This window comes from Geotrypetes seraphini, chromosome 18 (genome assembly GCF_902459505.1).
Source record: "Geotrypetes seraphini chromosome 18, aGeoSer1.1, whole genome shotgun sequence".
NCBI classification, from domain to species: Eukaryota; Metazoa; Chordata; class Amphibia; order Gymnophiona; family Dermophiidae; genus Geotrypetes; species Geotrypetes seraphini.
Genome location: NC_047101.1, coordinates 12,004,616 through 12,076,704, shown reverse-complemented (window position 1 = coordinate 12,076,704; position 72,089 = coordinate 12,004,616). Strand labels below are relative to the sequence as shown.

The 72,089-nt window shown below is 42.8% G+C and overlaps 2 protein-coding genes across 3 annotated transcripts; one reads left to right on the top strand and one right to left on the bottom strand.

The window, feature by feature from the left end:
• Positions 1–3,749: 3,749 nt before the first annotated feature.
• On the top strand, positions 3,750–5,313 carry SMIM32 (small integral membrane protein 32). 2 transcript variants are annotated; one of them, XM_033927745.1, is made up of 3 exons: positions 3,750–3,923; positions 4,022–4,754; positions 5,056–5,313. In XM_033927745.1, exon 2 carries the CDS (start codon positions 4,317–4,319, stop codon positions 4,638–4,640), a length of 324 nt encoding a protein of 107 aa, XP_033783636.1. In that variant the 5' UTR covers positions 3,750–3,923; positions 4,022–4,316; the 3' UTR covers positions 4,641–4,754; positions 5,056–5,313. The 2 variants fall into 2 exon arrangements, with proteins under 2 accessions (XP_033783636.1, XP_033783635.1); XM_033927744.1 differs by having other exon boundaries at positions 3,750–4,754.
• A 28,981-nt stretch (positions 5,314–34,294) lies between these two features.
• SMAD5 (SMAD family member 5) lies at positions 34,295–71,336 on the bottom strand. The gene is given in 8 exon segments (XM_033927767.1): positions 34,295–34,817; positions 42,402–42,590; positions 42,592–42,659; positions 45,082–45,303; positions 46,781–46,900; positions 51,213–51,464; positions 62,863–63,460; positions 71,206–71,336. Coding segments are annotated over 7 exon segments (1,398 nt in total). The 5' UTR covers positions 63,266–63,460; positions 71,206–71,336; the 3' UTR covers positions 34,295–34,673.
• Between the last annotated feature and the right edge of the window lie 753 nt (positions 71,337–72,089).

Here is a 72,089-nt window from a genome sequence, read left to right as displayed (position 1 = left end):
CACCCTCTCCAAGGTAGGGAGAATGAGAGGGCACTCTCTAAAATTGAAAGGGGATAGATTCTGTATGAACGTAAGGAAGTTCTTCTTCACTCGGAGAGTGGTAGAAAACTGGAACGCTCTTCCGGAGTCTGTCATAGGGGAAAACACCCTCCAGGGATTCAAGACAAAGTTAGACAAGTTCATAATGAACAAGGACATACGCTGATAGGGCTAGTCTCAGTTAGGGCGCTGGTCTTTGCGCAGAGGGCCGCCACGTGAGTGGACTGCTGGGCATGATGGACCACTGGTCTGACCCAGCAGCGGCAGTTCTTATGTTCATAGCACAGAAGGATAACTTACAGGGCTCTAAAAAGAGTGACCACTCAATTCTATTATTTTTTAGGAGCACCATACCACACCAGACCTGGGGAAAGCCACTGCTTATCCCTGGGATCATAACAACATAGGAATTGCCATACTGGGACAGACCAAAGGTCCATCAAGCCCAGTATCCTGTTGTCAAAATGATTGTGCTGCCCGGCTGTGCATGTTCCTGGAGCTTTGCGCTTTTTCTTACTTTTTGGTGACCTGCTGGAGGAGCAGCAATCATGCGATCATGATGAGCTCCTGCAGTGGGATTCCCTACGTTAGGTAGAGTGGGTTCCATAACTGTGGCGCGATGACCGAGAAGATCTCAGCACGTCTCATACCGATAATCTTTAAGGAGGGCACTGATTTTGTTTGGTCAAACAAAGGGATCTGGAAAGTGAATGTGGTATCAACAGTCTATCTAGGAAAGTAGGAAGGTTTGCCTGACAAATCTTGAATGATAAAGGACAATTTTATAGGAGATATGATGGGATATTGGCAGCCAGGGATATTGGGACCGTTGCTGTTCAATATATTCATTAATGACCTGGAAACAGGGACCAAGTGCGAAATTATAAAATTTGCGGATGACACAAAACTCTCCAGTAGGGTCAGAACTATTGAGGAATGCAAAGATCTACAGAGTGACCTGAACAAGTTGGGTGAGTGGGCAAATAGATGGCAGATGAGCTTCAATGTAGAGAAATGTAAAGTCTTGCACATAGGGAAAGGGAACCCGATGTACAGCTATACGATGGGAGGGAGGGTATTGGGGGAAAGCAACCTTGAAAAAGACTTGGGGGTATGGGTGGATACAACGATGAAGCCAGCGGCACAATGTGCAGCGGCCTCAAAAAAAGGCGACCAAAATGTTGGGTATTATCTATAAGGCAATCACCGCCAGAACGAGGAAGTTTATCCTGCCGCTGTATTGATCGATGGTGTGGCCGCATCTAGGAGTACTGCGTCCAATACTGGCGCCGTACCTTAAGAAGGATATGGTGATGCTCGAGAGGGTCCAGAGAAGAACAACAAAAATGATTAAGGGCATGGAAAACCTTGCTTATACCGAAAGGCTGTAGAGGCTGGGGCTCTTCACCCTGGAAAAACGGAGACTTAAAGGGGACATGATAGAGACCTATAAAATCATGAAAGATATAGATAAGGTAGAGAGGGACAGATTCTTCAGGCTAGCAGGGACATCAAAAACAAGAGGGCACTTAGAAAAACTGAAAGGAGACAGATTCAAGACGAATGCTAGGAAGTTCTTCTTCACTCAGAGGGTGGTGGACACCTGGAATGCGCTTCCAGAAGAGTTGATAGGACAGAGTACAATAATGGGTTTCAAAAAGGCCTGGATGACTTCTTGAAGGAGAAAGGGATTACAGGGTATAGATAGAGGGGTACTATACAGGGTACTTCAGGATTAGGGCATAAACAATTCAGGTGGTGGGAACTTACAGGTCAAGGACCTGGAGGGCCGCCGCGGGAGCGGGCTGCTGGGCACGATGGACCCCTGATCTGACCCGGCAGAGGCAATACTTATGTTCTTATTTCTTAGAAGAGGAGTTACATGATCGTGTTTTTTTGAGGGCTAATGAAGATCACTCCCTTGGTCGTGATGGACCTCCTTAGCAACAGAACAGAAGGGTCCCATGAATCAATGAATCTTTCTAGCAGCTTGCATAGCTTGGTGGGTTATGATTGAGATGAGACTGGCACTGGTTTACACTGTATTGTGATAAGTAGGAAGTCAGCCCTGTATGATGTGTGTGTCTTGTATTGGGAAAGTGGAGGGGGAGGCAAATTATGGGCGACAGTGCTTAAGAGGCATTTAAACAGCCCATCCATAACCAACCCCTGGGAACATAAAGGAAGAAAGTGCATTCTTCAGGAAAGTAAATCATCTACCTAGATAACCACAGTTCTACATGCTTTTGTTTTTTTAAGCCTGATCTAAAGCATTAGGTTATCCCTCCACTTAAGCTGCAGCTTAAAGGCTGGATTCCAGGTTTAACAGACTGCAGCTGCTACTTCGCAGCCCTGTTTAAATATCTATCAATCTATCTATCTATCTATCTCACTCTGGATATCCCAATCTAGGCAAGTACAGTAAAACCTTGGATTGCGAGTAACTTGATGTGCGAGTGTTTTGCAAGACAAGCCAGGGTGAAGGGATGATTTTTTTTTAAACACAGTAGCTCGATTCTCAGCCCACTGCGTTTTGCAGCCTATGCATCTGCTGCCATAGAAATAATGAAATGAATCTCACCCACATCTGACAAAATGCTGCAGGAACCTGGGTCTCCCCCCCCCCTCCAAACTGTGGCAAACCGCATTCAGCAAAAGTCTACCCAAACTTCCCTCTGCTGCAGCTCCCCAGCTCCAGAGAAGACAGGTGCCTTGGGCTAACCGAGTCAGAACTGCTGTGCTGCTCCTGGGTTCAGGGCAAAGGAAAATCTTGGAGAGATATGAATTCACCACCCCTATTGGCAAGTGAGGACACCCCCCCTCCCCCGAAAAAAAACACTCAAAATGAAATGTTAGAAGAAACATTACAAATGCACATTTGCCTAATGCACTGGGCCAGGGGTAGGCAATTCCGGTCCTCGAGAGTCGGAGCCGGTCAGGTTTTCAGGATCTCCACCATGAATATGTATGAGATGGATTTGCATGCACTGCCTCCTTGAGATGCAAATCTATCTCATGCATATTTATTGTGGAGATCCTGAAAACCTGACCTGGCTCCGGCTCTCGAGGACCGGAATTGCCTACCCCTGCACTAGGAGTACAGGATTGCAAAAGAAAACTGGCTGGAAGCCAGGAGCTAATAGCAATAAACCAGCAAATTGGTTAAAAAAAATTAATTAAATTGCAATTGTCAACTCTGTAGAGGTTGTCTGGGAACACCAGGAAAATGCACCACCTCTTCTGTTTATTCTACAGAGACCCATCCTAATACAAAAAAAGGAAAAAAAAAAAAAAAATCAGCTTCCTAAGTGCTTTGGAGGGGGGGGAGGGGTATTGGTATCATCATCCGTATTTAAGAACATCAAATCTGAGGCGTCCAGCCAAGATTTACCAAGTGATATCGTTTCTGTTCCAGAGCTGCTTTGCTGACAACGAAATCGCACGCTCCTGAAATATTCAGCACTACCCTGCAACCCTCTCCTTCACCCAGGAGCAAGTGACGCGCCTACAGAGCAGCTGTTTCTTTCTTCTCGGCTTTTTTTTGTCATGCGTTCATGCCCAGACTCCACTTCCAGTTAGCTGCTTGGCTGGACCCGAGGAACCGCAGCAGCAGCAGGTGGTGAAGCAGAAACTGAACTTGCGAGAAAGCGGAGGCTTTGGCTCGGCTCTCTCGGGGGGGAGGGAGGGAGGGACCGAAGAGGTGTGTGGAAGTGGGAAGATAAAGCCCCCCCCGAGTGACAGGGGTTTTGGGCTCTGCCAGCACAGATCAAAGGTGCCGCTCTGTCCAGCCCCGATCTGGGATTCAATAGTGCTGGCTGGCCGGGCTTTTGCATTCAGAAAGTGAGCTGAAAGCCTGCTGTGTACCTTCTTCAACACCCAAAGCGGTAAGCGGCACCGATAGAAAGGATTTCACTTTTCACCGTTGTTTGCACATCTATTTGAGCTTTTATAGCCGTGTACTGACGTGTCTAACCACTTTCAGGGAACATTAACCAGCTTATTTGAATAAACCATCAGACCTTCTGTGTTTTGGATGACAAGAAGTGGTTCCAGCCAGGTGCACAGAGGGACCTAAAGCCTAAAAGGATTTAATATTCCGGATCCAGGAAGATTTCAAGGGGGGGGGGAGGAAGAAACGGTCTTGGAAGCATTTTTAAAGGACTGGCTGCCCATGGGGGACCTCTTTTGGCATCATGGGACCAAAGCTTTCTAAAACGAAGGGATAAGCTCGGCTTTGTTGTTCCCGCCGCTCTGCAGGGTCATTTTTCTTCCCAATCATGTATGGTGAATTACTTCTGAATTCAACCGGCCCCACAGAAGCCCACCTCATTATACAGACCAACACTCCTTATTTGAACAGCACTCAGAGGTCAGTGAGCTCTTCTGCTTTCTACATGTCCACAGCCAGGGTATTCAAAGAAGGCGAAATACAGAAGCCGGATTTGCTCACCTATATCCTTCTGTTTGTCTTCCTCCTTTTGACCGTAACTGTAATTGTGCTTTTTATTAACTGTCAGCTGAAAAACTCCTTCTTTGCTACTTTGCCTTATGATAGATCACTGAGGGAAGCCAGAAGTCCCTGGAAAACCCAATCTGTCTAAGCCAGTGGTCTCCAACTCCAAACCTTTGAAGCCACATTTTGGATTTGTCGGTACTTGGAGGGCCTCAGAAAAAAACAATTAATGTCTTATTAAAGAATGACAATTTTGCATGAGGTAAAACTCTTCATAGTTTATAAATCTTTCCTTTTGGCTAGGTCTTAATAATAATATTGTAATTTGTAGCTAAAGAGACTTATGATCAAGAAACTGTTTCATTTTACTTTTGTGATTATGATAAACATACCGAGGGCCTCAAAATAGTACCTGGCGGGGCCGCATGTGGCCCCCGGGCAGCAAGTTTGAGACCACTGGTCTAAGCCAAATGGATCGGGGGTGCCTGTCCTAGTGGCTGGTTGATCACTCCGTTGACTTAAAATACAAACCCCATCGGAATGTCATTTTCTTTACCAACTAGGGTGCGAATTGCAGCTGCTTTTCAAGAATGCATCTGGGTCGTCAACTGGAACTGATGAAGGAAGAAAAAAACCAAACAAACAGTCCATGTTGCTGACTTTCAGAGTGTCTGTAGTTTAAACTTCCACGGTGAGCCTCTTCCTGCCATGCATATGTACAGAGACCGTATTGATAAAGTCAATACCTCTGCTAAACACAAGCAAGCTTGCCAATTATGCTGGAAAGCAATTCAGTCACATTAAAATTGGTTTTGTTCATTGTTAAGCCTTTGATTTGATTCTCTCGGGGGTATCAGGAACAAAAGAGAAAAAAAAAGCATTACCAAGAACTAAAAATATTCATGTTTCATTTATAATGAGCAAATTGGTTTGCATTGTAAACACAGATCTGTTTTCTTCCGTAAATACACACACCTGCCAGGAGGAGGGAAAACACTTGATTATCTCTAGGGCTCATCTACAGTACACGATGGGCCCTCATCCATAAAGGATCCCCTCCTCGTCCTTTTGGGCTGACTGGAGCAATCTTTATAGAAAAAGGCTTTACCTACGACTATCCTGCAGCCGCTGACCTGGCTGAGGGGGTGGCTCAAAGGTAAACCAGCTGTAGGACTTGGGTATCTCTTTTCTGGATGCGTAAGCAAGACCGAGGAAAGCTATTTCACACCTATTTACACCTTTGCTGAAGCCTTGATCCAGTGCAGAGGGTAAAATAAAAACCTTTGACAAATAACAAACCTGTCCATCCAGGCTTAGCGTTAGCGTAGATTCACCACAAACAGTAATCTCAGCTTTCATGAAAGAAGCATGCTTTCCGTGAAATGCGTTTTCCCAATAGTATGCTAGAAGTGCATCTGATCATTCATTATAAAAATGTGACTGGCGGAGAAACCTGCTTAATCATAAATAGCGTGTAGTTCCTTATCCTCCCCCCCCCCCCCCCCCCCGTTTTACAAACCCACAAAATGGTTTTTAGCATAGGCCAGCGCATTGAATGCTCTGCGCTGCTCCCGACGCTCATAGAGTTCCTGTGAGCGTCGGGAGCAGCGCAGAGCACTCAGCGTGCCAGCCTGCGCTAAAAACCGCTTCCACATGTTTGTAAAAGGGGGGAGGGGAGGATGCATGTAGAAAAAAAATGCATCTAAGTCGGAATAAAGGCGTTCTAAAATAGGACATGGAAACTCCATTTCCTTTGGATAGAAGAAAAGTTTAGATTGCAGCCATCCTACAAGAACTTAAGACTAGTTGATGTAACTTTTCACCAGTCATTGAATATCTGCTCTATGCAGCTGTCTCTGGTGCTATGTTTATGTGCAACTCCATCTATAAACGAGAGAGAAACCTGTTGAGACAGACATGGCGGAAGCCACTGCTTGCCCTGGAACGGTAAGCATGAAATACTGCTAGTTGGGGTTTTGTCAGGTACATGTGATTTAGATTGGCCTCCTTGAAGACGGGATACTGGACTAGATGGACCACCGGTCTGACCCAGTCAGGCTGTTCTTATGCTCTTATATGAGTTAATTATAGGCCAGTCAAGCCATTGTGACATCACTGATGAGGTTGACTCAGGCTATTGGTGGAATGAGGCATTATGATATCACTAGTATCAGCTCTGGAATGTTGCTTGCTATTTGGATTTTTGTCAAGTACTTGTGACTTGGGATTGGCCTCCGTGAAGACGGATACGGGGCTGGATGGACCACCGGTCTGACTCAGTCAGGCTGTCTTATGCTCTTATATGAGTTATTATAGGCCAGTCAAGCCATTGTGACATCACGATGATGTTGACTCAGGCTATTGTGGAATGAGGCATATGACATCACAGTATCAGCTCTGGAATGTTGCTGCTATTTGGATTTTGGTCAGGTACTTGTGACTTGGATTGGCCTCCGTGAAGACGGGATACGGGGCTGGATGGACCATTGGTCTCACCCAGTAAGGCTATCTTATTCTCCGCAATTGGGACATCAGGGACTATCAAGTCTGGCTACCCATTTCCTGTTACCGCACTGGAGACGCCAGTTGATCTTTTACTTTCCCAAATCTTTTGTACATGTTCTGTGATGAATTCACTTCTTGCAATGATCCTGTCTCCAGGGAGGTCATTTCAGGTATCCAGCACCATTTTTGTGAATATTTTATGATGTTACATAGAACATAGAAAAATGACGGCAGATAAGGGCCATAGCCCATCAAGTCTGTCCACTCTACTGACCTACCCCCCATAATCTGTTCTCCTAGAGGATGTAGTGACAGAGACTACTGTTCTGGGATTCAAGCGCAAGTTGGATGCACACCTTCTTGCAAATTGTATTGAGGGCTATGGTATATCTGGGTCTCCAATCAGGAGTACCTAAATGGGCCGCTGCGTGTGCGGATCACCGGACTGGATGGACCTCGGTCTGATCCGGTGAGGGCTTTTCTTATGTTCTTTCTTATGTTCTTATGTAATGACCCATCTTTAACTCCACCGTCTAAGGGACCCCACATAGGCATCCCATTTACTCTTAAAATCTGGCACGCTGTTGGCCTCGATTACCTGTACCGGAAGCTCCTTTCAATGATTAACCACTTTTTCGGTGAAGAAATACTTCCTGGTGTCGCCATGAAATTTCCCGCCTCTGAGTTTGAGCGGATGCCCTCTTGTCGCTGATGGGTCCCTTGAGAAGGAAAATATCTTCTTCCACCTTGATACGCCCGGTGATATATTTAAATGTCTCGATCATGTCTCCCCTCTCCCTGCGTTCTTCGAGAGAGTAGAGCCGCAAATTGTTCAGCCTCTCTTCGTATGAGAGATCCTTGACCCCGAGACCATCCTGGTGGCCATACGTTGTTCAAGTTTTCCCTAAATTTAACAACAATACACAGAAGGCTAAGGCAATACGGGCTACAGTGATATTCATCTAATACAGATTTTCATCTTGAATTAGCGTATATACATACAATATAATCTTATTAACAATACATAATGGTTAACCACAAAATTAAACCACACAAAGCTCACTGTATGCATCTCATCATTCATTCCTACCAGAACACCTGGCCTCGGTCACACATGCAGAATTATTTGTAAGTACTTGGACGCCTTTTCATGTAGTCTCATTTAACCTCATATCCCTTTATGTGGAATTATTAATGCTGGCGTTAAGGTCTAGCACGCGCTATACCTTAGTAAAAGGAGCCCATAAGTATCTTCAATATAACCTGAGCAAAGCCTTTTACTTTCCAGGAAATATTTCATGAGCTATGAGGAATTTGCCAGAATCAAGATTAGAAGAGCAGACTCAAAAAAATATATATATATATCTTAATTTATAACAAGCCACTTAAAACATTACTCTGCTTTATATAAATTATTTTATTTATGGAATGATAATTTTACAAAAAGAAAGAGATTTCATTTTTAATTACCTTCAATTACCATCTGTCGAATATTTTTCCCACCCCCTCTCAAAAAAAAAAAAAAACCACCCTCTGTTTTTTCATCAGTGAAAACATTTGAAGTGACACGGTTTCTTCCCCCAAGATCTTCTGTTAGTCATACAAAGGAAAGTCAAATCACTCCTAAAGGATAATCAAGTTCCACATTGCGGTAAATCTTTTTCTATCCTCCTACTTTCACTTTAGGCATGTGCATTTATTACCATATATATAGTCTGCTAATTTTATGTACATAAAGATTGCATGCTAAAAACTTTTAGGGCAATCCCATATAGGTTATAGAATAGTAAAGATTACTGGACATACGTGATTGGCGCCAATAATTGGCATTATGCATGTAAATGTCAGACATTATTCTATAAAGTATGTGTCAAATTTGCTTAGGGCCAGATACTCTATATGGTACCAAAAGTTAAATTCCAGGAAGATTTGTGTGAAGCCCTGTATTCTAGAAAGGGCACCCTACCTTAACTTATAGGTTCAGGCGTAATTTAAGGAAATATTTATTTTACTGAAAGGGTGGTAGATGTGTAGAATAGTCTCCCAGTAGAGGTAGTGGAGACAGACTGTGTCTGAATTCAAGAAAGCATGGGACAGGCACGTGGGATCTCTTAGGAGAGGAGGAGATAGTGGATGCTGCGGATGGGCTGACAGGATGGACCATTTGGCCTTTATCTGCTGTCATGTTTCTATGTATTAGAACTGATATTGTGATGTCATAATGCCTAAGAGCCATTCTCATCAGTGATGTCACAATGCCTTGATTGACTTGGCTCATTTTTATTACATATAGCAGCAATTTTGACTTTCTAGAGACATGAGATATGATAGAGACTTTTAAATACCTACATGGCACAAATCTGCATGAGGCAAGTTTCTTCTATTTGAGAGGAAGCTCCAAAACGAAAGGGTATAGGATGAAATTAAGAGGTAACAGGCTCAGGAGTAATCTAAGGAAATACTTTTTTACAGAAAGGGTGGGAGATACGTGGAATAGTCTCCTGGTAGAGATGGTGGAGACAGAGACTGTATCTGAATTATAGAAAACGTGGAGCAGGAGGGGATAGTGGATGTTGCAGATGCACCATTTGGCCTTTATCTGCCGTCATGCTTCTATATATTAGAGCTGATATTGTGATGTCATAATGCCTTATTCCACCCATGCCTAAGAGCTATTCTCATCAATGATGTCACAATGATTTGATTGACTTATACTTGGCTCATTTTTATTACATATAGCAGTGATTTTGACTTTCTAGAGACATGAGATATGATCGAGACTTTTAAATACCTACATGGGAATACTTTTTGATTCTTCTCTTACTTTTAAGAATAAAATAAACTCTTTGGTTAAGAAATGTTTTTTTCAGCTTACGAATGTTGAGGAAGTCAGATCTCTTTTCCATCAACGTCATTTTTCTGTTTTGGTCCAATCTATTATATTATCCCGGTTAGATTATTGCAACGCCATTTATCTTGGCATCACCAAGAACTGCCTTCAAAGAGTACAATTGATTCAGAATACCACCGCAAAGTTGATCTATGGAAAGAGCAAATTCGACCATGTGACTCTTTTGCTTTTCTCTCTCCTTTGGCTCCCGGTTTATTTTAGAATTCAGTTTAAGTGTTCATGTATTGTTTTTAAGATTGTACATGGTATCTTTGCTCCTCTTGTTCCTCTGCTATGGAATGTTTACAGATTTTCCTATGCGAGAGGCATTCATCGATTTAAACTTTCTCTTCCTTATAGGAAAGGAATTCAAGGTGTTAAGAATTTTAGCAGCTCTCTGGCGTTTAAATTTCCCCAATTATGGAATGAACTTCCCCTCATTTTGAGGTGTCCCTGTTCCTTCCAACTCTTCCGTAAACTTCTAAAAACTTTTTTATTCGAAAAACATTTTGAAAACTAACTCTTTTGTATTTCAGTTTACTTTATTTTTTTTATTTATTGTTAACCACGTCGAGCTTCCTTTGGTTGAAGACCCGGTATATAAGGTTAAGTTTTAGTTTAGTTTAGTTTACATGGCATAAATGTGCATGAGGCAAGTTTCTTTCATTTGAGAGGAAGCTCCAGAACAAAAGGGTATAGGATGATATTAAGAGATGATAGGCTAGGAGTAATCTAAGGAAATACTTTTTTACAGAAAGAGGTGGTGGATACAAAGGCTGTGTCTGAATTCAAGAAAGCGTGGGACAGGCACGTGGGATTTCTTAGGGAGAGTGGATGCTGTGGATGGGCCATTTGGCCTTTATCTGCCATCATGTTTCTATAGCCATAAAGCTCTATGACCTCATAATGCAGGTATAAAGAGCTTTAGCCTATAGGGAGAAGAGGAGATCGTGGTTGCTTCTGATGGACAGACTGGATGGGTCATTTATATGCCATCATGTTTCTCTTTTTCTAACTTAGGCACTCACAATGCATTTACCTCTTTCATTACCATATGGCACATTTAAAACATTGAACTCAAAAAATAGAAGGTGGCAAATACCCATAAATGCACAGCTTAAAACATCAGACTAATAACTTTTTAGTTTCCTATTCAGCTAGGTATTGAACTAGCTGTGAAAAGTTACCAAAAATAATCTCCCTTGAGGCAGTAATGCTCTAAGATCCAAAATTCAGTTTCATAACATAACCAGAGCTTCCAAATCCCCTCCATTCCCACTAAACTGTGACATAGTAACATAGTAGATGACGGCAGATAACGACCCGAATGGTCCATCCAGTCTGCCCAACCTGATTCAATTTAAATTTTTTAATTCTTTCTTCTTAGCTATTTCTGGGCAAGAATCCAAAGCTCTACCCGGTACTGTGCTTGGGTTCCTATCCTTAACACCCTTTGCATCATATCCCTACCTACCAGGAGGTGGGGGAGGTCAACAGCCTTTACACCCTACCCAGCGTAGTGATGGTAAGAGGGGCCCAGGGCAGTGGCACCCCCTCCTTCCTCACCCCCTCCTGCCACGCGCACCACTTCCTCATGTACCTCTGTAACGTTCCTGGTGTGAGCAGCAGACCCCAAACTGCTGCCACGCCACTATTGGGTCTTCCTTTGATGTCACTTTCTAGGCGCGGGTCCAGGAAGTGACAAGCTGATGGTGTGACAGCAGCTTGGGGGTTGCTGCTCGGCACCAAGAACATGGCAGAGGTATGGAGTATGGGAAGCGGTGTTCACGAGGCATGGGGGGAGGGGGGAGAGGAGGACAGGTACCTATGCCCTCACCAAGATGGCCCCCAGGGCTGACTGTCCCCTCCCTCACCTATGCCACTGACCCTCCCAAAACAAAGCCCGTCCAAACCCAAGTTCCACATAAATAAATAAAATCCCTCTCTCATCTGATAAATCCAATCCCAGCTCCTCTCGTGCCAAACCCAGCCAGCGATGGTGCCCTCCATTCACTTCAAATGTCTCCTCCCAGCAACAGGCTAACAGCAAAAAAACTTAACCCTAAAGGTGCCTTTGGGTGCTGAACTTACACATGGTTCCAGTGCGCAAAGCTATGCATAGTAGGCCTTTTTCTATAAAATGACACCTAACTTTTGGGCATACCCATGGCCCACTCAGACCCCTCCCATGTTCACACCCCTTTTGGATTGCATATTTATTTAATTTTCTATACCGTTCTCCCAAGGGAGCTCAGAATGGTTTACATGAGTTTATTCAGGAACTCGAGCATTTTTCCCTGTCTGTCCCGGTGGGCTCACAATCTATCTAATGTACCTGGGGCAATGGGGGGATTAAGTGACTTGCCCAGGGTCACAAGGAGCAGCGTGGGTTTTGAACCCCCAACCTCCAGGTTGCTGAGGCTGTAGCTTTCACCGCTGCACCACTCTAGAAATCAAAATGTAGTAAAAGTGAGCCAAGTAAAGGACAATCAAGCCATTGTGACATCACTGATGAGGTTGGCTTTTGGGCATTGGTGGAATGAGGCATTGTGATGTCACAATACCAGCTCTGCTTATCAGAGGTTGAAACTTTTCACACTATTTATTACTGTTCTCCCCGGGGAGCTCAGAACGGTTTACATGAATTTATTCAGGTACTCAAGCATTTTTCCCTTTCTGTCCCGGTGGGCTCACAATCTAGCTAATGTACCTGGGGCAATGGGGGGGATTAAGTGACTTGCCAGGGTCACAGGGAGCTGTGTGGATTTGAACCCACAACCTCAGGGGGCTGAGGCTGTAGCTTTAACCACTGCACCACTCTAGAAATTAAAATGTAGCAAAAGTGAGCCAAGTATAGGACAATCAAACCATTGTGACATCGCTGATGAGGTTGGCTCTTATTGGTGGAATGTGACATCACAGTATCAGCTTGGGTTACCAGAGACAGACACTTTGCACACTATTTATTTATTCAATTTTCTATAGCTCCCAGGGGAGCTCAAAATGGTTTACATTAATTTATTCAGGTACTGAAGCATTTTTCCCTGTCTGTCCCACAATCTATCTAATGTACCTGGGGCAATGGGGGGATTAAGTGAATTGTCCAGGGCCAAAGGAGCAGCGTGGGTTTGAACCCACCACCCCAGGGTGATGAGGCTGTAGCTTTAACCACTGCGCCACACACTATGATGCAGAGTAGCTAGCAGAGGAGATCCAGGTGCAGCTCCTATTTTCTAATTAATCCCATTAATCAGTTGAGGTGCACACAGATCTCAGATCCCCATGCAAATTCTGGCACCCAACTTTGAGCGTACTATATACAAGGGTGGTTTGAAAAGTTTGGTTAAAAAAAGCAAGTTAAACAACATAGTCCAAATCGAATCCAGTAAATATAGGTTTTGTCAAACTGCAAAATACTTAATGGACTGTGGCATCATCTCATGGAAATTTCTCAGTCTTTTCAAACCACCCTCGTAGAATCTTGGAGTACTGTGTCCAGTACTGGTCACCGTACCTCAAAAAGGACATGGCGGTACTTGAGAGAGTCCAGTGAAGAGCAACTAGGCTAATAAAGGGTATGGAGGACCTCTCATATACTGACAGACTGAAAAGGCTGGGGCTTTTCTCCCTGGAAAAGCGGAGACTTAGAGGAGACATGATAGAAACCTTCAAGATCATGAAGGGCATAGAAAAAGTAGACAGGGTCAGATTTTTCAAATTATGGGGAACCACAAGTACAAGGGGGCACTCAGAGAAATTGAAAGGGGAAAGGTTTAGAACAAACGCCAGAAAGTTCTTTTTCACCCAGAGGGTAGTGGATACATGAAACACGCTACCGGAGGATGTGATAAGCAGGAGCACGCTACAGGGCTTCAAAGAAGGTTTGGATAGGTACCTGGAGGACAAAGGGATTGAGGGGTACAGATAGGAGTAGAGGTAGGTTATAGGGATAGGATTAGAGGTAAGTTATAAAATTAGTCGGGGACCAATGTTCAGGAAATAAGCCTAATGGGCCGCCACGGGAGCAGACCGCAGGGCATGATGGACCTCTGATCTGTCTCAGCGGAGGCAACTTCTTATGTTCTTATGTTAGTATGAACCTGCAAGAGAGAGTACATAGGGGTGGAGCATGGATATGTCACTACACAATACACGCAACTCACAGAATGTTATCAGTTGCACACAATCTATGGTGCACTAGGCATGCCAACTTTTACCAGTCGTTGACCTTCCGTAACTGGATGTACCAAAGTTCTGGTATGTCAACAAATCTCAACTCTAGTATTATTTAATGACTTAGGCATGCCTTAGTGCCACTATAGATATTAGTAATATATTTGTGTGCACAAAATCTTCAAAAATTCATGCATATAAAAGTGACAATATGTTTATTAATTTCGTTTAGGTGCATCAGTCATATCAAAACAAATGTTTGAAATGAGTCAGAACGTTTTGTGATAAATGACCAAAATCAGTTTGAACATGAACTGAGAATTTTTGACATAAACACCCCCGTTTCCAGCTTTTATTGAAAGTCTTAAAGAGTAACAATAACAGCAAAGTACAGTGGATGGAAAAAGTTGGCCTTCGCTGTCAATGGCACAAGTTTGTTCAGGTCATAAAATTACATAAGAAATGTAAACTGACTGAAATATTTATTCAATGGCAAATGCTGACCTAGAATGTACTGTAACTCCTTTATCTTTGTTCCAAAATATTTTAGCTAAGGCCTTTCCCTATGAAAGGACTTTGCAAAACTAATAATTGCTCTGTTGGTTTTAGATGTGAACTCTAGCTTCAGAAAAGGAGGATCTTTTTCTTGTCATATTACTCCCAACTGAGCCTTTCAGGTGATCTATTTCCTGGAATCTGCAAAACAAGGCACATTTTGTAAATATATAACATATGTTTATAATTACACAGAAAAACATAGGAATAACAAACAGCCCTTGCTAAAATCTCCGGTGACCTCTTCATGACCACGGCCAAGGATCTTCATTCTCCTTGTGCCGCTGTCAACTTTTTAAACTATCTGTGGGTTCAGTTAGAACAATTTTTTTAAATATTGCAATTAAAATTATTTGTTTCTAATTTAGGTAGCGAAAAGCCTGATAGAAACATAGAAAGATGACGGCAGAAAAGGGCTATAGCCCATCAAGTCTGCCCACCCCACTGACCCACCCCATTAAGTCTGAGTGCAAATGACCCAGTTCCTTTAACCCGACCGTCGTAGGGATCCCATGTAGATGTCCCATTTATTCTTAAAGTCGAGCACGCTGGTGGCCTCGACCACCTGCACTGGAAGCCCGTTCCAGTGATCCACCACTCTTTCCGAGAAGAAATACTTCCTGGTAGGTAGATCAACAGTTTTTGATAAATGTAACTGGGTACCGCCTGGCCCCTTAGATCCGGCAATGTCTACTTATAAAAAATTGGTTACGAAGGAAGTTACAAAAATCAAAAAGACTACATTTTTTCATAGTTGAAATTTGTCCAAATCTGAATATGAGGCTTTACAGAAGGTTGAAGAACTTGGACCATCTTATAATTCAATGAGCCGATAAGGGCGGAGAAGTGGTGATGCAAGATAAAGTACAGTATGAAGCATCTGACAATGGGGTCTATTTACCTTTATCTCAAGACCTGACTGAGGAATTCTGTCAAAAAATCAATAATATTTCTTTGGAAAGGTTGAGGTTTGGTTTTCTCACTCAAAGGAAACATACAATTTGTAAATCCTTCCAATTTTTTTGATAAGGTGTCCCTATGGTGTCAATACATTGATGATATTTTTTGGTGTGAATTTATATAGTATTTGAATGGTTGCATGCCTACTATTAAGTTTTCTATGCTTTGTGATGCTACAACAATTTCGTTTTTAGACGTACAAATTAAGAAAGAAGTTTATTCTTTTTCTACAACCATTTCTGTGAAACCTACGGACCGCAATATGCTTTTACATTACCAGAGTTTGCTGTTTTCTCAATTTTTGCGGTATCGCCGTATTTGATCTATTGTAGATGAGTATAAGGTGCAAGTGGATATGCTGGGGCTGGAGCTACCCTAAGCAAACTGTGAAGAAGTTGCTTACAGGAGCACGGTTCAATGATAGAGAAGGATTGTTAGATTATTCTACGAAGACTGACGCTGACATTCACAACAGGTTAGATTTTTCGCTCAAGCGGTTAAAAAATATTGGCATTGCCTAGATATGCACCCATTTTCAATCTGCTAGTGTTGACAGCTTATTTAAGGGGTAAGAACTTTCAAGAGATTTTATGTCCAACTCATAAAGGTTGAAACCACTGAGTCTGTTGACCTAAGGGGGAATTCCTTGATAAACCCTTGTGGGCGAAACATAGTTCTATGTCGGAGTGCCTACCCCCACCCGCATAGACAAAGATGAATATCTTTCTATTTGAAAATATTTAAAAGTTTAAAAATATAAAGTATTTTAAAATATTTAAAGTATTTATTGAGACCAATGACGATTTTTGATGCCTGAGTCCTGTATGTTTAAAAGTTTGGATTCATACAGGTGGTACTGCTGAGGTCTATACGATTTAACTTACAATACTCTTGGTTAATTATTTTCTGATGTTCAACTCATAAAGGGTCAGTACCTGATCAGCAGTGTATGGGAAGTGGACGGGTGGGTCATGTGAAATGCGCAGTGTAGCATTTGGGATATCATCTTACATTAATCCTTACGCCGGCAAAAACATTAAGTTTTAAGTTCAACCACTTGTGACTCTAAAGGAGTTATTTACGTTATTTCTTCTCCCTGTAATAAAATTTATGTCAGTCAGACATCTAGAGCGTTTAGGATGCGGATTATCGAGCATAAATCCTGTCTAGAGAGGGGAGATAAAAGAGGTACTATTAATACAACATAGTAAAAGAATGACCGAACATTGCACAGACTTAAAATGTTGGGATTTTGGAACAACTGCGCCCCTCTAGGGGCAGTGATTTTAAGCGCTCCTTTAGACATCGTGAACAACATTGGATTTTTCAACTGAACTCTATGAGCCGTTCGGTTTAAACATCAGTGTAGAATGGTGGGCATTTAAAAAAAAATTAATTACGTTGTCTGGATTGGAGGTGGTGACTGTGATTCATTCTTCAATCTGCTGATGTGTATGACGTCAGTACGTTGTAACTGCCCATGTAAACCGGAGAGAAAGCCAAGCAGCCATGTTTTGAACGCATGTTGGCCACTGGTTCTAGTATTGAAAGTAAGTAACATTATCTTATATACTAATCATAAGAACATAAGCAATACCTCCTCTGAGTCAGACCTGAGGTCCATCGTGCCCAGCAGCCCGCTCATGCGGCGGCCCAATAGGTCCAGGACCTGTGCAGTAATCCTCTATTTATACCCCTCTATCCCCTTTTCCAGTAGGAAATTGTCCAATCCTTTCTTAAACCCCACTACCGTACTCTGCCCTATTACATCCTCTGGAAGCGCATTCCAGGTGTCCACCACACGTTGGGTAAAGAAGAACTTCCTGGCATTTGTTGTGAATCTGTCCCCTTTCAACTTTTCCGAATGCCCTCATGTTCTTTTATTTTTCAAAAGTTTGAAGAATTTGTCCCTCTCCACTCTCTCTATGCCCTTCATGATCTTGTAAGTCTCTACCATATCCCCTCTAAGTCTCCTCTTCTCCAGGGAAAAGAGACCCAGTTTCTCCAAGCTCTCAGCGTATGAAAGGTTTTCCATCCCTTTTATCAGACGAGTCGCTCTCCTCTGAACCTCCTCGAGTAACGCCATATCGATACAAGTCTGCCTTCTCCTTCCCATATGCTGACCAAATGCAACGTTGCTCCTCCCCGCTCAGACACAATCAGTACAAAATGCTGCAATTCGGTTGTTAGGCCATGCACATATTTATGATCATGTGACTCCTTTGTATTGGAAATTCCACCAGTTACCAATGGAATTTAGGATCAAATTTAAGATTTTGATGTTAGCACATAGAGCAGGGGTCTCAAAGTCCCTCCTTGAGGGCCGCAATCGTCGGGTTTTCAGGATTTCCCCCATGAATACGCATAAGATCTATGCGCATGCCCTGCTTTCAATGCATATTCATTGGGGAAATCCTGAAAACCCGACTGGATTGTGGCCCTCAAGGAGGGACTTTGAGATCCCTGACATAGAGCATTTAAGAGCAAACTAAAAAGCTTTCTTTTTTAAGATGCATTTAATAATTAGAAAGCCTGACTAGGAGTTTCATTCCAATCCTATAACTTCTCTGAGGTTCATTGTTCTTTCCCTTCCTATTGGTTTTTACCATAATTGTCTTCTCTTCTATCAATCAATTTGTATTTCTTTTCCCATCCTTTCCTCGTGTTTTGTTATATTTGTAAAGTTAGCCTTCAATATGTTTTGTAAGGTTTAGTTCTCTGTTTGTTTTGTTGCCCCCTTAATTTTGTTGATATGTTCATCGCTTAGAATTTTGATTAAACGATCATTCAAATTTATAATAAACAAACATTGAGCTACAACCGCTATATCTTTCTAACCTGGTGTTACGAGTGCGCCTAGGCGTTGATTAAGATCTTTGAATGATAATAGAGTAGTTGTTCCCCATACTTCAAAGGCTCATCTTGCCTCGACTAGAAATTGTAGTTTGCCTGTAGAATTGAGAAAGGAATAATCTTTGCAAAATTTCAAAAGACATTTAGGGCTCCCTTTTACTAAGCTGCGATAGCGGTTTTAGTGCGTGCTTAGCACGCGCTGACTTGCCCCTCACGCTGGACCCTAACGCCAGCATTGAGCTGGCGTTAGTTCTAGCCACGTAGTGCAGGTTTAGCCTGCGTTCAAATTCTGCGTGCGCTAAAAACGCTATCGCAGCTTAGCAAAAGGAGCCCTTAAAAGCATATTTTTTTTCAACTGGCCTTTTCAAATGGACGAGATGAATTCGGGATCGCAGTCTGCATGTATACATTGTTATAATTTTTACATTTCTATTAATTAATTTTATGTATTAATTTGGATGTTATAGGATATTATGTATTACAAATATTGTTCTTTTTTTTCTCTTTTCTATTTAAATGGGGTTATTTTCATAATTTTGATTAAGTTATATTGTAAACTGCTTTGATTCTTTTGGCTGTATATGCGGTATATAAAGATTTTAATAAACATAAATATATATTCTTCTGATTAGCATGACCAATGCTCTTCTTTTGCATATACCCAGAGAGAGAGAAATGGTGCTGTACCAGCACTAGGAGATGCAGAGGAGGAAAGGAAGAAGGTAATCAGGAAAGAGAAGCTGCATACTTGTGTGGCAGGAGAGGGGGACTTTGGATTGACTGACTTCTTTACCTCTTCAGTCTCCTTTGCAAACTGGCTCAAAGTTTGTCATTACTTAGTGTTGAGGAATTTCAGAGATTTACAGGTGTGATGGATAAGGTGTCACAGGAAATTGAGGTTGAGAATGAATTAAAATAAGGTGTCTATTAAAGATTTGGGACTCAGATGGATCTATAGCAGTGGTTCCCAAACCTGTCCTGGGGGACCCCCAGCCAGTCAGGTTTTCAAGATATCCCTAATGAATATGCATGAGAGAGATTTGCATACCTGCCACTTCCATTATACGCAAATCTCTCTCATGCATATTCATTAGGAATATCTTGAAAACCTGACTGGCTGAGGGGTCCCCCAGGACAGGTTTGGGAACCACTGCTATAGATCCATCTGAGTCCCAAATCTTTAATAGACACCTTATTTTAATTCATTTTCAACCTCAATTTCCTTTGACACCTTTGGGAACCACTGATCTATAATAACACAGTCTTTAGAATGGGGGGAGGACGCTTGCCTAACTGGAGCCTCCACTCTCTCATAGCTATTACCCTGAAGTACACTGATCTATATAGAGCAGTGTTTCTCAACTCAGTCCTGGAGTACCCCCTTGCCAGTCAGGTTTTCAAGCTATCCACAATGAATATGCCTGAAAGAAATTTGCATATAATGGAGGCAGTGTATGCAAATACAGTTTATGCAAATTCACTGTGGATATCCTGAAAACCTCACTGGCAAAGGGGTACTCCAGGACCGAGTTGAGAGACACTGCCATAGAGCAGAATGGAGAAACCTACCACATCTATTTACTCCCTCAATGTTTCACGTGGTTTCCAGAATGCATCAAATAATGACGACAGCATTTCCTGTTTGCTGAAGTCAGTACATCGCTAAGCATCCATCACACCTTAAATTTAGAATTACTGCTTCTTTTTATTTTTTAAAATTATCAGCACCGTCAGTCTGTGAACAGCTGACGTCTCTCTTTTGTACTGATGGCACAATTTTATACCAAAGCAGACGCTGCATCAATAAGTGTCATTCGCTATAGTCACTTTTCAGTACTCCAGAGCTAGCTCTAGCCGAGGCAGCAAATTTGTGTAATGAACACATTGAAATCTACCTCCATAAATATGTGATATTTGAACAAATCTATTTAAAAAAGGACCTGCAATCTTTGCTGTGAAATATTAAATATAGAATGCTTCCTCCTTCAATAATTTAGAAGCAAATAACCATGGTTATATATCTACTATATTTAGCCAAAGGCATAGTTTAAAATTTAAATGACATTATTTCTGCCTAACCAAAAATAGTTGGTTTTCAACGTGTTCAGCCATCTGATTGCAGGTCACCCTCTTCGTCTGGTTCCTTCGATCTTCCCAAACATGATGTCCTTCTCCAGTGATCTCTCTCTTTTGAAGGTGTGACCAGACAGAGAGGGCGACCTGCAATCGGATGGCTAGAAATGTTGAAAACGACCACGGGGATGACGCTGGAGGACCTTTCCGGACCGGCACAAAACCGATTTCTTTTCAGAGCCGCAATTCATGAAATCGCTAGGGCTCGAGCACGAGTCGATGGCACTTGACAACATCCCCAAAACAACACAAATATGTTCAATAGCTGAGAACATTGCTTTTCCAGATACGGCATCCACGACTCGAGACTGACAGAAGTGCAGTGAGCTGATTGCAGTGGCATCGTAAGGGGGGTGCGGTCTGCCCCAGGCACGGTCTTCCTAGGGGGCATGGTGGCACCCCTCCTCCTCCTACCAGTCTACTCCTCTCCTTGCCAGGCATTCCCCTTGCCTCCTTCCCCCCCCCCGTACCTTTTTGACACTCTCTCTGATGTCACTTCCGGGACCCGCACCTAGGAAGTGACGTCAAAGGGGGTACAAGGAAAGGGAAGGAGGTGCTTGAGGGGCACCACCACCCCGGGAGCCCCTCACCCTTACTTTGCCACTGGCTGATTGGTAAACATTTGTAGGACCTGTTTAGTATTTTTAATAACGAAAATGTAGGACCTGTTTATTATTTTTAATTTTCGTTATTGGTTGATATTTATAACCTGTTTCCATTGTTATAAGCTTTAGTGGTAAACATTTGTACCAGGCTTTTAAATATTTTTTTTAAATGTCCTCTGAAGAAAGTTGAAAAAGCACAAAATAGAGATATTTAGAAACACAATCGAACAAACGATTGAGTAGTTAACCCCCCCCCAAAAAAAAAAAACCAACAACAACATATTGTTCTCTCATGTTGTGGAAATATACTCTTGAAAATCAAGTTAGAGAGTATATGTTGGGAACGATGTGTTGTCACCAAAAATACAGTGTGACTATTTCCAAAGAGTGCAGAATGACAAACAGCGCCTAAATTAGCAACTGCCTATCAAAAAAAGGTGCCGGCCATGTGTCAATCACACTTAGGCACTGTTTAAAAAATCGCGGTTAATGGCACCTATCGCAAAACTTAAGCTCCGGCGATATAGGCTAAGCTCCCCTAACCACTTACCTCTAAGTGGTTAGGGGTGCTTGTATATATATATATATATATATATATATATATATATATATATACATATATACAGTAGTACCTTGGATTACGAGTATAATCCGTTCCAGGAGCATGCTCGTAATCCAAAATGCTCGTTTATCAAAGCGAGTTTCCCCATAGGAAATAATGGAAACTCGCTTTGATGCGTTCCCCCCCCCCCCGAGAACCGGCATTGCTCCCCTCGAAGGCCCCCCACTGCGATCAGGCACCCCTCCCTGCGATCCGGCACCCCCTCTGCCTCGAACCGGCACACCACCCCGCCACGATCCGACCCCCCCCCCAACACGATTGGGCACCCCCCCGACACGATCCAAAATCCCCCCCCGACACAATTGGGCACCTCCCCCTGCCGCTTCTTACCTTCATCTGGGAACTCTAGAAGATTGGACTCCTCGTCTGCTGGGCCTTGAGCATCTGAGCATGCTCAAGGCCTGCGAGTTCACGTTCACGTTCAGAACGTGAACTCGCAGGACTTGAGCATGCTCAGATGCTCAAGGCCCAGCAGACGAGGGCCGATCTTCAAGAGTGCCCAGATGAGGGTAAGAAGCGGCGGGGGGGGGTGCCCAATTGTGTCGGGGGGGGGTCGGATCATGTCTGGGGGGGTGCCCAATCGTGTCGGGGGGGGTCGGATCGTGGCGGGGGGGGTCGGATCGTGGCGGGGGGGGGTGCCGGTTCGAGGCAGGGGGGGTGCCGGATCGCAGGGGGAGGGTGTCGGATTGCGGGGGGGGTGCTCGTAAATCGAGCCATGCTCGGTTTCCGAGGCACCGATTTTGCAAATGTTTTGCTCGTCTTGCAAAACACTCGCAAACCGGTGCACTCGTAAACCGAGGTACCACTGTATAATACAATGTTTGCTATGCTATGCTTTAACATGCAATACTTGCATATATAATACATTGTCTGCCATGCTATGTTAAGTTTGCATACAAAAGACTATTAGGCCCTTTTACTAAGGTGCGGTAGCTGCTTTAGCATGCACTAAATGCTAACGCGCGCTAACACGTCCATAGGATATAATGGACGTGTTCGCGTTTAGCTAAAACGGCTAGCGCCTTAGTAAAAATACCCCTATGTTTGCCATGCTAAGCTGCCATCCTATATTTTGTCATGCAATGCTCGTCACGCTACGTCACACCATACCATGTTTGTCATGTCATGTTTTTACCATGCCTTGTTATGTATGTAACCTTGTAACCCATTCTGAGCTCTCCTGGGAGGACGGGATATAAAACCAAATACATAAAATCCACAACCGAACGGATTACAACACATATTTGGACAAAATGGATGAAACATCAAAAAACAAAACAAAAAGACTTGCATAGAATTACTATATTCCAATTACGGTGTCAGGTCAAAAGCGCGCCGGGACAAAGGCGCGCCCAGACAATTGAGCGCAGCGCGTGCCGCCGCGCCGCTCTAAATTACTGTTTTTAGTGCTCCAACCGGGGGGGGGGGGGGGGCGTACTTTACTTAATAGACATCGCGCCGCGTTGTGGGGGCTTGTAACCCCCCACATTTTACTGAAAACTTCACTTTTTCCCTGTTTTTAGGGAAAAAGTTCAGTTTACAGTAAAATGTGGAGGGTTACAACCCCCCGAACCCTCCATAACGCCGGCGCGATGTCTATTAAGTAAACTGGGGGGGTTCCCCAACAAAACCCCCCGTCGGAGCCCCTAAAAACTGTAATTTAGAACGGTGCGGCGGCGCGCGCTGCGCTCAATTGTCGGCACGCGCTTTTGTCTTTCGTGCCGTTGTCTATGAACCCCAATTACAAACAAGGAAACCTAACTGCATGCACAATAATCCATCTAATAAAAAAAAGACTCTGCGCTAAAGAGCCAAGAAAAAGCAAGGTTTTTCAAGCCCTTCCTAAACATCATATAATTTTGTTCCATCCCATGAACTTGAACAATTGAACGCACAGCATGACAATTCTTAGTAGTACTTTGAAAAAGCACTAAAAAGATCCCAGAAAATGTAACCAGCAGTGAAAATGGGATTAAGGTACTTCTTAATGCAAAAGAAAATTAGGAAGAAAACCTCTCTGGTATAAGCGTTATCAAGTAGCCTATTGCATTCTGAGCTTATTCATAGCTATAAATAACATTTGTGGTGGGTAGAGTGGGGACAAGCAAAGTTTTTCACTGAAGGAACATTTACGTGTGGAAGCCAACACAGTTTTTTCCAGTGACTTAATTAAAAATAAAAGCTGTACAACACACACAGATTGGAACTCTTAGGAGCCATTTGCTGCTAAGCAGCTCTTAGATTTTTTTTTTTTTTTTTTAATGTAAGGAGTTTAACTCCCTCTTTACAAAATCATAGTGCGGTTTTTAGCGCTGGCCGTGGCAGTAACAGCTCCAATGCTCATAGGAATTCTACGAGCATCACAGTGTAGAAGTCTGCCTGGCACTTTCCAACTCCTAAAATTGTTGTCAAAGCACCATTCCTATTCTTCACAGCACCCCAACTACCATGAGGTCATTTAGGCCCAGATTCTATAAACAGCACCTACATTATAGGTGCCACTTGGCGTAGTTGTCAATTACAAGGCACCATTTGCGTCCTCTAGAAGTTCCTGATGTTGTTCCTAAGCCTATCACCCCGCAAGCTCAATTTGCGTCCTCTAGAAGTTCCTGATGTTGTTCCTAAGCCTATCACCCCGCAAGCTCAATTTGCGTCCTCTAGAAGTTCCTGATGTTGTTCCTAAGCCTATCACCCTGCAAGCTCAATTTGCGTCCTCTAGAAGTTCCTGATGTTGTTCCTAAGCCTATCACCCTGCAAGCTCAATTTGCGTCCTCTAGAAGTTCCTGATGTTGTTCCTAAGCCTATCACCCTGCAAGCTCAATTTGCGTCCTCTAGAAGTTCCTGATGTTGTTCCTAAGCCTATCACCCTGCAAGCTCAATTTGCGTCCTCTAGAAGTTCCTGATGTTGTTCCTAAGCCTATCACCCTGCAACCTCAATTTGCTTCCTCTAGAAGTTCCTGATGTTGTTCCTAAGCCTATCACCCCGCAAGCTCAATTTGCGTCCTCTAGAAGTTCCTGATGTTGTTCCTAAGTCTATCACCCTGCAACCTCAATTTGCGTCCTCTAGAAGTTCCTGATGTTGTTCCTAAGCCTATCACCCTGCAACCTCAATTTGCATCCTCTAGAAGTTCCTGATGTTGTTCCTAAGCCTATCACCCTGCAACCTCAATTTGCATCCTCTAGAAGTTCCTGATGTTGTTCCTAAGCCTATCACCCTGCAACTTCAATTTGCGTCCTCTAGAAGTTCCTGATGTTGTTCCTAAGCCTATCACCCTGCAACCTCAATTTGCATCCTCTAGAAGTTCCTGATGTTGTTCCTAAGCCTATCACCCCGCAAGCTCAATTTGCGTCCTCTAAAAGTTCCTGATGTTGTTCCTAAGCCTATCACCCTGCAACCTCAATTTGCGTCCTCTAGAAGTTCCTGATGTTGTTCCTAAGCCTATCACCCTGCAACCTCAATTTGCGTCCTCTAGAAGTTCCTGATGTTGTTCCTAAGCCTATCACCCTGCAACCTCAATTTGCATCCTCTAGAAGTTCCTGATGTTGTTCCTAAGCCTATCACCCTGCAACCTCAATTTGCATCCTCTAGAAGTTCCTGATGTTGTTCCTAAGCCTATCACCCTGCAACCTCAATTTGCATCCTCTAGAAGTTCCTGATGTTGTTCCTAAGCCTATCACCCTGCAACCTCAATTTGCATCCTCTAGAAGTTCCTGATGTTGTTCCTAAGCCTATCACCCTGCAACCTCAATTTGCATCCTCTAGATCTACTACTTCCCTGTCTCTGGAAAAGATTTGTTTATATAATACTTAGCTACAAAGACGATGCCTAAAAGCATTCACTTTCTAACCCAATAGTTTTAAATCAAAATTTGAAGGGCCATACTTCCCCAGAAGTTTATCATTTTTATACAATATATTGATTCTATTCTTAATGCTCATTTGTCAAGAGAGAAATACTGATTTTATCCTAAATACACTATCAGTCAATATTACAAACCAACGTGATTTGTTCTTCAAAATGTTCCAGAGGAGTGAGCTCCATTTTATCTCCAAGTTCAAACGTAGAAGGGCGAAAGTTGTTCTCTCACTATGGCTAGATTAAAAAAAATAGCACAGCTGTTTAAAGTGCAGGCAAGGTAATGTGCCCCCCCCCCCCAAAAAAAAATACAATCAAAAAAACTTGGTTTCTCACCATATTCAATTTCATCATAAATTCTGAGTCACTCAAATTGTCCTACATTGATCAAGTCTCTGTAAACCAAAGATGTGGTGATAAGGTTTGGCAGTTATCATGGAGTGAATGATGGTAATCTTTTTACTGAAGTCTTTATTAGAAATGTATTATTGGACTTCTAGGCTATTATCACTTTTTTTTTCCAATTTGCTACAAGCTTTTATGTGGGGGTGTATACTAAGGCCCTCTTTTACTAAGGTGCGCTAACTGATTAGCGCGCATTAATCGATTTAGCGCGCTAAACGCTAACGCGGGCATGTTAAGTCTATGGACGCGTTAGCGATTAGCGCTAATCCGTTAGCGTACCTTAGTAAAAGAGGGGAGTAAAGTGCAATGAATAAAATGAATAATAAAGCAAATAGTATATAACAAAAATAAGATTTTATGATAGCTATTATAAACTCACTAGTCTTTAAGCCCGTTACATTAACGGGTGCTAGAATATATGTATGTCTGTCTTTCTTTCTTTCTGTCTCTCTCCCTACCCGTCTCTTTCTTCTTTTCTTTCTGTCTCCCTTACTCCTATTATTTGTCTTTCTTTCTATTTGTCTCTCTTTCTGCCCCCTATGCAGCATTTATCTCCCCTTGTCCACTTTCCTGTACAGTAGCCATATCAGCATTCCCTCCCCCTCCATTTCCTTGTGCATCAGCATTTCCCCCCTCCCTACTTCCCTGTGCAGCATTTTCCTCCCTCCCCACTTCCCTGTACAGCAGCTGCAGCAGCATTTCTTCCCTGTGTGCAGCAGTTTTTTGTTTTTTTTTAGAATGCGAGAAGGGACAGCCCCCGGTTGTTCATTAGGGTTCGCCGTTCGCCGCACCGTGAGAGCCGGGTGAGAGCTGTTACCCTCAGCTGTTTTTTTTGTTTGTTTTTGTAGTTGAAAGCCGCCGCCACAATTAGGGTTCGCCGGCCGCCAGCGCTCAGCCGCACAGTGGGAGCCGGGTGAGAGCGGCGACCTGCAGTTGTGTATTTTTTTTGTTTGTTTTTAGTTGAAAGCCGCCGCTGCAGCTCCTCTCTCGATCCTGGTGCAGTGCGAGAGAGGAGCAGGTACCATTCACAGTGAGAGGCGGGGATGAGGAAGGCCGCCGCAGCTGTGTAACTTTTTTTTTTATTTGAAAGCCGACGCAGCCGGGGCCACGCATGCACAGTCGTGTTTCCGCAATGGATCAGGGAACACGACTTTTGTGTGCGCATGCGCGGCCTAGCATTTTATTATATTAGATTGGAGTGGTTTGGTCCCTTCAGATCTTAACAGCCCTTCTCGTATCTCTTTTTTAAGAATTTAATTTAGCTGAAATGCTAAAGTATTATTTGCTCACAATTAATTATTGATACACTGGTGCATTGCCTCTTTGGGGAAAGGTATCAGAAGTGGGAATGATTAAAGAATTTAAGTGAATCAATAAAGTGAACTGAATCCTGAATCTTCACCTTCACATGATTCATCTGTGTATTTTAACTAGGCTGCAAGGGCAAGACAAGAATGTATTTTATTAAGCAAGCCTTAGGTTGTATTTCATTAAGCAAGCCTTAGGTTGTATTTCGAGAACACAGCAGCTAACCCAATCAATTAAAATGTTTTTGTGGCACTCACAAATGCTTTCCAATAAAAGGCAGCTCAAAATAGCTCAAAGTGCCGAATTGCTTCAGTGAACTCCAATGATATATGCAAATCCAGGTATATGAAACTGAATCTTGAAGGGCAAAAACCAATCAGATATGAAATCACAACCACTGTGTAAGTAACCAGCTGAATCATATTTTGCTTTTCAGATGTTGGCGAAAGGAAAAGGATGCAGTGTTTGAATATAATGGTTTTGTAAAACTAGATACTGAAGATGGGCATTAATGTGGATGACACATAAAATTGTATCATTGGCACTTACCTGCAGTAAGCTTGTTGCAGGTTTCTGGGTCTTGCTGTGTCTTTGGCAGGTAGAAACCGACGTTTCAGCCACCATGCTGTAGTTTTCTTCAGGCTATGCTCTTGCAGTTTGAATTTGTAAATAGTGGGTTCACGGACCAGATTGAATTTTGGCGGGAAAGTCAGTTGGTCAGAAATTTGAATTTTGTGGTTAAAGTTCATAGAATGGGAAAAGTCTCTGATAAGTTTAAAGACGTTCTCCCCGTGGAGCTGAGCTAGATGTTCTCTCAGGGCTTCCGCAGCTTGTTGCAGGTGTCCGGGTCTCAATGCGTCTTTGTCTGGTAGAAACCGACGTTTCAGCCACCACGCTGCGGCTTTCTTCAGGGTATGCTCTTGCAGTTTGATTTTGTAAATAGTGGGTTCACGGCCCAGATTGAATTTTGGCGGGAAAGTCGGTTGGTCAGAAATTTGAGTTTTGTGGTGAAAGTCCATAGAATGGTAAGTTTAAAGATGTTCTCCCCGTGGAGCTGGGCTAGATGTTCTCTCAGGGCTTCCGCAGCTGGCATAGTGCTTGTTGCAGGTGTCCGGGTCTCGATGCGTCTTTGTCTGGTAGAAACCGACGTTTCAGCCACCACGCTGCAGTTTTCTTCAGGCTATGCTCTTGCAGTTTGAATTTATAAATAGTGGGTTTACGGACCAGATTGAATTTTGGCGGGAAAGTCAGTTGGTCAGAAATTTGAATTTTGTGGTTAAAGTTCATAGAATGGGAAAAGTCTCTGGTAAGTTTAAAGACGTTCTCCCCGTGGAGCTGAGCTAGATGTTCTCTCAGGGCTTCCGCAGCTTGTTGCAGGTGTCCGGGTCTCAATGCGTCTTTGTCTGGTAGAAACCGACGTTTCAGCCACCACGCTGCGGCTTTCTTCAGGGTATGCTCTTGCAGTTTGATTTTGTAAATAGTGGGTTCACGGCCCAGATTGAATTTTGGCGGGAAAGTCAGTTGGTCAGAAATTTGAGTTTTGTGGTGAAAGTCCATAGAATGGTAAGTTTAAAGATGTTCTCCCCGTGGAGCTGGGCTAGATGTTCTCTCAGGATTTCTGGGTCTCGCTTCATGAGATCTCAAGTCTTTGCTGAAAAAGTTTGGAAAGGTGAACTTGCAACACTGGATGAAGTTGTCCATCTGCATGACTAAAAAAACAACAAACTGCACCGTTTATTTATTCAATTTTGTAGATCTTTCTTCCAAGGAAGCTCACATGAATTTATTCAGGTACTCAAGAATTTTTCCCTGTCTGTCCCTATGGGGTCACAATCTATCTAATGTACCTAGAGCAAAGGGGGCAATAAGTGACTTGCCCAGGGTCACAAGGAGCAGCAGGGGTTTGAACCCACAACCTCAGGGTGCCGAGGCTGTGGCTTTAACCACTGCGACACACTCTCCCCACTACTAAGTAACAATTCACAGCAACGAAACAAGCATTGTTCTTTGGAAAAGAGAATTTTCAGATGTATTACAATGTAAGCAATAACATATAGAAATGCTGCACAACCCTATGGGGGGTACTTTTATAAAGTGGCCCCTACATCAAAGTTCATTAAAAAAAATAAAATCACCCTTTTTCTTTTGTAGACCCAGAGCCAGCCCCAGTTGCACACACAAGTCCTCATGCATATGACCAAAGGCCCATCAAGCCAAGTATCCTATTCCCAACAGTGACAAGTACCAGGTGGGATCCCAAGAGAATAACATCCACCAGATATTGGTAACATTTCTCTATCTTCTGAACCTGCTCAATAGTCTTAACACGGTGGCACCAAACAAAACATATTTGGGAAAAAAGTGAATACCAAGAGGATTCGAAGAATGCAGATGGAGAAAGAGCAAAAAAATCTTCTCAGGAGGTACAAAACTAGAGAACGTAACATGTCACATTGCAAAAATGGATGAAAGCAAAGCAAAGAAGCTACATGAGAACTCCCACAAATGGTTGGAGAAACATGGCAAATCTTTCTAAGCTGAGTCAGCCCATCTCAGCATCATCAGCTGAGTGTAGCTCATCCAGCCTGCTTGTTAGCAGAGATTTCATGTAAAATGTTTCCCCGAAAAAAGCAAAAATTTAGGACCAGGAAGAAAAATCATACAATAGATTTTTATACAAGTTTTTTGCACATTTTTCCTATGGATTTTTTCCCTTTTGAACTGGTTGGAAACAACCCCTCCCCCCTTTTATGAAGCTGTGTTAGGTTGTTGTTTTTTTTTTATTGCCGGCTGTCTTCGACACTTTTAAGAATTCTATGAGCGCCTGAGCTTTTATCGCTAGGGCTGGTGAAAAAAAAACAAGCTCTAAACGCGGCTTCATAAAAGGAGGGGGGGAAATTTTAAAGAACCAACTTGCAAGTTTAAAAATATATATTTTTTGCCTGAAAGATCTAGCCCCCCTCAATTTTCTAAAATATGTTGTTCTTTAATGAATTAGTATGTGTGGGCATGCTAACACCAAATAAACACATGCGGGTTGTATTTTTTAAAGGATTTATTTTCTCTCGACTACATGTACCAGGCAATTCAGTTTCTTTTATACCGAATGATGAAAAAGGAAGACAGAAATTTCAATAACTTTAGAAACCTCCACAATTTAAGTAATTTTGTTTTTCAATGGCTTGCTCTTCTTACAACACTACCACTGGAATTTGCATAAAAGTGTCAAATGCATAGGAAAAACATACATCACGCTTACATTTTGTAGTTCTGCTTTACAACTTATAGCAATGCTTCAAAACATGGACCCTGATGTGCTGTAATATTTTCAGTTCATTATCTAGCAGCAATAGCCCCAGTGAGACCCTCCTGCCCCCCCCCCCCCCCCCAACGCCCAGCCTGAAGAGGAGGGCAGCGTTTCAAATCTGGCCTCCCTCCTTCACCAGCCAAATTCACTTTGAAGACTGACGCTAGCTTTCACTAAACCGTGGTAGAGCTTCCTACTGTGGGCCAGCGATAAGAAGCTCTACCACGGTTGAGTAAAGGGAGCCCTGAACATGTGGGGCTCTGTAGTCTTTAGGATGTACTGGCATTGTGTATTAAAACTTCAGACTGAAGTATGCCAATGGAGAAAGATGATGAAAGTACTAGGAAAAACTCCACTCATCTGCAGGCCAGAGGGAGGACAATGACACAGGTGTTGAGAAGACGGCACAGGTGAAGGACAAGTATGGGAGATGGCAGCAGTGGCAAGGGTGTAAGGATCAAACAAGCAGTGTATAAGGAGGTAAAAACTGCCCCTTTTACCTACCAAAACAATTAGCCATAGGTCCTTCTAAAGCTGTTTCAATACAACCACTACAAAATCTGGTTTGATGTGCTTTGGAGATCAAGCAAACAAGTGCGATATAATAAAGCAAAGTTTGAGAACAACTGATTTTTATATCAATCAGTCCAACAATTCCTTTGCCTTAAAAGTAGTTAGAAATGTAAGAGTTGCAGTAAAAGTGCATTCTACATTAGGGGGGCGACAGTTTTCGTATCTTACGCATTAGACCTTGATGCATTAGACCTGGAGACAGGCTCACCAACTTTTTTTTTTTTAAGTAGCAGTCAGCTGTCTAATCAACTGAAGCACTAATTTAACATAGGGGTCTTTTTATTAAGGTGTGCTAACCGATTTAGTGCACGCTAAATGCTAAGGCATCCAAATCGTTCGCGCACCTTAATAAAAGGACCCCATAGTGGCACAGTAAATGACAATTAGAAATAAAAACAGTGGCGTATCAAGGGAGGGGGGGCGGTCCACCCCGGGTGCAGCCTTAGTGGTGCACAGCCGGACAGGTCCGGAAAATTCCTGGGCTGCAACGGCACTCAGCAGCATCAGCGCCCCCCCCCCCCCCTTCCGTGACGGCACTCAGCGGCATCAGCGCCCCCCCTGCCCCGCAACAGCACTCAAGTTTGGCCTCCTTCTCCCGGCATCAGCAGAACTTCAGATCGGCAACAGGTGCTCAGTCAAAAGCTTCCCCTGACTGAACTGCCTGGGCAGAAACAGGAAGCTGAGTCAGGGGAAGCTTTTGACTGAGCACCTGTTGCCGATCTGAAGTTCTGCTGATGCCGGGAGAAGGAGGCTGAACTTGAGTGCTGTCGCGGGGCAAGGGGGGGGGGGCGCTGATGCCGCTGAGTGCCGTCGCAGCCCAGGAATTTTCCGGACCTGTCCGGCTGTGCACCCCTCCTAAGGCTGCACCCGGGGCAGGCTGCACCCCCGACCCTACCCTTGGTACGCCACTGAATAAATTTATTGTCTCTGAGCTGACATCACTATATAGGGGGTTTTTTTTAGTGTCAAATGCCTTCACAAATAAAAAAATAGAACTGCTCTGGCAACAGAAGTACGTTACAGGTAAAAATGTAAGCCAAAAGCAAATGCAAATTTAAAACATATGCTGACCTGAAACAATTACAAACTGCTATATTTACATTAAACTATGACGGGCTATAATCAGATTAAGCAGAGGCACAGGTGATTTGGATCACAACGCCAAAAAAACTGCCATCTAAAAAACTAACCCCCTCTTTTTCCAAGGCGCGCTAACCGATGAGCGTGTGCTAATCGAATTAGCGTCCGTTAAACGCTAACGTGTCCATAGACTAACATGCACGCGTTAGCATTTAGCGCGCGCTAAGTCGATTAGCGCACCTTAGTGAAAGACGGCCTAAGTTTAACCTGACCCAACATGAATATGAATAAAGTAACAGAATTGCTTTGGCAGTGCACTATCATTTGTACAGCTTCACGTTTCGGTCGCCTTGCATTCGGCTGATAAAGGAAACTCAGAGGATCTTTTACCAAACTGCAGGAAAAGGTGTCCTTAGCGCAGGGTTATCCCTGCACACTCAGGTCGTTTTTACTGCTGCATTAACCCTTTCAGGACCATAAGGATCGTAGGCCAATTTTTGTGGTTTTGACGACATTTTTATGGTAAAAAGGGCTTGCAGATGCCAAAAAATGGATTTTTTTTGTGAAATATCATTATTTTTTTTTTAAAATCAAACTTCTGGCTTATGGACAGTGTGGCAAGTGAATCTTCTCGTCAATCTGGCAACGACGCTAATGAATGAATGTCGGAACCAGTTTGTTTACATAAAGGCAGTATCATATGGAATCCGTACATATCAAATTTAGAACTGTAGACTATCCCAATCAAAATTTATAGGATTTTAAAGTTATGGGACAAATATGTCCCTTGGTCCTGAAAGGGCTACAGGCTATGCACTAATTTTCCCGTTAGCACATGAGCCCATTCTGCCACCCATTATGTAGGCGTTAAGGGCTTACATGCACACCACGTGTTAATCAGCTAAGCGTGTGTGCCAATGTAGCTGCGTTAATAGATTAGCACAGAACATGTCCACTCTCCGCCTCTACAGCTAAATTTATCTAGCACATGAGTAGCACATATACATGCAAAAATTAGAGCATGCCTCACAGTAAGTCCCTTTTTTTTTTTTTACTGTGGCATGCACACTTTAGTGTTCAAAAGTCATTACATCTGTATTAAAGCGCCCGATTTAGTAATCTTTCTCCCCATCACAGATATAGAACGGAAAAATGCCTTTGGAATCATGCCTAAATCCCAAAAGAAGATGCATCTACAAATTGATTTATAACCTTCCTTTATACTTTTTAGAACAAGGATTAAACTGCAAGAATGAAATAAGATGTTATAAAATGCTGTTCTTGTGTGATAATTATATCTAACTAGTCTTTAAGCCCGTTACATTAACGGGTGCTAGAGATTCCTCGGCTTCCTCCCCCTCCCATCCCGTCAACCCCCTTGTTTCCCTTTGCACAGTCTCCCTGCTTCATCCGCTCCTTCTCCTGCAAGGGCCACCGGAGCAGAGAGGACTGGGCAGAGGGGGCTGCCAGCTGGGGCCGGCGGAGAGGAGCTAGGCGGCTGGAGGAGTAGCAGCAGCCGCTGCCGATTGCAGCCTCCGTCCCGCCTTCGCCTCCCTGGATTTGCTAGAGCGGCCTGCAAGGTTCGCTACAGTGGCTGGCGAACCTCAGCAGGCCGCTTTGAAGAGGACCGGCAGTGGGAGGGAGGAGTCGCTGGCACACGCGCTAGTGCAGGCACCATGAGCACTGGCACAGAAGCACAGCTCACGCCACCAGGACTCACGGATTTTCGACAGCGCATGCGCGCTTAGCCTTTTATTATTATGGATTAGACACAGGATTTTTCACTGCTAAGCCATAGACTAAAGAAACTTTACAAATTTTACACCCCAAAGTTCATTGTTTTATGAATAAAGTATTAAGATTGCCATTACCAATTCTGTTTGTTGTTGTCCGCTTCAAAATACATCATCTCTTGACTCTTGAACAGCCAAATTCTAAATACTGAGTCTCAAGTGAACTTTCTAGTGCCAGATTCATTGCTTCTGAATATATAGCCTTTAATTCCTAACTAAAAATATTCAAAATATTTTCTACCCGACCTAAATACTGTAGCAGATGTTTCCAGTTAAGACAAACATTGATCAAAATCATTAAAAAAAAAAATACATTTAACATTTGTTGGAGATGTTTTTACTGAGGTCTAAAATATTTTAGTGTTGTGATCAATTCTAATTGCAAAGGGGGAAAAAAAACACAATTAAAAATTCAACAAAACTGGTTAAAAGTGTATGGGGGAGTGGGAGGGACTAGAGTGCCAATGCATCTGTTCTCCAATCAGCTCACATTAGCCATAAGAATATTCTCCAGAATCAAAGCAGTTCAAAAAAGATGCTGGAGGATAATATTTCTTCAGTACTATGAAACAGATGAGATTGGATTAAGGGGTGAGCCCATTTGTGTAAGTACTTTGTCCAGCCACTGGAGGGGTCCATGAAGATGAATTTCTATCCAGCACGGGGTGCTCGTCACATCTTGTCGGTGATATTCTGCTCCCCATCCCTTGAAAAGGAACACAGATACACATGAACAAGAAATCAAAATGTCTATTTTCGTCTTGTAAACTATAACATGTGCAAGGAGCTTCTGACTGATCGTGGTAATGTTGATGCTTAAGAAAAAAAACTGCTTATAAGATAATTTAATAAACTGCCCTAAGCTTAGGGTACTGGATTACTTATGGTTTGGTGCTGAAGTTTGGTACCTGAAAATTACATTCCATGTAACAAATTTTTAGCTCACACACGTACCTCCAGTGTTATCAAGGAAATAAAACACTTAGGGGTCCTTTCACTAAGGCGCCCTTAGTAAAAGAACTCCCTAGCTAATGCATGGCTATGAGCTATAATTAGAATTATTTTTCATGCAGCAAATTGCACTAATTAGTGTAACTTTGTCACTTTCCTAAGAATGATGAATCTTTTCACCTCTGGAGAAGTAATATTCTAATGTCCCAGTAGCTTCACTATTGCTTGCTTGCCGGCTTTAAAGCTGATCTCCTGCCCTGGTTTCCGAGGCAAGGCAACCCTCATGCCAGGGACCTAAGCCTGGGAGTAGGCTGCTTCCTTTCTAAGCCGTCCACCTACACTCCCATCTGTTTTAGAGACCTCAATATAGTCCCCTATATGTACCTCATCTGGGAAACGTTATCCTTCAGCATCCACTTGTGATCACTGCTAATTTAAATATGGCATCAGTGAAACTGAAGTCAATGACCTCTTCCGAACACCCACTGTTTTAAAAAGGGTAGTCAGCAGAAGCTAAGCCTGGAAAGTGCGGATAGTTTGGCACAGGGGTTAGAGCTGCAGCACCCTGAGGTTGCGGTTTCAAACCCCACACCACTTCCTGTGACCCTGGCAAGTCACTTAATTCTCCACTGCCCCAGGTACATTAGTCAGATTGTGATCCCACCGTGACAGATAGGGAAAATGCTTATCTGAATAAATCACTTAGGCTATAAGTGGTATATAAAAATAAATAAATAAATCCCCAGGGGGTTTGTAGGTAGATAATTAGGAAAGTGGGTGGAATGAATTAGACCTGGAGTTCTCCCTTGCCAGTCAGGTTTTCAGGATATCCAGAATGAATATGCATGAATTTGCATATATCGGAGGCAGTATGCCCAACTTCTTATGTTGTATAGGCTAAGTATCAGAAGGTTTGAGCCCATTCTTCGGGCTGGTAGGGAAGAGGGAGTGTTTTTACGTTGGGAAGCGCTTGGGTTGATAAGATTTTGCCAATTTTTGGATGGGGGTGAAATGATACTTTTTGAGGAGCGACAGGAGGCTTACCATCTCCTGATGGGTGATGTCTTCCCTTATGTGCAAGTGAAGCATTTTATTGTCACTCAGGGATGGCTTCAGGAGGCCCAGGTGAAACAGAATATCTTGAAAATTTGTGTTTGGCTCTGGGGAAATTGAAAGGACCCATATCTGTTTTATATAGATTAAGTCAGCGAGCCTTTCACAGGTATAATTTTATGTCCCAGTGGGAGGATGATTTGGGTTGTGAACAGACTCGTAATGAATGGAAGAGGATCTTCCCTGAGGTCCAAAAAACTTCTGTATGTGTGTTATTGAAAGAAAATGCATATAAGGTTCTTACTCATTGGTATTATAACCCAGAACGGAAGCTATGTTCCCTGATTTTGCCACTGATGTCTGTTGGCATTGTTTACAGGACAAAGGGACTTTTTTCCACATTTGGTGGTCCTGTGGGAAACAACGCTTTTGGCCTACAACTGTGACCTCCAAGGGCCTAGGCTTGAAAATAACCTTTTCCTTGGACCCCTAAAACTTGCTTACTAGTCCTCCAAAATTGTCAAGGTCATAAGTTGCAGGTTCGTTTAAAACGTATGTGTCTGGCGGCAGCTAAATGTGTTATTACCGCTAAGTGGATGCAATCGTTTGGACCCACGCTGCAGGACTGGCTTTCTAAGTTACATCATTTGGCAGAACTGAAGAAATTATTGATAAACATCATGGACGTTTTGATGCTACTCAAGAAGTAGACTCAACTGGAGTTGACTCAACTGGAGTTGATTTTTTCAAACCAGAGTTGGGGAGACATGATTATTGTTTATAGAATTTCCTTTTATAGGACTTTTTGTAGATTTTTCACTGTTTTTGCTTTGTATTATTTTTTGTGGCTATTTTGCATTTTTGCCTTGGAGTTGGGAAGGGGAGGGTGTTCTTTTTTGGGGTTTTCTTGTATCATTTTGTACTTCTTGGTTTTCTATTGCTGCTACGGATTGTACCACGATATTGTTGAAAACATTTCAATAAAAATTTATGAAAACAACCCCCCCCCAAACAAACAGAACAAATAGGGGTTAGGGAAAACATGACCTATAGACATCCCCTGTGAACTGCAAGTCAAGGCTCTAGCCTATATTTGTTTAAAAAAGGACTACGAAAGGTAAAGCAAACTTGTCTACTTGTAATAGTTGTTTTCCATTGACAATAATAGAATTAATGAGGTATCGAAGCAAGTGATTCACACATTTGGCACTGCTAAGTTATCAAGTGTCCAATCACCATTAGCTGCCCAGTAATGCTCAATCAAATTCATCATTTCTGACTGAGGACTGGTTCAAGTGGTGTGGTCAAGAAAGACACAATAAAACAGGGGAACCAATTCCACAGAAATCGAACAAGCAAGGGCAAAGTGGAAATGTCCAATCAGAATGGTGCACAAAAAAAGTGTCTTTCAACTCATCTGATAAATCCAATGGTCTTTATTCATCCAAAACAAATCGTACATCCAAAGCAACTCAATGACTCGACATGATCATGTTTCGGCCATCCGGAGTCTTAGGAGTCTTTGGGTAGCAAGTAGTCTTTGAATGACAAATGGTCTAAAGTAAAACGATCATATCATTGCTCCGAGTCTGTAAACGCTGCAAAATAACACGGCCATGCATCCATTCTGATTGGACATTTCCACTTTGCCCTTGCTTGCGTGATCAAGAAAGAGCCAAGTAGCTGCTTTGAAAATGCAGTGAAGCAGATTTCAAGAGAGCTTTAGCAGTCATAATGACTTTGATGAAGTTTGACAGATATTTTATTTATTTTAAAAAATGCATTACCCGCTACATCCAACAATTTTGAGAGGATTACAATAAAAACATACCTAATAGTCTTTGGGGACCCCTGACAGAGCCCATGATCTGCTCATATGACCTGCATACATAGTGATAGCCAACTGGCTAATGTGTACTTTGCTACTTTGCTAAGCCAGCTGGAGTCAAAGGAGAAACAGATGGGCAGACTTTCCAATATATTCTGTTCTTGTTAAAGATTAACTAGGCAAAAGCCCATTTGCAATCCAGAGTATGAAGTGACTTCTTGCAAGGATGCTTATGCCATTTAGAATAAACCATAGGCAGCAACTGGGAACCAGGGAGGTCAAGTTCAAATCTTACTGTTGTGCCTTGCAATCTTGGGCAAATCCTTCAGTGCCTGGTGATATACTCTTTTTTTTTTTTTAATCTTTATTCATTTTCAAATCAAACAATAAGTGCACAAAAATATATCATAAAAGTAATTTCCATATAGCACTATAATATCTAACACATAAATCTAATAGTGTAAAATCCCCATCCACCCACCCTTCATCACATTCTCAACTAAAATAGAATATACTATATTATACAACATATTATAACATATTGTATTAAATTATATCCCAAATCCACCCTCCCCCTTGAGTGATGATACACTCTTAAAATGTAAGCCCTCCAGAGACAGGAAAAAAAATGCCTACTAAACCTTTAAGTAGCTCATTTTGAGGGACTATTAAAAACATCAGTAACTAAATCCAAGGTCCTTCTTTTCCATTAAAAATGAAAAGGGAACTACTCTTGATAGGAAATGAAAATTGAAATACTATTTTATTATGACACTGAGTAGAGTTTACCGACTTTTATACGAAAATGGCTACCTTCCAGGTTAGATGCTCGAAACACAAAGAATATAATAAATTCAAATAGTGGTTTCATACGAGACAAAAAGATGATATTCAGGTCTCATGGGATAAAAAGATTTCTTTAAAAAATGTTTGACATGAAGCAGCCTTCTCATGAATTCTGAGACAACGGGATACTGGGAATAAAATGTTCTGTCTAGTGACTCCTGAAATCTTTTTTTCAATCACTTAAAAAAAAGTGCTGCAAGTTTATTAAAAAATTGTTATATCGCATAATCGGGCTTCTAGGCGGTGTACATCAAATAGAAAGGTCATGACAAAGAGTACAAGTTCATTTTACAAGATTTATAGAAAAAAAGACATTACTACAAACAAGTTAGTACAGCATTAAAATAAAAAGACTTGGAAAGACTGGTACAATAGGGAAAGGGGAGGAACTACATTCTTGAAAGGAAAGAACGAAAAGGGAAAAAGGGAGGGAGGGGGTAGAATTAATAAAAGTTATTGAAGGTCGTAAAATACATCCTTAAAAGGATGGTTATAGCCCAAAGGCGTCATTGACCAAGAAGGATTTTAATTTGGACTTCAAATAATTTAGGGATGCCTCTTCTCTTAAGTAATTTGGAATTTAATTCCAGCATGAAGGGGCAGAAACTGAGAAAATGTTAGAACGCATAGTGTTAATGTGCCGTAGGGAGGAAATAGCAAGCAAAGTTCTGAGAAACGGAACGAAGAGATCTTTGCGGGGTATAAGGAATGATTAGTCTGTTAACGAATTCTGGGTGGTTAAGTAGCTCGAGTTTTAAAGGTTAGTAATAAAATTTCATAGGTGATTCTGTATTCAATAATGGTTTTCTTGACCTATTAATCACTTTCTTCCACCTCTCTTAAGTTCAATCAATTTGTACCTTCGTTTAATCTTTTGTAAACCGCATAGAACACGGTACTGCGGTATATAAACTGTTATTATTATTATTCAACTAGTAGCCAATGAAACTTGACCAGCAAGGGGGTTACATGATCAAATTTTCTTGCGTGTGCTGATTATAATCAATGTGTTCTGTAGACGTCTTAATTCTTTTTGCACGTTCTTTGTAGAAATGAGTAGGGTTGCTCTAGCAGAATAGTTATGACTGGAATGGGAGTTAGTAAACTTTTCATTGACATTGCCCAGAGCCACTGTACTGAAGATTCAACAAAAGGACTGAGTTTTGGGACTTCTATGCTAGACAAGTGTCTATGGCTGCTCCATGCTAGAATGCTGATGAGACCTTAGGTACAGAAGAAGGATCAGGAGTCCTTCTGCTTCAGAACCCCCACACCAAAACCGGAGATACTACTTTTGCAAGGTAGAAGGACAAGAAAAAGAAATACAACAAAGGTGACCTGTGGTGCGCAATAACTTTTGATTTTAGTTATTCCAGTGGCCGAGAGTCTACTTTGTTCAGTGGACACATTTTTATTTTTTTATCTTGATTTTCATTCATTTTCAAGCAATATGATAATAAGGCGACAAATTAGTAGATATTAGTTTTTATCATAAGCTCAAGATTCAGTAGATTTTATCATAAGCTCAAGATTCAAATTAGTAGATACTAAGCTCAAGATTCAAATTAATAGATATTAGTTTTTATCATAAGCTCAAGATTCAGACTTCTAAGGCGTGCCAAAGCTGCCAAAACATGTATGTGTCGAGTCTTGGTCGATGCAATAAAGTTATTGAGCACCACAGATCACCTTTGTTGGGGGGGGGGGGTTATTTTTTTTGTCCTTCTTCAGAACAGCACCATGACTATGTTGGCTAGCACAAAAAAATACCTGTTCCAAGCGAATCAGCACCAGTACCAACAAACCGCTGTAGTTCTTTATTCTAGACACTAGATCTCAAACATCAGCACTGGACCCAGAACTAAAGCTTGAGTTGCAGATTGCTTAATTTAAATTTTCTCCCAGAGTTTTACTCAAGGGCTTCTGCTGGTGGAAATCTGACTGGATATGATGGAGAGGCATCTGGGCTCGCAGCACAGGGGAAAGGGAATGGCCGTTTTCAGCAAGCCAGCTTGTGTGTGTATTTTAATAACAGTGTGTTTATTTAAAAAATGACATGCTAATGCTGTGACCTCCCACGATTTTGCCGGGGACCGTGTCTAAAATTAGCAGATGCCTGGGCTTCACACCGAGAGGGGAAAAATTTGTTCCTGCTCCTGAGGAATAAACAAACGGAACTTTGTCAGGCAGTAACTTGAACTCCCCTAGATTCAGATAAGTTTTTGAAATTCAAAAAGGCTTGTTTTGGGGTTGTTTGTTTTTTTACAGAGTTTTGATTTCTTTGGTCATTTTAGTATTAGCTTTAACGGAGAAGATCTGATAGTAGTCTGGGGACCAATAAATATATGAACTGTTTTTCACAAAGACAGCAGCATACATTATTAAAAGAGAACTTTTGATATATAATTTTACTAGTCATTAAGCCCGTTACATTAATGGGTGCTAGAATATATGTCTGTCTGTCTTTCTGTCTCTCTCCCTCCTGCTGTCTCTCTCTCTCCCTGGTCCCCTTTCTCTGTCTGTCTTTCTGTCCCTCTCCCTGCGTCTTTCTTCCTTTCTTTCTGTCTCCCTCCGTCCCGCTGTCTGTCTGTCATTCTTTCCCTCCTTTTCCCTGTGCAGCAGCATTTCCACCCCACTTCCCTGTGCAGCAGCAACAGCATTTTCCTCCTTCCCCCCCCCACCTTCTTGTGCTGAAACAGCAGCGGTATTTCACTTCCCCTCCAGATTCCTGTGCAGCAGTAGCAGCATTTTCCTCCACCCTCCCTTCCCTTCTCTTACCGCGATCTGGCCTGCTCCATTCGGCCCCTCCCCCTTCTTTTACTGCGTTTTGTCCTGCTTCGATCTGACCTGCTCCATTCGGCCCCAACCCTTCCCTTCCCGCAGTCTAGCCTGTTCATGCCCCTCCCTTCCCTTATTGCGTTCCTGTGGCTGGAGTCCTCTTCTTTGTCAGCCCCCCTTCCCTTCCCGCGGGCTGGCCTGTTGCGGCCGAAGGTTTTTTTTTTTTAAGTTTAAAAGTGCCGCGGCGGCTCCTCTCACGATCCCCGCCAGCGTCGGAAGCCTTCTCTGACGCTGGTGCGGCTCGTGAGAGGAGCCGACACCGCAGCTTTTAATTTTTGCTTGAGGAGGTGGAGAGCAGGAAGTCCAGCGCTGCAGGCCAGTCCTGGCGGCCATGGAGAGAGGGAGCGATATATGTGCGCATGCGCACTCCTGCCGCCATAGACCTACTGATCACAGATCAGAGATGACGGAACCATGCAGGTAAGAGTGCGCATGCGCGGCTAGGGTTTTATTATATAGGATAAAAATTATTGTGAGGGGTTATGATATACGGAGCGAACTCAGTAAGGCAGAAGTACAAACTATTGCCACATCTGAGTTACTGGCTCGGGGGTAAAAACTGCTTTATTCAGCAAGTGCAGTTCCCCAGGACTGAGGTCACCAATATTGTAAATGATCAATTTGACGAATGATGCACAAGATTGCTCCAGAATGAAATCGGATCATAGGGCTTAGCCCCTTGCACTAATTTAGACATTGTCAATTTTTTTTGCAACTACAATTATTTTTTTGCAACCTGCAGAGTGAACCTAAAATGTTCCAATCCAGACTTACCTTCACAAAACTCATTCGGATGGTGCACATTTTGGTAAGTTCATACACAGCTTCAAAGCCGTGGTTGACGGACTGTGCTAAGAGCTGAGCAAATTCTTGGTTGTTAAAAATCTTCAGGCTGCACCCGCTCGGAATTTTACACACTGTTGTAGGGTGAAAGCCATGGTGGAAGTTGCAGTTCCTACTCTGCCACGAATATGCTGCTGTCACTAAGACACTCCGCGTAGACCTCCCCTCCCACATAGTAAAGGTGAACACCTTAAATTAAACAAAAAAAGAGATATATATATAAAGAATTTAACAAAAACCACCCCCTTCAAATGTATACTATGCTGAACTATTGCACAATGAAGAGACTTCTGTAATTGCAATCAAAAAACCCCTGGATTCTGTATAAGTCATCCAATGTTTGGCATGGATCCCAGAGTCCCAAGTAAACTAATTAACCAATTAAGTGCCATCTATAATCGGCGTTAATTATTGCCTATTAAGTGCTTGTTAAGACTTACGTGCGGATCTGCCCTATACTATAATATACGCGCCTAAATTTCATAGCATGCAATGCCAAAGGGGCGTGGCCACGGCAGGGGCCTAGATGAGTCAGAGACGTTCCCAGAATTTAGGCGCCATGTTACAGAAGACCTGTATTTGCATGCTTAGCTGCCATCCGTTGGGTGCAAACATTTACGTCGGCTTTTGGCAGGTGTTAATTGCTTACACGCAAAGTTAGGCATGAAATCCACGCTAACCTAGTATTCTGTGAAGGTCGCAGAATTTCCTTTACAGAACACTAGCTTAGTGCAGATCAATAGAGTAGTAAAGGGGGGGGGGGAAGTCCACCCCAAGCGTTGTCTTGGTGGGGGCGCCGGCACCTCTCCGCCTCCCCACGCCACGCTTGCGCCCTCCATTCCCCGCCCTCCCGTACCTCTTTAAAATGTTTGCCAGCACGAGCGACTACTCTAGTTTGCTGCTCGCGCAGGCCTGGCTCCCTCTGAAATCACTTTTGGGTCGCGGGGGCCAGGAAGTGACATCAGAGGGAAAGCCAGCACAAGCAGCAGTCCAGAAAAGCTGCTTGCGCTGGTGAAAATTTAACGAGGTATGGGGCTGGGAAGGGTAGGGTGCAAGTGGGGGTGTGGAAGGAGTGGGGGAGAGGGTGCAGGGGGGCTGGTGCAGAAGGAGCAGGGAGGGCATTGGCACAGATCTTAACAGCACCTACATTGGATGCCATCTGCTAATCTGGTCTGTACTGTCTTAAATAAGGCCCTCTTTTATGAAGCCGTTGTAGCGAGTGCTACGTGGCCTTTTAAATCCCTACGGACTTTGGGGCAGTTACCGCAGCGGCTCGCGCTAATCTGCTTCGTAAAAGAGGCCCTAAGTGAACTGTGTCCGGGATGTCATCTTTGCTTTATAGAACATTCCTGTTTACAGCTAATTAACTTTTTTTCTCATATTCTTGTACCGTATGCCTCTAGTATAATGACCAGCCACCAGATGTCCTCCTCCTATCATTTATAGTGACCAAATGTGTAACTTTGTTTTTAATAAATAGCTCAAAAAGGCAGCAAAGTTAACATGTGCCCCCTCCACAGGTATATACTACTGCATTATGTTGTAAGGAAACACTAGTTGAAAACAATAAAAGTTGTGTCTATCCCCCCAAAAAACACTCCACTCCCTTAAAAATGGAGTCGGATAAGACTGCTGAAGATAACAAAAAAAGAAACCCACTTTAGGAACCTTGATTTTAAATACGCATGATCCGATTGGAAGGGCAACTGGTATAACTTTATCTACATATATACAAATGTAAAAATTCATGGGATACAATTCTTAAAGGCTGGAAAATGTTCCACTCTGTATTAATACTTACTGTAAAAAGGTCTAAGCGGGTTACAATGAAATAATGCCTAAAAGGAAAGGAACACCCAGAGACAGAGCTAATAAGTTCTACCGTATTTTCACGCATATAACGTGCGCGTTATATACGATTTTACAAACCGAGTATAACCATGTGCGTTATATATATGTGAGCGCGTTATACAATTTTTTTTTTCAGTGCGATCCGGCATCCTCCCCCCCGCTCGCGTCATCCCTCCTCCCCCGCGATCCTACATCTCCCCCATCACCGCAAAGACATCGGTCACTTACCCGATTGAGTACCGGCACCAGCACCAATGCACAGGATGTGCCAGTGCCAGTGCCCGAAGATCCTCCCTTGTTGGGCTGGGCTGGGCTGGGCGGTGCGAGGCAGATCCGCCCTCTTCCCTGTGCCGGGCTGGACTGGGCTTTGAGCATTTGCGCATGCTCAAAGCCTTCTGGTCTCGCTCTCTCCGAGATTCTGAATCTGAGAATCTCGGAGAGAGCGAGACCAGAAGGCTTTGAGCATGCGCAAATGCTCAAAGCCCAGTCCAGCCCGGCACAGGGAAGAGGGAGGATCTCCCTCGCACCGCCCAGCCCAGCCCAGCCCATACAAATATATTTTAATAAGACCATTTTTTCTCACATGGGACAGCTCTGGTTTTCTGACACCCCGTTGTGCAGTTTCACCTGAGAGACCTGTGCCAATGAAAGTCTGGTGCTCAAATACATTTTTGAGGCCTGCACCCTTCCAACTAACAGTGCTAGAAGACCTAGGTTTCTTGGTAAATCCTTATACACAATGGGCTGGGTCAAAGATTACCTTTTCCAATATGTCGCCTGGTGTTTTCAATTGTTGAGTTGCGATTGACGTTAGACAGTAAACCAAGACAGAACCGGTTCTTATTGTTAGAAGGATCGGTAAATCCGTCTACTAGAATGCTGGTTGAAGATGCATGGAAGGCCTCACCAACACGGTTGTTTAACTCATAATACACAATGGAGCACCAGTGCTTAGGTTCTTCATAAGCAACTGGTTGAACATCTGTCAACAAAACAAACATGTCAATTAGATAAATTATTTCAAAATGAATACAGTAAAATCTTGGATTGCAAGTAACTTAGTTTGCAAGTGTTTTGCAAGACAAGCAAAACATTTTATTAAATTTTAACTTGATATACAAACAATGTCTTGCAATACAAGTACCAGTACATACAGTATACACACATCACAACTGAGCTGATGGTTCTCTCTCTGACACTGCAAGAGTGTAGTGACTGTTCTAAACAAGCAAAGTCTTGCAATACCGAGTTTCCAAGTTTTATTAAAATTTGTCATCCCGCTTATCAGATTTCTAAGCGGCTTAAAGTAATAAAATTTATTAAAATGGAGGGATATACAAACAATAGTCATACAGTATACATGAGTCACATCATCACAAATGAGCCGACGGTTCTTCTCTCTCTGACTCTGCGGGAGTGTAATGACTGTTCTAAATGAGCGAGGTCTTGCAATACTAGTACGTATAGTATTTTGTATTCAAGATTTTGGGTTGTGGAACGAATCGTCTGAGTTTCCATTATTTCTTATGGGGAAATTCGCTTTGATATACGAGTGTTTTGGATTACAAACATGTTTTTGGAACGAATTACGCTCGTAAACCAAGGTTTTACTGTATTTTGAAAATTTGAATATTAACATTAGTGCTACACAGAACTATGTGCATGTAACATATGGAAGTTTTAAAAATAGTCCTTCAGGAACCTCTTAGGTTCCATAACATATATTGAAAATTTGGCATGGATAGTATAAACGCAAAAGCTGTTAGTCAAAGACATGGCAATTTCACAAGCTAAAAACCAGCAGTAATAGAATAGTGAGGATATAAAAAAAACCCAGCAAATTCAAACAAGCTGATTTGTTTTCCAATATTTGAGATTATTCTTTTCTTTTTTTTTAATTTCTTTATTCATTATAAATTTTCAAACAAGTGTACAATAATTCAATTCATAATATACATTTCCACTTGAAATTATTACAAATTTCACACCACAAAAATTATCTCCCTCAACCCCTAACACATATCTTTATAAATATCCAACACTTATAAACTCCCCCCACCCCCCCCACATATACATAATAAATGGGGTTAAATACAAATTATTTATTATAATAATCTATTTACTATAATAATCTATTAATGGCCCCCAAACATTTTTAAATTTATTAAAATATCCTTTTTTAATTGCCAATGTTTTTTCCATTTCATACATATGACACACCGAACTCCACCAAAAGCAGTAATTTAACCCTCTATAGTCCTTCCAGTTGTATGTTATTTGTTGAATGGCAACTCCTGTTAAAATCATTAAAAGCTTGTTATTATTAGAGGATAACTGACACTTAGCCCTCATAGACACCCCAAATAAAATTGTGGCATAGGACAGGGCTACATGATTTTCCAATATTTGAGATTATTCTATAAAATATTTATATGCAATTGTATTTTACTATATCTTACCTCTACTAGACACTGCTGGCAAAATTGGTGGAATCATAATGCTACTCGTATCCATGGACTGTGAATTATCTTGTCCCATCGGCTCTTCTGGAGGCATATAAGCTGGTGGTGGAGTATCAGCTAAGACAAAAAGACAGAACGTTACCTGAAGCCTCCAAACGGTAAACAATCGTCCAAAACACGAGCATTGCTTGTATGCTTCACAAACAAAAAATTTGGCATCTGTCCTGTGCTCAAATTGGGGTCAGTTGACTGCACCTTTTTCTGACTGTACGTGCATTTTTTTCCTTAGGTTAGATAAAAAGGTGACTTATCTCAGCTTGTGCTATCCAATTTTGCTTATACTGTATTCCATTTCAGTTTGTTCCCATTACTATTAAAATAAGGTGCATTACGCAATATGTGGGGAGTGTGTGGTGCAGTGGTTAGAGCTACAGCCTCATCACCCTGAGGTTGTGGGTTCAAATCCCACACTGCTCCCTTAGAGCCTGGGCAAGTCACTTAATCCTCCAATGCCCCAGGTACATTAAATAGCTAGTGAGCCCACCAGGACAGACAGGGAAAAATGCTTCTAATACCTGCATGTCAACCACTTAGGCTATAAGTGGTATATAAATCCTATATAATGAAACCCTAAGCGCACATGCGCACTTAGGGTTTCGTGTTCCCTGCTGCCGTGGTTTGTGATCCATGGCCGTGTTCCATTTTAGAACCCGGCGGCAGGGAACATTCTGACCACTCCCCTCCTCCCGCTCTAACTCACCATTTGTCCAGGCAAGCTCTGTCCCTGCCCGCATTCTTGGCAGGGAACACACCTCCCACCCTCACTCCTACTGCCGATCCTCCTCTTCAGAGCAGCCTGTCCTGCCCTCACTCGCCGCCGCCGCTGCCGCTGATGCTCTTCTAAAGAGTAGCTTGCGATGGTGGCCAGCTTTAGCGAACCTCGCAGGCCGCTCTCCAACCTCGGTAGCACATTTCCTCTGACGCATGGGATCGCGTCAGAGGGAACGTGCTACCGAGGTTGGAGAGCAGCCTGCGAGGTTCGCTAAAGCCGGCCACCACGATCGCAGGCTGCTTTGAAGAGGAGCAGGCCAGAAGATGCCGGGATGGAGGGAAGGTAAGAAGCGGATCAATACCGGGGGCCAGGGGGAGAGGGAAAGGGGGCTGCTTTGGGGGAGGGGTGTGCTGGAGGGAGACAGAAGGGGCCATGGAGAGATAGGGAGAGGGAAAGGGGGCTGCTTTGGGGGAGAGGTGTGCTGGGGACAGACAGTTTTGCTCGGGGGGAAGACAGAAGGGGCCATGGAGAGACAAGGAGAGGGAAAGGGTGCTGCGGACAGACAGCTTTGCTCTGGAGGGGGGAAGACAGAAGAGGGCCATGGAGAGAGAGGGAAAGGGGGCTGCTTTGGGGGGAGGTTTGTGCTGGGGGCAAACAGCTCTTGGGGGGAAGACAGAAGAGGGCCATGGAGAGACAGGGAGAGGGAAAGGGGGCTGCTTTGGGGGGAGGTGTGTGCTGGGGGCAGACAGTTTTGCTCGGGGAGGAAGACAGAAGGGGCCATGGAGAGACAGGGAGAGGGAAAGGCTGCTTTGGGGGAAGGGGTGTGCTTTGGGCAAACAGCTTTGCTCTGAGGGGGAAAGACAGAAGAGGGCCATGGAGAGACAGGGAGAGGGAAAGGGGGCTGCTGTGGGGGGAGGTGTGTGCTGGGGGCAGACAGCTTTGCTCGGGGGGGGGGGGGAAGACAGAAGGACACAGACAGCGGCCAAGGAGAGAGAGATAAAGAAACAGACAGACAGACACATCTATTCTAGCACCCGTTAATGTAACGGGCTTAAAGACTAGTACTTAAATAAATAAATATGCAAAATGTTGACATTAATGCACAATCAATTAGAGGCAAACTACTTACAATGTTCTCCTGTACTTAGGTGTACTGCTTTATCATATTCATATTTTTCGGCTGTAATTGTATAATGATACTTGCCTATGTCCAGGTTAATCTTGGATGAATTGCTTCAAAAAGGTGGTAAATAAATCTAACAAAATAAACTTACAGCCTCTTTTACAAAGGCACGCTAGCGGCTGCACTGCGCTAACGGCCCAGAAGCCCATAGAGATTTAAAGGGCTTCAGGGCTATTGTCGCGCGGCTTTGTAAAAGAGGCCGTTAGTAGTCCTTTAACTAAGGTGCAGTAGCTGTGTTAGCGTGCTCTAAAAATCAGGGCGCGCAAAATGCTAACGCAAGCCAACGCGTCCACAGGATCTAATGGACGCTTTAGCTTGTGTTAGCGTTTAGACGGCTAGCGCGCCTTAGGAAAATGACCCCTTAGTAGTCCTTTTACTAAGGTGCGGTAGCCGTTTTAGCGCACGCTAAATGCTAACACGCGCCAATGCGTCCATAGGATATAATGGACACGTTAACATGCATTAGCTAGCACGCCTTAGTAAAAGAACCCCTTAGCTTATAAATAAATAACTTTTACTTATTGACAAAACCCATAGCAAGGGATGGGAAAAGTACAGTGGTACCTCAGTTTGCGAGTAACCCGGTTTGCGAGTGTTTTGCAAGACGAGCAAAACACTCAGCAAATTTTTGACTTGCAAACCGAGCACTGCCCCGATCAACGAGCCCTTACAGGGGATTCCTCTTCCATCTTCCGGCCAGCCTTTTACATCGGGTGCCTTACGCAGGTTGCAAGACCTCTGTCTGGGCCTGCGTGGCCGGGTGCTGTCCCGCCTGTGCATTGCGTGTGACGCGCAGAGCGTCAATCATCAGCATTGTGCGTGTCGTGCACGGCGTGCAGGTGGGGCGGTGCTCGGCTGCGTGGGCTCGGGTTGGGGCTCTCCAGCATGCGAGGGGCATCCGACGTGAAGGGCTGGCCGGCGGCTGGCATCCCCCCTCCCGAAGCGGCACTGTGGGGTTCTTCGTCAGATGACCCACGGAGGAGGCAGATGGAGGAGATGGCGCTGCAGCACCCGGCACCCGACAGGTATAGACCCCGGGTTCTAGACCGAATCATCTGAGTTTCCATTATCCCCAATGGGGAACTTTGTTTTGGTAAACGAGCATTTTGGATTACGAGCATGCTCCTGGAACGGATTATGCTCGTAATCCAAGGTACCACTGTACTATAATGAAATATCCCAGACCTATCTCAACATTTTTTTTACTGGGGGGGGCAGGGTTACTTGAAGAAGGCGCACATCACTTCAAAAGAAAGAAAAGGGAAAGAAATTCTAATAGCTGGAAAATGTACTTAGCTAAAATATTTTATCAGTTGGTTGGCAGCAGAATACAAAACCAGAATCTAATTCTAAGTAATTATGAGCTTGCACCCTCCGGAGTGGAGTATATCAACAATTAGTGAAGTAGGCATGCACATCCTGCTATAAAAGACTATGAGAACAGACTCCCAGTAACACAGGGCCTGCTATGGTGGGCATGGCCATATGAAACTAGAGCCCCAGGGTACCAGCGGGAACTCTGAAGTCGGTATGGTAGTGGACCAAATAACCAAATTTTCAAGTTTTATTAGGATTTTATATACCGCCTATCAAGATTATCTAAGCGGTTTTACAATCAGGAACTCAAGCATTTTCCCTATCTGTCCCAGTGGGCTCACAATCTAACGTACCTGGGGCTATGGAGGATTAAGTGACTTGCCCAGGGTCACAAGGAGCAGCACGGGGTTTGAACCCACAACCTCAGGGTGTTGAGGCTACAGTGAACCAGAGGCCAGTAGATGGGGAAAGGACAAGCTTCCCACCATCTAGGAGGGCAGCGGCAACAAAAGGGCTGAGGTCGTTGCCCAGAGAGGAAGTGGGAGGGGTAGAAGGGGTGGACTAATATGGACAGGGACGTAGGCCCAAGGGACAGTGAAGGCGAGGTGGCTAGGAGCAGGGCGGAGGCTGCAGTTCGGCCTTTGCAACGGAGCATCGCAGCATCCCCTCCCTCCCCAATAGATACTCGTCACAGCTATAAATGTAATGGAGGAGATCATAGTGGGGTCATAGGCACAGCATGCAGTCAAGAAAGTACACGGCATTACATTGGTTAGTAGCAAAAGAACTGGCAACGTATAGTACAGAAGAAACAGGTGACCAGAACACTCAAAGAGGCAGGCCTCCCTGCTTGGACTGCGGGGAGACCGTGTGGTATTGATTTCGACAACCGACAGGTGAATGGCCCCTTCCTTGAAGGGGATGGGAAGAAGGCAGAGGGGCAGCTTGAATGGCTCTCCCAGGAGAACAACAGTAGAGTAGCCCGGCCAGATATGCTGGGCAATCTATGGATGAGTTGCTAGTTATAAGAATTGATATGCAGCAATATGTTTTGCAATGGTAGCTAAAATATTCCTTGTGAATGGATATGATGACACACAAAAAAGCTAATAAAGAAACAGGATTACAAGTACATATTAACACTGATTGTTTCTTACCTGGCAACTGAAATGGACTGGCTGGTCCAGAACTTGCAGGAGAGCTGGGGTAAGTACTACTGGCAGGAGATGGAGGATAGGGGCTGTTTGGTGAGATGGGAAATGGTGTGCTGTTAGGTTGCTGGAAAGAATCCGGAAAGGTGGCATTGTGTGGCATATGCGGTTCATTGTGGCTTAAGTTTCTGAACTGAACCAGAAGACTGTGCTGGGGATTGAATTCGCTATGCCTTGGAACTAGAACTGGTGGTAAAACTGTGAAATAAAAGAAAAAACAAAATAAAATTAGGAAAAGGACATAAGAACTAGCAAATGGTTATAAAGCTTCAATTGCTAGAGAGCAAGATGAAACTATCTAAAGAAATCTACAGAATACACCTTAAAAAAAATTTGACAATTACTCCTCAAACATAAATCCTTTACCAAAACAATTATGGAAACAACATAATGGTGTCACGTTTGCATTTCAGCGATGTCATTTTTTACTTGTTATTATTGCAGTTGGCTTACTAAAAGCATAGTTATCCTGATGCTTTTAAACATGGCTATTCACATTAAACAGCATAGAATATGCAATCTATCGTGATTTCCTACTTGTGAAAGTGTGACACTGTTTCTGAACAGTTCATTTTTATTAGCCTACTATTTTTGGCATTTGATTTATCTGCCTTTATTCATTTTTAAACTGTACCGCTGTGTTTCCCTGTTTTAAATAAGTGAATAATTATTTAAACATGATAATCACCACAATAAGATATAGCACAAAAAGAGATTAGGTTCTTACCTTGATAATCTCTTTTGCAGTAGATAGGGATGGTATGCTGAACCATAGGATTGTCTATGCGTACTCGCAAGCTTACAGCAGAAGATGTCAAGCATACCTTTTCAACTCCTCCTCCTCCTTCTCCATAGTCTTTGCTGCCCCCTTCAGTTCGTACCAAAGCTGGCAACAGTCTTACAGAAGAAGACAGGAGAAAGAGGGGTATGGGGAATTCCCCGAAACCAGGTGTCTGATTTGCTCTGATGAATTTTAAAACAAATCACTGAATGAACAGTAATGCAGTTAAAACATTAACTAGCCTCTGAGAGGAACAATGAATGTAAGAAAATACAAGTTAAACAAGAAACAAACAGCCTAAACATTTATGAAGCTCAACCATTCCTCTTTTGTAATCATATACAGACTCTTCATAATACAGTAGTCTGACTGACAGTAAAATTCCAGCTAAGGAACTGGCCATTAAGCTTGAGTCAGAAAGTAGGCACTTCAGATAAATTGCTGGAAAATTACTGGAAATTGCTGGAAATTACTGGAAAATATATTATCAAGGTAAGAACCTAATCTCTTGTTCCAGTGCAATACGAATGATTATGCTGAACAAAAGGGATGTATCTAAGCAGTCCCAAAGTCTAGGGTGGGAGAGAGGAGCTTGTACATAGCACTAAGGACCCTGTGCTGCTATGTTCACCCTGTAGGTCCAGGTTGCTGATCTACAAATCTCCTCAGGAGGAATTGCCCTTGCTTCCACTCAAAAAGCCACTCTTCTTGTCAAATGCACCTTCAACGAGAGAGGTGGCTGTTTGCCACAACTGATGCACACAGAAGATATAGCTCTATGAACATGGTGGCCTTGGAAGTAGATCTGCCTCATCTCACCTGATTGGTTAACACAAAAAGATGATCTGAGAGACGAATATAAGATGACACCCCCATTTTTGGGCCCCCAAAAATCTTGCATTTATATTTGAGTACATACAGTACAAAGAAATTATAATATTTATTGTTTTAGTCTCTATTCCTATCCTAATAATTTCTAGAATTCTAATACTTTCTGGGCAGAGGATTTCAATTTATTGTCCATAACGGCACCCAGAACCTTTTCCTGGTGGTGACTCCTAATGCGGAATACTGTACTATATAGCTATAGTTAAGGTTGTTTTTCCCATGCATTGCTATACATTCTCTACATTAAAATTTCATCTACCAGTTGAATGCTCCCAGTCTTGCAAGGTCCTCTTGTGATATCTCACAATCTGCTCACGATGTAATAATTTTAATTAGGTGTTCAAATGACACAGATCTTACCACCTGATCTGCTCCCATTTCCAGGTCATTTATAAAAGAAAAAAAAGCGGTGGTATCAATTCAGATCCCGAGGCACTTCATTATTCACCTTTCTGCATTGACAACACTGACCATTCAACACTATTCTACTTTATCATCTTTTAAGCGGTTCTCAATCCACAAGAGAACGTTACTTCCTAACCCATGACTTTTTTAAATTTCTTTTTCTTGAGGAGTTTCAGGAGGAACTTTGTCAAATGCTTTCTGAATATTCAGATACCATACACTGTATTGGTGGCTCACCTTTATCTACACATTTACAGTATATATGCCTTCAAAAATATTTAACAGATTGGCGAGGCAAAGTTTCCACTGGCTAAATCTATGTAGACTTTATGCCATTAAACAATTTCAGTGATTTTTTTTCTCTTTATAATGGTGACATCAGACTCACTGGATCACCTCTGGAGCCCTTAAAAAAAAACTGATGTTATATGTAGATTGGAGAGTGGCTAACATATCATGGAAGATTTTAATTTGTAACCTAATAGCAGGTCTGCAATTTCATTTTTCAGTTGTTCCAGCACTTGGGGATGTATCACACCTAGTCCAGGAAATTTGCTATTAGCTAAGTCTGTCAAATTTGCAGAGATTTTATTTTTTTTTAGTTCCTCTAAATTGTTACCTTTAAATATTTCCAGCATGAGTATCTTCTCCCTTACACGTTTCTCAGTAAAGACCAAAGCAAACAATTCATTTAGACTCTGCACTATGAATTTGTCCTACTTTAGTGCCTCATTTTCTGTTCAATCATTCAGCGGCCTTCATAGGCTTCTTGCTTCTAATGTACCTAAAACATTTTTATATCAGTTTTTGCTTATATCACAAGCTTCTTTCAAATTTTCTCTTTACTTTTGGCAAAACAGGCAAAAACACCATGCTTAAGAGCTCAGCAAAATAATTTTTGCTCTCTTTATAGCATGGAGGGAAGATGCAGCGTGGGAGCAAAGGATCATTTTAAGGTGAAGTGGATCCCATTACCACAGAAGTCTCAGTGCAGCAGAACCCCAAACTCCCTGCGCCTCTCAGTGGCCCAAGAAGGGGGGAGGGACACACGTCCCTATCCTAGGGCTATCTGGTCCAGGGTACCCAACAGAAAGAGACCCAAGGTGAGTAGTTCTGCTAGTCAGTGGCATACCTAGCATATATGATAACCAGGGCTGATCATTTTTTAACATTCCCCTCCATTATATGAAAAAAATTATTTTTAGTAATAATCCACGAGTAACACAACAAGGATGCAACTAGGAAAATGCAGCATCTTAAACACTGCAGTGAGCACTAGAAAATCAATACACTGATTGTAAAACTAAATAAACCAGATTAGTACAGATTAATCTTGTAGTCAATGCTAACAGAAAACCATGTCTTTTTCATTCATGCAGAACACAGATACTCCAGAATGAGTTCTGGTGTACGTAATCACAGACTAAAATTAGAATTATGTAGTTAAAACTGAATCACCAAGAAGTCAGACTCTGCATACAGTGCAACATCACAGAAACAGTGATGCATGTCCTCTAATACTGTGCAAAATATAAAGATAGCATATGTAGATTTGAAAAAAAATGACAAATAACAATCACCACTTTACAAATTAACAAACAGATGGAAAATAAGATAATACCATTTTATTAGACTAGAACATTTTTCAGTTAGCTTTCAGACGTCCAAACCACCTTCCCTCCATTTTTATTTCTCCTTTCTCTGTCTTCCCCCTCCCCATACACTGGCATGTTTCCTCTCTCCTCTCCTTTCCTTCCTCACCCCACCCCAACCTACCCCTAGTCTGGATTCACTATCTCCTTTCCTTCTATATATCCCTCCACACACTGGCATCTCTCGCCTCACCATCCCTCCCCTCTCCCCATGGTCTCGCATCTTTCTCCTCGCCCTTTTCTTCCTTGCCCCTACCCCACGGCCTGGCATCTCTGTTCCTTCCTTCTCTCCCTCCCTTCTTCTACCCCTTTCCATGTTCTGGCATCTCTTTCCTCTTTCTTTTCCTCCCAAACCCCACCCCCATGCTCTGGCATCTCTCTCCTCTGCTTTACTTCCTTCCCCCCTGTGGTCTGACATCTTTCTCCTCACCTTTCCCTTTCCTTCCCAGCCTCCACCCCATGGTCTGACATCTGTCTCCTTTCTTTCCATTTCTCTCCCCTCCCCCTGTGATTTGGCCTCTCCTCTCCTCTGCTTCCCTCCCTCTCTCATGATCTGGCATATGTCTATTTCCGCTCCCTTCCCTTCTTCCTCCCTTCCAATTTGGCAGCTTTCTTCTTCACCCCTCCCTCCAAATGGGTGCAACATTTCTCGTACCTCTCTCTCTCAGCCACTTGTAAGCTTCAGGCCACTGGCAGCTTTAATGAGCTGAACATGCTGCCTCTGGTGGCCCCGGAAGCTTTCCTTCTGCTTTAACTTCCTGTCCTCGCAGAGACAGGACATTGCAGCAGAAAGAAAGCTTCCAGGCCGCCAGCATGTTCAGCTCATTAACACCGACGGTGGCCCAAAGCTTGCAGGCTGCAGCGTGGAGGGACCAGACTCTGAACTGGAACAACCCCCAATGAGCTGCACCCAAGGTGGACCACTCCCCCCCCTTAGTACGCCACTGCTGCTAGTGTATAAGTCAGTGTAGGAATGTTCAGCAATCTGGCTTGTTCTGTTGTTCCAGTAGGAAATATATTGGTGAACTAGCTCCTGATGTTAATCTGCAGTGCAGCCTTTTCACAGACAGGGTTGGGGCTGTCTGAGTCTTGATGGTACTGGTATTTTGAGTTTTGGGTTTTTTTTTTTTTAAGTTCCCAAGATATGATCTAATAAAAAGTTATATGCCTTTATAATCTTTATGGTGGAAGGTTGCCTCCCACACCTCCCCCCATGCCCTGTCCTGGTGCATAAGAGAGTAGCGCTCACACTGGGTAATATAACAAAATTTTTGCTCATAACAACTCAGTCCTTAGAGGGAACATTGGATGCCTCCCCTGATCAGGTTAAAGTATAATAGGCCCACAGAAGAAAGAGTACTGCAGCACTGAAGGCTCTATGGTCATAGAAACATAGAAGATGACGGCAGAAAAGGGCTACAGCCCATCAAGTCTGCCCACTCTGCTTACCCACCCCCTGTTTATGCCCTAATGACCCAATTTCCTTATCTTGACCCTCGTAGGGATCCCACATGGGTATCCCATTTATTCTTAAAGTCTGGCACGCTGTCTGCCTCGATCACCTGCACTGGAAGCTTGTTCCAATGATCAACCACTCTCTCTGTGAAGAAATACTTTCTGGTGTCTGCAGCAGCCACTCTCTCCTCCTCTCCCTATTGGCTAAGGCTCTTAACATTTGCATCTCCTCTTCCTATAGGCTAAGGCTCTTTACACCTGCATTGTGATGTCATAGAACTTTCTGATTATAGAAACATAGAAACATGATGGCAGATAAAGGCCAAATGACCCATCATAGAAACATAGAAGATGACGGCAGAAAAGGGCTACAGCCCATCAAGTCTGCCCACTCTGCTTACCCACCCCCTGTCTATGCCCTAATGACCCAATTTCCTTATCTTGACCCTCGTAGGGATCCCACATGGGTATCCCATTTATTCTTAAAGTCTGGCACGCTGTCTGCCTCGATCACCTGCACTGGAAGCATCTCTGGCTCAGGGTACCATGAGGTGGAAAGAATAATCCCTCCCCCCGGCTGTCAGTGTAGAGTCGGTCCCCGTTCAGTGAACAACATTCAGTTTGTATGCTGAAAGGAAAAGAAGAAAGGAAAAAAAACCCACTGTAATTCCTTCCAATACACTAAATGGGAGGCACGATACCATAGCAATTTCGATTAGCATACATTTTTAATGCCACCGTAATTTGTATGCCAATTGCTTACTGCATTGAAAGTTTTGGCAGCAAGTGTATTAGAAAATTCAGAGCAAGGTTTATTATATCAGCTCTAAGTACTGATCTACCAACTGTGCCTGTTCAGATTTGGAAAAGGGGAGTAATAAAAAAAATAATCTAAGAACTTTTTTTGTTTTGCAAAATTTAGCAAGAAAACATTAGCAATTAAAATTAAAAATCAATGGGCTGAGTTGCATACTTTTACAATCACAGTAGCTCATTGATTTTGTATTTAAATAAATTTCTGGGAGTAGCAGAATTGGTAAGAAGGAAAAATAGAACAGAGCACAAAATATTAGTCAAGCAATGAGGGTCTCCAGCTGCTGAGAAAAAGCAATTTGATTTTACGATATAATGCAGAATAAAAGGCAAGCCTGAAAGAATGCAGAGACCATGGAATCCATTTTCCTAGTTGAAAGGAAGATGACAACATCTGTTTGAGGGGGATCATAAAGCTATGGCTAAAAAAAAATGAATTGACAGGTCTAGTTAAAAAGAGGCAGACAGACAGAGGCTAAGTATTTATTTATTTAAACAATTTATATCCCACTTATCCTACAATTCTAGGCAGGTAACAAACAACATACATGTCCCATACTGGGACAGATCGAAGGTCCATCAAGCCCGGTTCATAGTCTAAAGCGCGCGAGGACAAAGACGCGCGGACAACTGAGTGCAGGACATCATCGCGCCAAAGAAAAAAACGTATTTTAAAGGGCTCCGACGGGGGAGTGTTGGTGGGGAACCCCCCACTTTACTTAATAGAAATGGCGCTGGAGTTGGGGGGGAGTTTGGGGGGTTATAACCCCCCTCATTATACTGGAAACTTAACTTTTTCCCTGTTTTTTAGGTTACACCCCCCACACACAACATGGCAGCGTGAGGCAGCGCAATCCCTATTAAGTAGAGTGGGGGGTTGCCCCCCACACACCTCCCCGTCAGAGCTCTTTAAAATACAGGTTTTCTTTGGCGCGATTAAGCCCTGCGCTCAGTTGTCCGTGCTCGGTTGTCGGCGCACCTTTGTCCTCGCGCGCTTTAGACCCGTCACCATCAAGCCCAGTATCCTGTTTCCAAAAGTGGCCAACCAAGGTCCCAAACACCTAGAAGAAACCCAAATAGAGCAACATTCCAGAGCTGAGATTGTGATGTCATAATGCCTCATTCCACCAATGCCTAAGAGCCAACTTCATCAGTGATGTCACAATGGCTCAATTGTCCAATACTTGGCTCACATAACATAAGAGCTGTTGTACTGGGACAGTCCAAAGGTCCATCAAGCCAAGTATCCTGTTTCCAACAGTGGCTAACCCAGGTCCCAAGCACCTGGAAGAAACCCAAATAGAGCAACATTCCAGAGTTGAGATTGTGATGTCATAATGCCTCATTCCACCAATGCCTAAGAGCCAACTTCATCAGTGATGTCACAATGGCTCAATTGTCCAATACTTGGCTCACATAACATAAGAGCTGTTGTACTGGGACAGACCAAAGGTCCATCCAGCCCAGTATCCTGTTTCCAACTGTGGCCAACCCAGTTCCCAAGTACCTAGCTAGATCCCAAGTAGTAAAACAGATTTTATGCTGTTTATCCTAGGAATAAGCAGTGGATTTCCCCAAACCATCTCAATAATGGCCTATGGACTTCCCTTTTAGGAAATTATCCAAACTTTTTTAAACCCCCGCTAAGCTAATTGATTTCACCACAGTCTCCAGCAATTAATTCCAGAGTTTAATTACAACATTGTGAGAATAAATATTGTCTCCGGTTTGTTTCAAATCTACTACTTAGTAACTTCATTGCATGCCCCCTAGTCCTAGTATTTTGGGAAAGAGAGAACAAGCGTTTCACATCTACCCTTTTCACTCCATGCCGTATTTTATAGACCTCTACTATAACCCCCGTGAGCCGTCTCTTCTCCAAGCTGAAGAGCCCTAGCCGCTTTAGTCTTTCCTCCTAGGGAAGTCGTCCCATCCCTTTCATCATTTCTATCACCCTTCTCTGTACCTTTTCTAATTCCGCTATATCTCTTTTGAGATACCGCAACCAGAACTGCACACGGCATTCGAGGTGCGGCCAAAGACTACGTTGCTGTCTTTGTGGAACAAGTGATCAGCTTTGCTTTTTGTGCGCACCAACGAAGCAACACAGCATGTCCAAGTTGGAAGTTGTAGAGAAGGCGCACCTTTGCAAACTTTCAACATATTCACAAATGATCTGGAAATAGGAATGGTTTATGGATGAGTTATTATTATTAAACTAAGACCACCTTTTATCAAGCAGCGGTAGAGCATTTTAGCATGAGCCGGCAAGGTAAATGCTCTGACACTCATTCAATTCCTATGAATATCGGAGCATTTACCTCGCCGGCCCGTGCTAAAACGCTCTACCACTGCTTGATAATAGGGAGCCTAAATGATTAAACTGCTTGCACAATGCAAGAAATTGCAGGAGGACTTTATGCGACAGGAAGACTGGGCATCCAAATGGCAGATGAAATTTAACCTACACAAGTAGAAAGTAATGCACCTTTCACTCAAAAGCGCTTCTGACTCCACAGTCCAAATTCTGGTATGTATTTCACTGAAAATGGACAAAACCATGGGACCCAATGTTGCAAGTTGTTCTATACTTTTCTACATTAAAATTTCACGTACCAGTGTGGTATCTATGTCGTCCCCAGTTGCATCTTTGTCAAATCAACTGTGACCTCGTATTGGTCGAGAATTTCTGCTATTCTCTCATCACTTTCCACATATCAGCCATCAATACCTTTTGAGTCTTGCAGTTCCACATCTGGTGCGTCTTCTCTTCCCAATAAAGTTGAAAAACAAAGTTGTCACCTCTTTTTATATCTTTAACCTTTTTTTTTTTGCCTTTATTTTTGCAGCCGCTTCTTTGGAGAACTATATCCATTTCCTTTTCCCCTTCTTACGTAAAGATTATTTGCCCTTTTTATGCAGTAGTTCCTTTGAGTTTAGCACAGTCTTTCTACTTTCCTCTTACCCTGCCAACTCCTCCTTGAGATACTTCCCCATTTTACTGAAGTAAGCATGTTTGAAATCCAGGACTTTTGAGTTTCATGCAACTGGACTTTACCTATGCTTTTATATCAAACCACACCCTGTAACGATCACTGCTACCCAAGGAGGCACCGGTCAAAAACATTAGATATAATTTCTCTATGTACAAATAGTAAATCCACCGTTGACATTTCCTGGTGGGTTCCATACCAATCTGTCTGAGCATAGCCCCTTGTAAGGCAACCACTATTTCTCTACTGCTGTTCAGATGAGATAATACCGCAGGGCTGTGGAGTCGGTAGATAAATCCTTCGACTCCGACTCCTCAATTTCTGGTACCCACGACTCCGACTCCAGGTACCCAAAATTGTCTACAACTCCTCGACTCCACAGCCCTGGCTCCTCAGTTTCTGGTACCCACGACTCTGACTTCAGGTACCCAAAATTATCTCTGACTCTACAGCCCTGGATAGTAGGTGACTATAATCTACAGGATATGGATTGGACTGTCATCACCTCTCCTTTCAGTTCTACCTTTGACTGATCTCTGACCTATTTAAGTTGGAGGTCTATGGCTACACACGTATGAATAATTATAATAATCATTTTTACCCAACGGGTGGTGGACACCTGGAACGCGCTTCCAGAGGGAGTGATAGGACAGGGTACGGTATTGGAGTTCAAGAAGGGATTGGACAATTTTCTGAAGGAAAAGGGGATAGAAGGGTATAGATAGAGGGCTAGTATACAGGTCCTGGACTTGATGGGCCGCCGCGTGAGCGGACTGTTGGGCATGATGGACCTCAGGTCTGACCCAGCAGAGGCACGGCTTATGTTCTTAGTACTCTAAGCCAGTGATATTTGAAAAGCAGTATAGCAAGTACTTAAAAACTACAAAGTAACCTGCCATTATCCTTGCAGCCTACATTGCATGACAAAATTCTGGTGTGCACAGATGAAAAACTAACCCCTTCTTTTACGAACTCATAGCATGGGTTTTAGCGCCAGCAGTGGCGGTAACTGCTCTGATGCTCACAGAATTCTTATGAGCATCCGAGCAGTTACTGCCGCTGCCAGCGCTAAAATCAGCACAATGCGTTAGTCAAAGAAGGGGCAAGTTATTAGGAGACAGAGAAAAATACACCTATGTCTAACTTCTCTTGGTTCCCCACGTGGACTGAAAATTGGCATCAAAAGAACGAAAAAAGTGGGGAACAGATGGGATAATTGCACAAGATTCCCTTTCTTCAGAAAATACAGTAAGAGAAAAACAAATACTATTTCTTGTGTAGTAGAAAGCTGGAATATTTGTATAGCTGGAAAAAATCAAACCCAATATTGCTTTTCCTGAAAAACATATTATATAAATGAACCCAGAGCCTGAAATAAATGCAATCCCAATTTGAGGAACAATTCCTTGGATCTTGATTATATTATAGTACGTAGTAGGAGAAGAGAAAGCTGACTAAACTTCCATAGCAGACAAGTCCAGGTGGATGACTAAGGACTGAAAGGGGCAAAAAACACAAAGTAAAACTGGCTGAACATAAAAAAATATGACAGAAATAAGAATGAGAGATTCAAAAAGAGACATTCAGAACTTAGGATTCTTTTTACTAAGGTGTGCTAGTGGTTTTAGCACGCACGCTAGACGCTAACGCCTCCATAGAGCTTGCGTATTTTTCATTTAGCGCGGGGTTTGCGCGTGCTAATCTTCAAAGCATGCTAAAAATGCTAGCGCACCTTAGTAAAAGGAGCCCTTAAAATAGCATACAGGTGAAAAAGCTAAAATTTCTCATCCTATGCTGATTCCAAATGCCATAGCACAGGATTGAGGGACTGGAAAACAGTCTGAGAACATAAGAATTGCCGCTGCTGGGTCAGACCAGTGGTCCATCGTGCCCACGCGGCGGTCCCAAGGTCAAAGACAAGCCCTACCTGCGTACGTTCTGGTTCAGCAGAAACTTGTCTAGCCTTGTCTTGAATTCCTGGAGGGTGTTTTCCCCTATAACAGCCTCCGGAAGAGCGTTCCAGTTTTCCACCACTCTCTAGGTGAAGAACTTCCTTACGTTTGTCCGGAATCTATCCCCTTTCAATTTTAGAGAGTGCCCTCTCGTTCTCCCTACCTTGGAGAGGGTGAACAACCTGTCTTTATCTACTTTGTCTTAAGTCCCTGGAGGGTTTTTCCCCTATAACAGCCTCCGGAAGAGCGTTCAATTTTTCCACCACTCTCTAGGTGAAGAAGAACTTCCTTACGTTTGTCCGGAATCTATCCCCTTTCAATTTTAGAGAGTGCCCTCTCGTTCTCCCTACCTTGGAGAGGGTGAACAACCTGTCTTTATCTACTTTGTCTTGAGTCCCTGGAGGGTGTTTTCCCCTATAACAGCCTCCGGAAGAGCGTTCCAGTTTTCCACCACTCTCTGGGTGAAGAACTTCCTTATGTTTGTCCGGAATCTACCCCTTTCAACTTTAGAGAGTGCCCTCTCGTTCTCCCTACCTTGGAGAGGGTGAACAACCTGTCCTTATCTACTAAGTCTATCCCCTTCAGTACCTTGAATGTTTCGATCATGAAATTGTGTTCACTAGAGAACTGGTAAGAAGGATACAACCATGAACATACCTGGACTCTCCACTCTTTTGTAATGGTATGGGTTAATGCAGACTTCCTTTTGCTTTGACCCAAAAGGAAATTCGCACGCATCTAATGGTTTCAGCTCATGATGGCTCTGGAGGTCAGGCCAACGCCAGACACGACAGTATATCACATGCGGCAGGCCTTTTCTGTGGGACACCTGAAGTCGGCCATCTAAAGAGCGAGGAATGGTAACGCATTTGCTGGGCTGTCCAGGACTGCTCAAAGCCTTCTCCAGTTCTTCCATTGCGCCTTTCTTCTTTTTCAGCTTTTTAACTAAGGCGTCCACTGCCTTTTCTGCCCATTTCTCTTCTTCGTCTCCTTGTTTCCAACCCAGTAAACGTTTTACAGCTGGGCTCGTAAAGGAGAACAAACTGGCCATTGACGTCATTGGATACTAATCTCCCAGAAGCCTCCTTTATAACAGAAAACAGGGGCTGCTAAAAAAGCAGCTAGCAGAACTGTTACCCACACGTTATCAAGTAGATTGGGGAAAATTAAATGAGAAACTGCCAGTTGCAAATCTTCAATAGACTCATTCTGCACGGAGTATATTCAGTTGATGCCACACCTCTCAAACATGTGCCTGCAAATAAATAGACAAGATTAAATAGTCTCATTTAAAATATATATATATATATAAACCTTTTTAAAAAAATCTTTGAAAGTTGGTGTAACCGAAGCACATTATTAGATTCTCAAAAAGAAAATAAAAAAGAAATGCATACAAGCAAATTGTAGAGTATAATTTATACATGTCATTGTTGTTTATAAACACATCAAATTGAACACATACATAGTAACATAGTAGATGACGGCAGATAAAGACCCGAATGGTTCATCCAGTCTGCCCAACCTGATTCAATTTAAATTTTTTTTTTATTTTTTCTTCTTAGCTATTTCTTGGGTTCCAACTGCCGAAATCTCTGTTAAGACTTACTCCAGTCCATCTACACCCTCCCAGCCATTGAAGCCCTCCCCAGCCCATCCTCCACCAAACGGCCATATACAGACACAGACCGTGCAAGTCTGCCCAATACTGGCCTTAGTTCAATATTTAATCTTACTGCAAATTTGTGCTCTCTCCCCTCGTCAAAAGAAAGAATGGACACTAATCTTTAATACTCTCAATTTTAAAATGTTTACATTCATAATTTCCTTGACAAATTTACGACCAAATTAAAAACTCTCTTATTCAGGGACACCTTTCTAACATTAGAATGGACGATTCACCCAACCTACTCACTTCGCACACAGAAATGAATACCAACCATTTTTAAGAAGCGTAAACCCTTTCCCCTTTGTTTTTTCCCTCCCCTTTTACCACATTTTTTTAAATTTATTTCATCTTGATGTACTTTACTCTTGCCTAGCCCCACATCCTGTATTGGGCAGACTGGATGGACCATTCGGGTCGTTATCTGCCATCATCTACTATGTTACTATGACTATGTCCAGTCTATATATATATTTATTTTAAGTTTCTTTTTTACCCTCTTTTAAATTTTTTTAGTACTGTAAACATTCTAGGTACAAGTTGATATCAAATTTTGAATAAACTTGGAAACCTGGAAGTGCTTTTTATTGGGTGGTACACTATTGGAGTTTTATATTATACTGCATACTGCGATGTGGAATGGATTACCTCCTCAAATTAGATTGTGTTTATCTCTTCAGATCTTTCGCAAATCCTTAAAAGTTTCATCACTTTTTAGGCTATAGCCCCAATGAACATTAATGGATTTTTCTTTGTGATCTAATTACGTAAACCGAATCGAGCTCCTATTTTTAGGAGATGATTCACTATATAAGGCTAAGAATTAATTAGATTACATTAGATATTAACAAATCACATAACGAGGTCTATCTACAGCAGGGTCTTCAAGCAAAGGAACAGCATTGCTGTGTAGTAGGATCATAGAACAACCTAGAACGGAATTGAGAGATCTATTTTTATTATAGAAAAAAAATAAAAAGTAATCAATTATAAGCACAACCACTATAAACAGCAAAATAAAGAAAACAAAACCACTGTAAGACAATGTTGCATTGTTGTTCAACAAGCAAGAGTGTCACCTGAAAAACTATAGGAGAATACACACTAAACCAACACTATCTATATATATAAAATCAGATGTATCTGTGTGTGTGTGTGTATGCTCCAGCATAACTCTGAAACGCATGGACAGATTTTAACCAAACTTGGTATACATACGACTTTCTATCTGGGAAAAAATATTGTGGGGTGGGAAGGGGGTGACATGTAAAAATTATTGAAAACGACAGATGACTGAGATAAATTAAATATCCAGGCAACACCCGGGTGATCAGCTAGTAGTATATACAACAAAAGGCTCATGTTTAGAAAAGAGTTCATCGTTATAAACGTAATCCTGTACATTTATTAACTTGTTCCTTCCTAGCCATCCTACTCAAACTAAACTAGCATTCTGCTTAAGGGAGGAACAGTGATGATAAGCGTAAATGATGGGCCGAGTTACTGAGCAGATAAGAACTGACAAAATCCCACGTGAGCAACTACACAGACAAGTACAGAGAATATGCAGTTGGTGAAAAGTAAAGAAGAACCAGAAGAAAAGATCATCAGCCATAAAGTTTCCTTCTGCTTTGTACCCTGAAAGCTTCACTTAGCCTTGATGGGCATTTCGATAATGCTCAAACCCAATCCATTTCTAAAGGTACATATTATGTGAAAAGGACACACCATATATACTCAAACATAAACCAAGATTTGGGAGCCCAAAAAATGGCCCAAAAATGGGGATCTCGGTTTATATTTGGGTCAGCGCTGACCTGCCCCCTCTCGAGCCTGTTGCAGGCCTCTGCTGGGCCTGCCATGAGACCTGGTGGTCCAGTGGTGGCCGGGACAAGAAGGATCCCCTCCTGCCTCCTGTCCTAGCCAATTCCAAGAATTTATACTCCTCTTCTGCCTCCCCCGCACACCTTTAGCATCCCTGGTGGTCCGGCAATGAACTGCGGCAGGAGCGACCTTCCTTCGCTCCTGCCCGCACAGAGCCACAAGCTAATTGGTTGCCGCAGAACTGCTCTCCAGAACTTCCTTATAGGATATGGTGACCCCCCCCTCCAAAACACACTATACCTACCTGTCTACAACCCCAATAGCCTTTATGGTTGCAGATGGCATCTGTATGGCAGTACCGTAGGGTTTTGGGGTTTTTTTTTTGGTGGGCTCACATTTTTCACCATGAATGTAGTGGTTAGAGTGGCTTATGGGCCTGGGTCCTCCTCTCTATGGTTTACTAGCCCACCCCTCTGGCTACTTAAGACACCTGTACGCACCTCTACTAGGCTTTCCTATAGCAGGTGTTGATGTTCCAGAGACAGGTATGTACGTTTTTATTCTGATATCTGTGGCAGTGTGAGGGGGGGGGGTCAGTGATCACTGGGGAAGTGTGTTTGGGATCTTTACTTTGTCTCTGCAGTGGTTACCTGGTCACTTTGAATACCTTTTGAGCACTTATACCTGCTTTTCCATCATCTAACTCACAACGTATAAGTTTCGTCCAGGAAGTCTCGTGAAACATTTGATTATCCCTGCAGGACCCAAATACCGCCCTAACCTCTCCTCCAGATACACCCCTTTTAGCTTTGGACAAATAGAAGCATTCAGAGCCATAAAAAGTCCCTAGATACATCCAGAAAGTTGGTTTGATTATTGGCGCTTGGATGACCTGTCTTTTAGGTCATCCAAGTGCTTACTTGGGTGCGTTTTTAGACGTGTTTAAGGTTTCGATTATGAGCCCCCTAGCGTATAGCGCTTCAAAGAAATTGAGCGGTCTAATGCAAATTTTGATAACCTATAATGAAGATATAAGAATATGTTGATGCGAAATGCTTGATGATGAGGGAAGTGGGAAAAAAACATATAGTCAGAGATTCTGAAAAGCTTGCTCCAAATTTTGGGATAATATGGCCAAGGCTGGTAACCAGTGAAGGGAATTAGAATTATAAACGTGCCTCGAGAAGCTAAGTGAAACCTGGACAGGCTAGAACTGTGACATGAAACCCTGTCGTGACCTTGTTTGCGAAGTGGTGATCTCAAAAGACGCAATCGCAGCGAAAACCTGCCGTGTCCTAATGGAAGTTTGATGAAAGTGTGAATGTGTTAAATAGTATGATTGGACAGTGATATAGAAGACCAAACAGGTAAATCTGTCCTACTTAATGGCCTCTTTGTTAAAAGGAAGCCGTATGAAGTGATGAAGTCAAAAAAAAATCTCTAAACAGAATAAACTGAGTGCAAAGAGCTGGTGGGCTGATAAGGTTAGTTGTGTGAGGCACGGGGACATTAATCTGACTTTAGGAGTATAAATAGCTTCAAAGATTAAAGGCTTACCTTGGACAAGAAAGAGATGCTTTTGCTTTGTCTAACCAGCAGCAGTTAGAGCGGTTTTCTGATTTGTTATCTATTCTAGTGTATACTTAAGAAGGGAATTAAAAAAAATAAAGTAATATTCTAGAATTTCTCATGGAATACCACTGTGCTGTGGCACACAGTTTGAGAGACACTGCTTTAAAGAACAGTCCAAGCCTCTAAGGCAGGGGTAGGGAACTCCGGTCCTCGAGAGCCATAGTCCCAGTCGGGTTTCAGGATTCCTTCCCCAGAGAATATGCATGAGTTCTATTTGCATGCACTGCTTTCAATGCATATTCATTGGGGAAATCCTGAAAACCCCGAACTGGACTACGGCTCGCGAGGACCGCGTTCCCTACCCCTGCTCTAAGGGCTCCTTTTACAAAGGTGCGCTAAGCGCGCGGCTAAAATGCCACGCGCACTAGCCGCTACCGCCTCCTTTTAAGCAGGCGGTCATTTTTCGGCCAGCGCGCGCTAATCTTGTGCGGGCGCTAAAAACGCCAGCGCACCTTAGTAAAAGGAGCCCTAAATCTGGGCATATAACTCCGATTTTGTTTGGTTTACGTTGGCTTCCCGTTACTCATCGCGTTGAATTCGAAACTCTGGCCTTCTTTTACCAAGGTGCGCTAAGCGTTTTAGCGCGGATTCAGCGCGCTCTAGATCGACGCGTGCGCTAACCGCTAGTGCGTCCCTGGGATAACAAGCACGCATTAGCGCATGAAAAGCGTAGCACACCCTTGTAAAAGAGGGGGGGGTGTCTATGTTTGATTTGCGGTGTTGACTGATAAAAGCTCTGAAAGTTCTGAATTGGTCGTTCTGTTTTTATTGGCCAACGAGAGATTTGCGATCAAAGAATCAGATGGAATCTTGACGTTTCGTAGCCGAGCTTGATGAGATCAGTAAGACTCTATCAATCCGTGGTGTCAGTATAAGAGCAGTGTTGTGGAATTTGTTATCAATTGAAATTAAAGTTGCCATCCAACAAATAACATACAATTGGAAAGACTACAGGGGGTTGAATTACTGTTTCTGGTGTCATGTGTATGAAATGGAAAAAACATTGGCGATTAAGAGAGGATATTATAAGAAATTTAAAGATTGTGTGGGGACCATTAATTGATTACTATAATAAATAAATTGAATTTATCCCATTTAGTATGTATAGGGTGGGAGGGTGGATGGGTGGGTTTTATGACATTAGGATGAGTAGTTACAAAAATATTTGGAAAGGGAGAGAGGGGAGGTAATTTATGGTATAAAATGATTGTAAAGTTTCAAGTGAAGAATGTATAATATGACTTGATTTATTGTACACTTGTTTGTATAATGTAAAAAGGAATAAAGATATTTAAAAAAAAAAAAAAAAAAAAAGAAATTAAAGAGTCTTCCAGTGTGTCACAATTTAGAAAAAGCATGAAAACAATATTGTTGGAGGAGGAATATAAGTAAACCTTTAATTTTTTTTCTCTCTGTTTTAAGTTGTTGTACAAAGTGTAAATTTAGACAAGCTAATTGTATATTTTATGATGTGCTGGTTGGTTGTTTGTCATTATTTTGATATTATGCTATTATGTAACCTGCACAGAACAGTTGGATGTAGCATCAGAAATATGATCGGCACAGGAAAATCAGCATATGCTAACCAAGATAATGGACAGTTGCAGTTCATATGCCTAAAGGTTAGACAAACTGGGGCTCTTTACCCTGGAAAAGTGGGAGACTGAGAGGAGACATGATACAGACGTATAAAATCATGAAAGGCATAGAGAGAGTGGAGAGGGACAGAGTCTTCAGACTAGCGGGGACAACAAAAACAAGAGGTCATCCAGAAAAACTGAGAAGGGACAGATTCAAAACGAATGCAAGGAAGTTTTTCTCCACTCAGAGGGTGGTGGACACCTGGAACACGCTTCCAAAGGAGGTAATAGGACAGAGTACAATACTGGGTTTCAAAAAGGGACTGAAGGGGATTGCAGGGTATAGATAGAAGGTTACTCTACAGGACAAAAGCAAAAAGCGTATGTGAGTTTTAGGGTAGGAGCACTTTCAGGTCCTGGACCTGAGGGGCCGCCGCGTGAGGGACTGCCGGGCACGATGGACCTCCGGTCTGACCCGACAGAGGCAATTCTTATGTTCTTATTGCAATACAAAAAATTCTGCTTGCCTTCTCATAGTGCATAGAGACTAATGTACCAATTGCAACTTTTATCACAGATTGAGGTCTATTAAAAAATGCACAAAATGACAAGCATTTTGGGGACTTATGCTTTTTTCATCTTTATGATCTATTTGAAAAAAAAATAGCAAAAACTATGCCCCATTCTCGTAAGTGTATACAATAAGGAGCTACAGCTGCCTAAAGCAAGCAAAGCTGCTCAATGATTTACAGGCCTTGGTCCACTATTTGCAAAAACCTACCGTACTGTATAACTCAAGAGGTTTACAGCTAATTTTTAGTCTTTCTAAGCAGTTCATTTACATGCACAGAAAAACTGCACAGGCAATTAACCCACAGGAAGAGGTAATTAAGTCACAGGAAATCCAATAGGATAGAATACCAAGCTACCAGTAGTTTAAGAAAACTGTTTTAACACACTATGATCCATTCATTTGCACCAAGAGCTAGATTCTCAAAAATCTGCGTTAAAAAAAAAACGATGGGCCACTGTCGCAGTCATTATTAAAGCGATTTTAAAAAAGGAAATCATTCTCCAAACAACACTCATGCAAATGAGGTTGGCAGAGAATAGCGGAGGTTCGCTAAATCTGCATATGCCCATCATTATGTGCAGAATGCACGCAAAAAAAAAAGAACAAAAACAAATCGAGCTGCTGAAGTCAAGAACCACCCCCCCCAGCCAACACCACCCCTCCTCTGGAAACAGGAGAGATGCCCATTCTCTCCTGCCGCCAAACAATGCAACCCCCAACGCCCCTCCCCTTCCGCCAGTGGGAGAGATGCCCACTCCCTCCCATCGCCATGCAATCCCTCCTCCCCGGCACCCTCCCCCTTACTTACAATGGCTGGCCAGAAGCGTGCTTACTCCTTCCAGCCAGCAGGCCCGCCTCTTAAATGGTGGGCCTTCCCTTCCTTGGGGCCTGAGGCTCTGATTGGCCCAGGTTGTTAAGGTCCCTCCTATGGGTGGTGGTGCTGGTGGGAGAGAGTGGGCATCTCTCACGCTGCTGGGGGAGAAGTTGGATTGGGGGGGGGGGTCGCTTGACGTCGCCGGTGGGAGTAGGCATCTTCTCCTGCTGCCAAAAGGAGGGGGGTTGCTTGATGTTGGCAACAGGAGGGAGTTGGCATCTTTCTCCTGCTGAACTTCAATTTGGGTTGTTTTTTTGTAACTATTATTTTAATTTGTGGGGGTGAGAGGGGGGTTAGCAGTGTCGGGCAATTGTACGATGAGGCAGGAAAGTGGGAATCTCTCCTGCTGATCTTCAATTGATTTTTATTATTATTTGTGGGGGAAGGGGGTATCTGAGCTATCAAACCTTACTTTCCTGTCGGTGCCTGAGCCAATCAGTGCTCAGGAACTGATCAGAAAGTAAGGCAACAACAGCTCAGAACTGTCGGTAAATTTTGGCTGGAAATGTGGCACAACGAGGTTAGAGAATCGCTCAGTGATCATTTTAATATTAATGACCTCGTTGTACCTCATTTGCATGGCAGTATCGGAAACTGCTATAATACTTGAAAAAGACCTCGGTAAGCAGTTTTGATAGTCCGCTGCTAAAATATGTGTCCACTAAACTGGCTGGAACTGGTTTAGCGAGCACGTTAAAGGCAGATTTTAGTTTTGAGAATGTGCCCCTAAGTCACCTTCTGCTCACTCCAGCACATCAAATCTTTACCCCCTTCAGGCCATATACCGGCATGCATATTATGTCATTCAGTTCTATGTTCTAGAAATATTATCTGCTCATTCCTTTCTGACCTTTTGAATGGAGCACCAGCTCCAGAAAACAAGTCACAAAAAATGAATTCAATCACTGCAATCCAAGGATATGGATTATCTCTTTTGTTTACCGTCCTTTATTTTCTTGCATCCATCCACTGCTGTGAAACCCAAAGAAAACAATTATTTCCTAGGTTCACGAACAACCAGTTGGTTCTTTTCAGCTCACAATTTAATTACGTCGCTTTGAAGTATACCCCTCATGCTTTAGTAAACATCAGATGGAATGAGAAAAGATATTTTTTATTGTAGCCTGGTTTTCCCCGACTGAAAACAAAGTAGCATGGGGGGGGGAGAGTTGGAGAGAGCAAGTTGCTCATCGTTCACTATTGCAGTTAGCAGCCTTCCCTCCTAAGAAAAAATGCAAAAAGATTGCATTCGTTTCCAGATGTGTAACCAAACTTTCTCCGATCAAGACTAAATTTAGACAGCTATAAAGAACCAAACTCTAAATAAAGGACCCCCCCCTCAATACATTCATCCCATTATACTTCACCCTCTTCCGCCCCAAAAAATTCTCATCCCATTATTCTTTCACCCTCTTCCTCTGCAAAAAAAAACTTTCATCCCATCATTCCTTCACCCTCTTCCCCCCAAAAAACTTCTCATCTCATTCTCCCTCTTCCCCAAAAAACTTCTCATCCCATTATTCCTTCATCCTCTTCCCCAAAAAACTTCTCATCTCATTCTCCCTCTTCCCCAAAAAACTTCTCATCCCATTATTCCTTCACCCTCTTCCCCCAAAAAACTTCTCATCTCATTATCCCTCTTCCCCAAAAAACTTCTCATCCCATTATTCCTTCACCCTCTTCCCCCAAAAAACTCCTCATCTCATTATCCCTCTTCCCCCAAAAAACTTCTCA

What these genes read in the sequence shown, in the direction of transcription:
- SMIM32 (XM_033927745.1), top strand. Translation starts at nt 4,317, where the DNA reads ATGTATGGTGAATTACTTCTGAATTCAACCGGCCCCACAGAAGCCCAC.